This window comes from Giraffa tippelskirchi, chromosome 5 (genome assembly GCF_054371585.1).
Source record: "Giraffa tippelskirchi isolate mGirTip1 chromosome 5, T2T-mGirTip1v1.2.pri, whole genome shotgun sequence".
Lineage (NCBI taxonomy): Eukaryota > Metazoa > Chordata > Mammalia > Artiodactyla > Giraffidae > Giraffa > Giraffa tippelskirchi.
Window position 1 is genome coordinate 160590630 of NC_137279.1, and position 72089 is coordinate 160662718.

The following is a 72089-nucleotide window of genomic DNA, read 5'->3' on the forward strand; positions in this document are numbered from 1 at the left end:
ATTTGGGTATGACCTGAATCAAATCTCTTATGATTACACAGTGGAAGTGACAAATAGTTTCAAGGGATTATATCTGATAGACAAGTGCCTGAAGAACTATGGACGGAGGTTCATGACATTGTACAGGAAGCAGTGATCAAAAACATCCCTAAAAAAATGAAATGCAAAAGGCAAAATGGTTGTCTGAGGAGGCCTTACAAACAGCTGAGAAAAGAAGAGAAGCGAAAGGCAAAGGAGAAAAGGAAAGATATACCCATCTGAATGCAGAGTTCCAAAGAATAGCAAGGGGAGATAAGAAAGTCTTCCTGAGAGATCAATGCAAAGAAATAGAGGAAAACAATAGAATGGGAAAGATTAGCAATCTCTCCAAGAAAATTAGTGATACCAAGGGAATATTTCATGCAAAGATGGGCACAATAAAGGACAGAAATGGAATGGACCTAACAGAATCAGAAGATATTAAGAAGAGTTGGCAAGAATACACAGAAGAACTAAACAAAAAAGATCTTTATGACCTGGATAACCACAATGCTGTGATCGCTCACATAGAGTCAGAACCTTGGGGTGTGAAGTCAAGTGGACCTTAGGAAGCATCACTAGGAACAAAGTTAGTGGAAGTGATGGAATTCCAGCTGAGCTATTTCAAATCCTAAAAGATGATGCTGTGAAAGTGCTGCACTCAATAGGCCAGCAAATTTGGAGAACTCAGCAGTGGCCACAGGATGGAAAAAGTCAGTTTTCATTCCAATCCCAAAGAAAAGCAATGCCAAAGAATGTTGAGACTACTACACAATACCACTCATTTCACATGCTATCAAGGTAATGCTCAAAATCCTCCAAGCTAGGCTTACACAATACTTGAACTGAGAACTTCCAGATGTACAAGTTGGATTTAGAAAAGGCAGAGGGGCCAGAGATCAAATTGTCAACATCTGCTGGATCATAGGCAAAGCAAGAGAATTCTAGAAAAACATTTACTTCTGCTTCTTTGACTACACTAAAGCCTTTGACTGTGTGGATCACAACAAACTGTGGAAAATTCTTAAAGAGATGGGAATACCAGACCACCTTACCTGCCTCCTGCAAAACCTGTGTGCAGGTCAAGAAGCAACAGTTAGAACAAGACATGGAATAATGGACTGGTTCCAAATTGGGAACGGAGTACATCAAGGCTATATATTGTCACCCTGCTTATTTAACTTATATGCAGAGAACATCATGTGAAATGCCAGGCTGGATGAAGCACAAGCTGGAATTAAGATTGCTGGGAGAAATACCAATAACCTCAGATATGCAGACATCACCCTTATGGCAGAAAGTGAAGAACTAAAGAGCCTCTTGATGAAAGTGAGAGAGGAGAGTGAAAAAGTGGCTTAAAACTCACCATTCAAAAATAGAAGATCATCACATCTGATCACATCACTTCATGGCAAATAGATGGGGAAACAATGGAAACAGTGACAGGCTTTATTTGTTGGGCTCCAAAATCACTGCAGATGCTGACTGCAGCCATGAAATTGAAAGACGTTTGCTCCTTGGGGGGAAAAAAAAACTATGACAAACCAAGACAGTGTATTAAAAAGCATAAACATTAGTTTGTCTATGAAGGTCCAGTCCATCTAGTCAAAGCCATGGTTTTTCCAGTAGTCATGTATGGATGCGAGAGTTGGACCATAAAGAAGGCTGAGTGCTGAACAATTGATGCTTTCAAACTGTGGTGTTGGAGAAGACTCTTGAGAGTCCCTTGGCTGTAAGGAGATCAAACCAGTCCATCCTAAAGGAAATCAGTCCTGAATATTCATTAGAAGGACTGATGCTGAAGCTTCGATACTGCAGCCACCTGATGTGAGAACCGAATCATTGGAAAAGACGCTGATGTTGGGAAGGATAGAAGGCAGGAGGAAAAGGAGACAACAGAGGACAAGATGGTTAGATGGCATTATCAACTCAATGGACATGAGTCTGAGCAAGCTCCGTGAGATGGTGAAGGACTGGGAAGCCTGGAGTGCTGCAGTCCTCAGGGTGGCGAAGAGCTGGACAAGACAGAGCAACTGAACAACAACAACAGGGAACTAGATGCTGTAGGCTAAGACCTGGTGCAGCCAAATAAATGTTTTTTTTTAAAAAAAAATATCATGTCAGCAATCTGTACTCTGGTTTCACCCCTCTACCCTCAAGGAAACCTATTACCCTTTGCCCATGACTCAGTGACCAGGTTATGGAAGGCTAATCTGCAAACAGTCCTCCCAAGTATGAGTAGGGCTGGTGATGGAGTGATCCTTACGACAGAGGTGTCCAGTTTGTTGCCTGACTCTGCTTATTTTCAAGAGATAAAGCCATCTGGTCTCAGAAAACTTGCTTTTCAAGGAAGCAACGACAGAAAGAAACCTATACTGATCTCTCCCACTACCTTCTCTCCTAGAAGTAGAAGCTTTCCTAGGTTTAGAGCCAGAGGTAACCTTCTCAGGACAGTTCACTCAGAAAGACTGATATGAAAGGCCAAAGAGACACTACTTCTTGACAAAATACCAGCTACCAAAAAAAAAAAAACCTCAAGTGACTTTTTATTTTGCTGAGCAAATTATTTTGACCGATACCTACTGGCCAATTAAAAATAAAGGTGGTTATTTATTCATGCCATCACCTCTTGAAGAGGTTACAGCAAAAAGGAGAAAAAGAAAAGCCTTGATTATTGTTATAGTAATATTTAAAGACTGGCTGAGTATTCAGCTGAGATTTGAGCTTGAAGTTCTGGTACCTGACACAGTTTAGGATTCTAGGGAGGAACAGGAAATGGGCTAACTCAAAGTATTCCTTTTCACGTCTTGAGTCCATTTATTTTATGGGTCTGACCATATGCCAAAGCCATTTGGAGTCTTCGAGAGTTTAAATAGCAATGTCCAATTAATAAGGCATAAAACCCTGCAGCTTCCTCACCCCCATGCATTTAGCCAGCCCCTCTCTGATCTGACTGTCTAATGGACAGGAGACACGTGCAGGCCTGTGTCTCTGCATCCAGGCCAGGGATGGAAGCAGTCAGCGTGGTCTCCAGCATGGGTTTGTGTGTTTGGAACCATTGAAGCAGTCACGTCAAGACGAATTACAATTCCTCATGAACATGGTGTCTATGATTGGAATAGGATGAAAGTTCTGGTAGTTTTATTTCTTTCTGAGACATTTTGGAACATTTTACCAATGAATTCGTTTCCTGGCTTTTTTGGACTGCAGACTCCCCACATATTATTTTAATAATGAGGCATTCTGCTGAGGGATTAATGAGATAGCTTTGCGGTGTTCAAAGTGACAATTAAAGCTGTTGTTTTTTCTCAGCAATGCATTCATCGCTTTCAAAATGATTATTAAAAAAAAATAGCTCATGTTTAGATTTTAGACTTCACCTTTGTTTGAACAGAGTCAGACTGGAAAGTATATAGGAAACAACTTGGTTCCAGGAATATTCGATCATATTAATGGAAGAGTCTATTAAATCTTTCCTCTTCTGTGTTTTTTTAAATTGGTTTTAGGTTATTGCAGGTACTCACTACCCAATTTAGAAAGGATAAAAAACTCTTTTTCTGGCTGAAGCTTTTAGTTTTGGGGAGGGGGGGATGCAGAGGATCTTCAATCTCTTTCCTCCATAATTTGTAGATTACACACACCCTTCTGCTTTTTAATAGATAGTTCCTCATTAGAGGGCACAACAGAATAAAATAATCATCCTCTATTATCCTTGGGAGGCAGGGCCAAGTTTCCCCCAAATACATTATCATATCAAACAACTACTTTAAACGCAATGCGGAATACAGGCTTTATGGGAAAGCTTTGGATTTCTGCCCCCTGCCAAAGGAGTTGTAAAAGATGAGTCCTTTTGTTATGGATGGCTCTGGAGTTTCTCTAATAGGTGTACCAGATGAAAGATGACTAAAGACATCCCAGATGGGAGAGTTGGCTAACAGCAGCACCATAAATACCTGATGGATATACAAGCCTCTTGGCATAAAATATAGTCTTTGCTCTGATTTACACTTTTAGGGGATATTTTTAAAAATGCCATATTTGCTGATGGGGGGTATTCATAAAAAGTGTTTTAGGTTTGTGGGGAGATGGGAAGAGATCCTCTATTCCTTGACACTTACATTATTGTTTTTCCTCTCCAGAATCCTTTCTTTGTCTCTAAGGACATCTTTGCTTTTCTGAATAAGTTTTTCTGTTTGTTGGTTGATTGGTTTTTTGTTTTTGTCAGAGTGGGCAATCTCTGTTCTTCTAGATTGATTCTGAGGAGTTTGCTGGAATAAAAAGCTGTGATGTTATGGAAATAGAGTTCATCTTTGAGTCCAGATATAGGATTCTTTGTGTGTGTGTGTGTGTGTGTGTGTGTGTGTGTGTGTGTGTGTGTGTATTCTTTTTGTATAACTCGGTGCTTACTTTTTTCCCACTGTTGGCTACAGTGCTATGTCTGGTGCTTCATGGGCTCTTAATAAATATTTATTGTTTACCTGAGCCTCAATTTTTCCATCTGCAAAATGGGAGCTAGCAATATCTATACCACAAGGATTCACCCCATATTTAACAAGAGCCTTTGTATGCCATATTCTTTGCTCAGCACTTTGTTAAAAAACCTACTTGTACAAGAACAGGATGGAAAGGAAATGAATAAAAAACACACCACCATGTGAGAAGGTCATAACATAACAAAATCAAACAAATCTGAGTTCAAATCCCAACTCAGCCACTTGCTAGCTTAGTTACTTTGGGAAAATTACTTAGCCCATCTTGGCTTCCAATCAACAATTTGTAAAATGCAATATTAATAGTTCCTAGCTCATAGGGTTATTGAAAAGATTAAATAAGTTGATGCATTAAAACTCTTAAGAAATTACCTGCATATAATATGTACTCCATAAATCCCAATCAGTAGTTTGGCTGGACTTAATGAAACTGAGTACCTAGAATGGACTCTTCAAAACTTTTCCCTGATCAAACCATTGCTCAGGTGATATTTTTATTTTAGTACACCACACTTTAAACAGATATTTGTATATCCAAGAAAATAGTCCCTGAGACAGTGAAAGGTTTTGGAACCATTTCATATGAAAAATTGTTGAATAGCCTATTATCTGGTTTAAGGGGGAAAAGTTCATCACTATCCACATATTTGAAGAGGGATTCAAGTGCTGAGGGATTTTTAAGAGCAAAACTAGAACCATCTGGTGGGGAGGTTGATACCACTTCTATTCAAAATATCACCTCCTGTATTTAAGGATTTCTGAAAATAGAATTTTCTCTTTCATGTAGACATTAATCTGCCAATACAGTTAAACAAGTAGGCCTACTCTTGGTCTGACATGGATCTTAATATAAGGCAGAGGACAGGACCTCCTTCCACCTTAAATGTTCCGTCATTCTACGTGATGATTAGCACGCTGACTCTCCTAATATTATATATTGAATGGCAAAAATCCAGAGAGATCTTGTCTCTCTAGCTATTTAATGGTAAATGTGTGCTACAAATTCATGCTGCTAATTCCACTCCATTTATAGAAAGTCATCACTTTACTGTGATGTGTCCTTCCTCAGGTACAAGGCCAAGCCCTTCACATTTCTTCTTGATTCTGTTCTCCCCCATAGGCTCTCAGTGTAGCTCTTAAGCCTCTTCCTCTCTAATCTTTTGTGTCCTGCAAAAAGGAGCCAAATCTCAACCTGAAAATATGCTCAGATTTTCTATGTTCCTCTCTATTTAACACTTCATTTTTCATCTTTTATCTCAGTTGATAAGGTGCTCTTGCTGTCTCTGGGTACTCAACCCCCACTTACTCAATCCACCAACACCCCCAACCCGGAACTGAAACAATTCCAGCCGTTTTCTCAGAGCTTTTCTATCACCAGCCCCAGCAGACATCTTTCAAACCTTGTCATACTCTCCTCTTACTTTTTTAAAATCCTCCCAAAGTTTATTTATTTTCATAATCTTTGGCAATTATGTTTTCAAATAAATCAAACAGAAAAGGCAAAAAGTATGTACTAGTGTATATTTGGAAATCTCTGCAATATTCAACTACGGTTTTTTTCTTTTTCAAAATGTATCATTTTATTGTCCTGACAAGACAGTGATAAACTTATCATGTGACAGTCACATGATTTCTTTAGTTAACCTCAAAATTTCCATGAGCATTCCAGGAATTTACAGCCGGAGTAATCCTCAGGTTTCGAATATTAAAACTTTCTTCGTAGCCACAAGTTCCTTTGATGTTTGGGTTATTGAACACAAAATCACTGGACTTCCCAGGTGGTTCCGTGGTTATGAATCCATCTTGCAATGCAGGGGACAACACTGGTTTGATACCTCATCTGGGAAGATTCCACATGCCATGGGGCAACTAAGCCCGTAGGCTACAACTGGTAAACCCTGTGCTATAGAGCCTGTCCTCTGCAAAAAGAGAAGTCACTGTCATGGAAAACCCATGCACCAAAACTGGAGAGTAGCCCCTGCTTGCCACAACTAGAGAAAGCCCATGTGCAACAACAAAGACCATGAAGCCAAAAATAAATAAATAAATATTTTTTAAAAAAAGAGAATCCACCTGTCAATGCAGGGAACGTGAGTTCATCCCTGGTCTGGGAAGATTCCACACACCCTAGAGCAACTATGCCTGTGTGTACCACAACTACTGAGCCCATACTCTAGAGCCCATGAGCTGCAACCACTGAGCTCATGTTCCCCTAGAGCCCACACTCTGCAACTAGAGAAGCCACCACAATGAGAAGCCAGTGCACCACAACTAGAGAGTAGCCCCTACTTGCTGAAACTAAAAAAAGCCCACGTGCAGCAATGAAAACCCAGCATAGCCAAAAATACATATTTTTTTTAAATCACTGATAATTGGCCTTCAACCTTGTCCATTTTCTGTTCCTGAAAGTGGCAGCTATTTTTCTTTTCCTCCCAATGAGCACTTCTGATTCCATTTAGCACAACTTTTTCTTTTTCATCAGATTTAGGTGAAAGAATAGAACAGTTTGGGATGAGTTTATTAACACTAGGGATTCTATCCAATAATTGAACAACAACAAAAAAAACCAACCAAATTAAAAATGACCTTCTCTTACTCTTATCTTTCCAGGGCTGTCTCTTTCTGCCCACCTCCCACCCCTACAATTACCCATGTAGATACACTCTGAGAACTGAGAGAAGAACAGATTAGCAATAGTGTGGTGGCAGGACATTTTGAAGACATATAAGAGACATGATGTGTGATTCATTTTGACTTACTTCGGGCTGAGTATAATGCTGGTGGTGGGACCTAACAGAATTTTACAAGACCTTGAATTCCAGAATAAGAAATTGAGAATCACTTATATCTGCAACCAGAAATCTCTTCATTTTCCTTAGAAAATTGTCATGATCTTCACGACATATTGGATGAATAACTCAAGGTAGGAAAACTGCTTGGGAGGATCTAGATATTTTCTGCATCCTTCTCTGCTTCCTATCTAGTAACCTGTGTTGTTTCCTTTGGGGAAGTGAAATGAAATGAAGTGAAGTCGCTCAGTCGTGTCCGACTCTTTGTGACCCCGTGGACTGTAGCCTACCAGGCTGCTCTGTCCATGGGATTCTCCAGGCAAGAATACTGGAGTGGGTTGCCATTCCCTTCTCCAGGGGATCTTCCCAACCCAGGGATTGAAACCGGGTCTCCCACATTGCAGGCAGATGCTTTTTACCCTCTGAGCCACCAGGGAAGCACTTCCTTTGGGGAAATGGTATTCAAAGTGAGCACTTGCTTGATTTCAGGACAGGACCTTATAATACTGCCACAATCATGATGAACTTGCCAAAGTACAGACATGGCATATTGATGGTCCAGGAAATGGCATGGGGGTGGGTGAGAGAAAAGGCATTAAATGGCCTTGAAACACATGACAAGAATTTCAATTCTCTTTCAATCCATTCAATGATACCAATGAGGAAAGCATCACTTTGGTGCTCTGCACCTTTAGCATCTAACACTTCACTAATCTTCATTTTTACAAAGAAAGTATGCCTTAGGCAGAGAGCCTTCTAGACCTAAGACTTTACAGCAGGAATTTAATAACACTGTTTTTTTTCATTTATTCATTTTTGTTATTACCATCTATTTAGGGCGAGTGAAATTGCTTTCCATTTATGTTGGCATTATGCATCTCCATTTTAAAATGCATTCATCTAACTAAAATTTAAGAAGGAAGGGAGCTGATTTATTGAAAAATGTCAGATAAAAGTATACGGCTAGGCAGTTATGGTGAAAATGCAAGAAGGAACACCAGTGAATAGAATTTGGAAAACCATAATTAGGTAGAAAAATGTGGAATTTAGAGTCAGACAAGATTGGCTTAATATCCAATGCACGCTGAATAATGTAAGACAATTTCGCTAAAAGCCTTAGTGTCTTCATTTGGAAAAATGAAGAAAATAATACCTTCTTAATAGGACTGTTGAGAGGAATTAAAAGAGGAAATATTTTTAAAGTGCTGAGTACAACACAGTGCGTAAGACACACAATACATTTCAGCCCTCTCCTCCTTTCCTTTCCCTGCTGACCACTGGCATTGGCCACTACTCCCTGCTCCTAGGGTCCTCCCTTTCACAGAATACCCTGTGGGCAGGCTGTTGTGCCCAACAGCCTCTGAGTGAGTTCTCTCCTTGCCAGTTTCTCTACTGACAGGCTGGCATGGGGGTGTCTATCTGGCTTCTAGGAGGTGGAAACACCAGGTGGCAAGAACTCCAGACAAGCTCTACTCACAGGCATCCTCCTTCTTCCTCTTGGTCAAGGAGTAGAGTCATTTGTTTCTCCTCCTCTCCCCTTCTATGTGCAAAGCAGTCAACAACCTGCCTTTCCATTGGTTCCCCTATGGAGGAACTCATGAACCCAAACTGGTGCAGTCAAAGCAGCAAGAACCAGCTGATTTCTGACTTCTAAAAGCTTCTTCACCAGATAGAAATTCAGACCCTACTGCACCTCTTTCAAGCATGTGAAAAACCCCTAGTTTCCCTTTCTGAGACACAATTTTCTTATCTGCAAAATGGAATTATTAATGCCTTCTTTTTAGGGTCATTGTGAGCAGGTAGGGCTTAGTGTCTGGTACCTGATATATTGGCCAATCCACAGTATTAGTTCTCACCAAGTGTTACCACCTTCCTGGATAGAATAATCATGTCAGAGCTGAAAAGAATTTGAAGGTTATTAAGCTCTTTCTCTCATCAGAAACAAGAAACTTCTCCAGCTTTAAAACGTCCCACTCTCCAGCTGAAGGCTCCATTTCTTGAAAGGAAGTTAGTTTCATTGTTTGATAGGTTACAGTTCTTATTTACAAACTTGACTCAAATACTGAATTTAAATCTGCCTTCATTTAATCTGTTGTCCTTTCTTGAGCAAGACAGGAAAAAACTAAGATTTAATGATTTATTCATCATTATGAATCTGTTTCCAGGTGGCTTCTAATCTGTTATTTCTCGAAACTTTCTGTTTCCTGGGAAGGATTTTCCCAGTGCCTTTGGGCTCTCAGTACCAGCCGGCTTTTCTCTAACCTTCAGTTAGTCCCAGGAGACTCATTATGGTTATTCTGATGCAAAAAGAACCCTAAGACATCCGAACTACTTGCATTATTCTGGGATTTCTATCCAGCAAACAAGAGTGTTTAACAAAGTAGCATTTAAACAGGAAGATGACATGAGTTGTGTTCAAAACCTAGAGTCACAGAAAGACTGAGGGAGGAGAGCACCCACACGGTGAGTAGGCGAACAACCACTGCACAGAACAGTGAATTCAGCAAAGCATGCCCAACAGGATGAGAAAGGGCCAAAATCATACAAGGTAGGAGCAGGAGAGCCCTTCATCTTGCTAGCTATTTCTTTCTTACATTACTGGTGAGAAGCTGGAAGCTGTCATGGAGGAATAATATGTGCAGCCACACAACACATGAGTGAGGGCTTCCAGTTCTTTGATGCCTAATCTGCTCTTTCCCTGATGCTACATCATCTCCTGCTTACCCACTAAATTCTCCCTCCTGATGACTGTCCTCAGCCTCAAAGTCTCATTAGACCACAATCAATGGACCCCTTTTCAACTCTAAGAGTTTGCACATGATTAGACCTCCAGCAAGCCTCCTGAAGACTTTAATCCTCAGAATCAAAGGATATAAAATCTAGAATCTGGGAAGTAGAATTTAGATAGTCTAATACAAGTTTTCATTTACAGAAGGAAAAGCAGAAAAGAGAAAAGAAAATAAGACCTGATTTCCTTTCCCAATATTACACCCCTTGTTATAACAGAGTTGGAATGTAAGTAATAACAATAACTAAGTTTACTGAATGGCCATTATCTGTCAGATAGAGTGTTATGATACTTACAAGCATTGCTTCATTTATTGCTCTCAACAACTGCACAGTTTTGCCTGCATTTTTCAGATGATGAAGCCAAAGCATGTAGTACTAACCTATCTCCTGAGAGACCATGCAGTTAGTTATGCGCAAGATATTGGGGATATAGAGGTGACTAAAACCCACTATTATCCACTTGGAGGACACAGTTTGGTCATAAAGACATAAACATAAACAAGTGAGGCTTGGGCACTGTGATGAGTGCAACAGTAAGAAATATGGCTAGAGGCTGCTCACAAAACAAAGCAACCAATTTCCCTCTTGCTGACTTTACATACAAATTTGAATCCCATTACTGTCATTCCTAGCATTAGAATAAAGGCATTTTCCATGTATAAGAACTGATTTTTAAATAAGATCCTCATAATGTTCTATGAAATAAACTATCATTTATTTAAATAGAAAGCAGTATTAGTCGCTCAGTTGTGTCCAACTCTTTGCAACCCCACAAGCTGTAGCCTGCCAGGATCCTCTCTCCAGGCAAGAATACTGGAGTGGGTAGCCACTCCCTTCCCCAGGGGATCAAATCTGGGTCTGCTGCATTGCAGGCACACCTGGGCCAGAATGGGGAGATTTATATAGAATTGTCTTATACTATTCACTCTTATAAAAACTCTTCAAAAAAAAAAAATCTTTGAATACTAAATGTTTTCCCCCTTTTCCTTTGACCATAAAATTTAACTAGTGGCTCGATATGTTTCAGTGTCCCCAAAATCACTTTCCTCATTTTTACATACAAGCAGTGAAGCCCATGTCCAAATGCATTGAACTGTTTGACTATGTTAAAATAGTTAATAAGTAGTTGATCTGATCCTGGAACACAGGTTCACATAGTTTCCAAAGAGATGCCTGAAGGCTGTAAGGGAGAAATATTCATCTAGATTAGGGTTTCTCAACCTATTGATGATACTATTGATATTTGGGCCAGATAATTCTTTCTTGTGGAAGAGGTTCCTGTGACTGTAGGATGTTTAACAGCATCTTTTGTCTCTACCAGATAGATGCCAATGACACTTCCACACATATACCAGTTACAAAAAGCAAATGTTCCTGGGAGGGGGCTGGCAAAATTGCTCTCAGTTGAGAACCACTGCCCGAAGATCCTCACTGACAGCAGTGACACTAAGAAGAACCTTTTCAATATTGAATAGACTTTGATTCACAACTATATGTGGACAAATGAATCAAGTCTAATGTACTTAATAAGCCTCAGCAAATTCATGATAAGATACTTAAAGAGTTCTGAAGTAGGTTATCCCTCCACCCCAAAAAGAAGAAATATATTATTCTGAAAGGTTTTTAGGATTCCTGCTGGTGTCCAACAGAATATATGATCCACACAGACCATAAAATGAAGGGAAAGAACATAGAAACAGACATCAACTCCACAGCTATAAGGACTTCCAAGCTGCTAATCTCCTAGGATTTCTCTGAAAAAAACAAATCATATGGAGAGCTTGTGACCTGGCACTTGTGTTTATGAGTCGTTGGGTAGTGATACAGAATCTTGGGAAGACCTGGCAGTCAATAAGAAACACGGTAAAGGAATCACTTTCAGCTAATGCATAGTTATCTAGTTTCTTAGAACAGAGAATTAAGGGGGTCAAAATCTTGTAACAAGTCTACATATGTGGCCACTGATTGCATCCCTTACCATTCTGATTTCCAAAGACCATGGTTATAGGGTGCTACCAGATCTTTCCACTCATTCATCATAAAGTAAGCAGAATTTGGCATAATGTAAGCTTCACTTGAATTGGTGTCATATGAGCATAAAAAGAAGCCATAACTGGGTAGAAAAATGGCCTGGCAATTTTCAAGATAAACCACCACCCAATGCATAGAGTCAAGGGTTTTACTAAAGAAGGATTGAGCCACTATTCTTCCTCATGCGTCTCTACATCCTGTGTCTTCAGTTTGACGACTTAAATGCCTGACCCATAACACGCAGACTCAGGTGTAGCAGACAGGAAAGTGGCTTTAGTAGTTACTAACTGAGAGCTTACAGGCAGCTTTCGTCACTTCTCTGAGTCACAGTTTAATTAATTAAATATACATTCCCAGATCTGGGGGAATTCAACAAGATATTATATAACTCATCTTGCATAGCATCTACTGCATGATAAACACTCAATAAATGTTGATTCTGTTTCCCTTTATTACTCTTCAATAGTCAGACTGTGGGCTAGCAAACATTCTTTACCTTGAAGGTCATTTGGCATTTTGTTAAATAAACTCTTCAATTAAAATCCAGAATAGAGTTGGATTAACCTCCATGAGGGAAAGGATCACATCTCTTTTTCTGCTATATGAATGATACCTTAGTACATGGCATATATTAAGTGTTCAATAAATCTTTGCTGGAAGAGTAGAATATATAAAAAATAAATTGATCAGACAATAAAGTTTTATTATTTAGAAAGGAAAAAGTAGCATTTCTTTAGCACCTACCCTGTGTTAATCATCTTTTGATATATACTCTCTAGACATTCATTTAATTTTCTCAAATTTTAGTCCTATTTTTGGAAGATGAAACTGTGGCTTAAGTAACTTAGCTAAGGTCACTTTATTACTAAGTGGGTTGGCTGAACTTCAAAGTCTTAACCCCTAGTACAGAATGTGAACTTATTTGGAAATAGAGTCATTGGAGATGTAATTAGTTAAGATAAGGTCACACAGCAGTAGGGTGGGACCTTAAGCCAATGTGACTGATGTCCTTATAAGAAGAGGGGAAATTCATACAGGAAGAATATGGCCATGTGATGATAAATGTAGAGACTGGAATATCTATGATCCCAGGATTGCCAAGGATGGCTGGCAAATCCTTGGAACTGAAGCTTGGAAGTCTTCAGGATACCATACTGCTCAAAACTCTGTTTTGAGTATGCTGTACACATGATTTGTATCTTTAATTGGCATTTTTAAAAAGTGGACTTTTATTTACCTTGATATAATAATAGTGCCTGCCACCATCATTGGACACACATGGTGCTCTAACACCAGGATACACAGGAGGTAATCTCTGGCATGTCTTCACTGGCATCATAAAATGTGGTCAAGAAGAAAGGCTCTCAGAGTAAGAAATCCGTATTAGTGACAGGAAATTCAGGTTGGGAGTACTTTTGTCACCAGTACCAGTTATTTAGCATACAGCTCTCCAGTGAGACTTGTCTGTGTTTTTTGGACAAAATGATGTACTTTGTTCTATCTGCTAAATGCCATTGGGCATAGAATAACCTCTGGAGACGCTATCTGTTGCATATGCTATTAAATGTTGCAAAATATAGTGCTTGTGCATGCTATGTCGCTTCTGTCATGTCCAACTCATGGAGACCCTATGTACTGTAGCTCACCAGGCTCCTCTGTCCATGGGATTCTCCAGACAAGAATACTAGAGTGGGTTGCTGTGCCCTCCTTCAGGGGATCTTCCTGACTCAGGGATCAAACCCAAGTCTCCTGCGTACCCTGCATTGGCAGGCGGGTTCTTTACCACTAGCACCACCTAAGTAGCTAAAATTAAATGCCACTTTCTCAGAGGTGAATTAATCAACAACCTGATCAAATTCAAAGCTTTTTGATGTATAAGACTTCATAAATGGAACTAGTCCATCAATAGGCAAAGTATATTGAAAACCTATCTAGTTATTTTTAGGGGGTGCATGTTATCCTGAGTGTTTTATTTGCTCCTCAAATTAACAATCTCTGTAGAGGTACACAAGGACCACCCAAATGAGAACAGTTCAGTTCAGTTCAGTTCCTCAGTCATGTATGATGCTTTGTGACCCCATGGACTGCAGCACAGCCAGGCCTCCCTGTCCATCATCAACTCCCAGAGTTTACTCAAATTCATGTCCACTGAGATGGAGATGCTGTCCAATCATCTCATCCTCTGTCGTCCCCTTCTTCCACCTTCAATCTTTCCCAGCATCAGGGTCTTTTCAAATGAGTCAGTTCTTTGCAACAGATGGCCAAAGTATTGGAGTTTCAGCTTCAGCATCAGTCCTTCCAATGAATATTCAAGACTGACTTCCTTTCGGATGGACTGGTTTGATCTCCTTGCAGTCCAAGGGAACTCAAGAGTCTTCTCCAACACCACACTTCAAAAGCATCAATTCTTTGGTGCTCAGCTTTCTTTATAGTCCAACTCTCACATCCATACATGAAAAATCTACTGGAAAAACCATAGCTTTGACTAGATGGACCTTTGCTGACAAAGTAATGTCTCTGCTGTCTAGGTTGGTCATAATTTTCCATCCAAGGGGTAAGTGTCTTTTTAATTTCATGGCTGCAGTCACCAACTGCAGTGATTTTGGAGCCCAAGAAAATAAAGTCTGTCACTGTTTCCATTGTTTCCCCATATATTTGCCATGAAGTGGTGGGACCGGATGCCATGATCTTAGTTTTCTGAATGTTGAACTTTAAGACAACTATTTCACTCTCCTCTTTCACTTTCATCAAGAAGCTCTTTAGTTCTTCTTTGCTTTCTGCCATAAGGGTGGTGTTATTCGTATATCTGAGGTTATTGATATTTCTCCTGGCAATCTTGATTCCAGCTTGTGCTTCAACCAGCCCAGAGTTTCTCATGATAAACTCTGCATAGAAGTTAAATAAGCAGGGTGACAATATACAGCCTTGACGTACTCCTTTTCCTATTTGGAAGCAGTCTGTTGTTCCATGTCCAGTTCTAACTGTTGCTTCCTGACCTGCATACAGGTTTCTCAAGAGGCAGGTTGGGTGGTCTGGTATTCCCATCTCTTTCAGAATTTTCCACAGTTTGTGGTGATCCATACAGTCAAAGGCTTTGGCATAGTCAATAAAGCAGAAATGGATGTTTTTCTGGAACTCTCTTGCTTTTTTGATGATCCAACGGATGTTGACCATTTGATCTCTGGTTCCTCTGCCTTTTCTAAAACCAACTTGAACATCTGGAAGTTCACAGTTCATGTACTGTTGAAGCCTGGCTTGGAGAATTTTGAGCATTACTTTACTAGCGTGTGAGATGAGTGCAATTGTGTGGTAGTTTGAGCATTCTTTGGCATTGCCTTTCTTAGGGACTAGAATGAAAACTGACCTTTTCCAGTCTTGTGGCCACTTCTGAGTTTTCCAAATTTGCTGGTATATCGAATGCAGTATTTTCACAGCATCAACTTTTAGGATTTGAAATAGCTCAACTGGAATTCCATCACCTCCACTAGCTTTGTTCATAGTGACGCTTCCTAAGGCCCACTTGACTTTGCATTCCAGGATATCTGGCTCTAGGTGAGTGATCACACCATCGTGATTGTCTGGGTTGTGAGATCTTTTTTGTACAGTTCTTCTGTGTATTCTTGCCACCTCTTCTTAATATCGTCTGCTTCTGTTAGGTCCATACCATTTCTGTCCTTTATTGAGCACATCTTTGCATGAAATGTTCCCTTGCGATCTCTAATTTTCCTGAAGAGATCTCTAGTCTTTCCCATTCTATTGTTTTCCTCTATTTCTTTGCACTGATCACTGAGGAAGGCTTTCTTATCTCTCCTTGCTGTTCTTTGGAACTCTGCATTCAAATGGGTGTATCTTTCCTTTTCTTCTTTGCCTTTTGCTTCTCTCCCTTTCACAGCTATTTGTAAGGCCTCCTCAGACAGCCATTTTGCTTTTTTGCATGTCTTTTCCTTGGGGATGGTCTTGATCTCTGTCTCCTGTCCAATGCCACTAACCTCCATCCATAGTTCATCAGGCACTCTGTCTATGAGATCTAGTCCTTTGAATCTATTTGTCACTTCTACTGTATAATCATTAGGGATTTGATTAAGTCATACCTGAATGGTCTAGTGGTTTTCCCTACTTTCTTGAATTTAAGTCTGAATTTGGCAATAAGGAGTTCATGATCTGAGCCACAGTCAGCCCCTGGTCTTGTTTTTGCTGACTGTATACAGCTTCTCCATCTTTTCCTGCAAAGAATATAATCAATCTGATTCCAGTATTGACCATCTGGTGACGTCCATGTGTAGCGTCTTCTCTTGTGTTGTTGGCAGGGGGTGTTTGCCATGACCAGTGTGTTCTCTAGGCAAAACTCTGTTAGCTTTTGCCCTGCTTCATTCTGTATTACAAGGCCAAATTTGCCTGTTATGAGAACAAACACTGCTTATTGACAGCAAGAGAGGCTGCCACTGCCATAGCTTGTATTCAGCAGAGACCAAAACCAAAAGAAGGCAGAGTTAAAAAGCTTTATGGTGGCAAAGGGGGGAGGTCCATCCTGATGAGAGGTTGTGGGAGTAGGGAAGGTGGGGGCAAATTGATGAGGAGATGGGCATCGTATAAATTGCTAAGCAGGATCATATTTGGTTTTTCCCCATTGGTCCTAAGCGGCGGTTGTGGGCAAAAATGGCATGCTGTCATTTTAGTTCTGACTACTTGGAGCCAACTGCTACAAAGGTGTAGTTTGTGTTTCTGAACTGAACCCCTCCTTTGTTGTTTTCAGTCAACTCCACACAGGGGCTTGTTAAAGCTGGAGGACCACAGCTCTGAGAAGGAAGGCTGAATTCCCAGATACATACATTCTTGGAGGATAGAACTCCCCCAGTGGGGAAAAAGAATCTGAAGTGGAAAGGAAACAAGGATAGGTGGACTCCCAGTATGGTTCTTTTGGAGGCGAATGTGATCTCAACCACTCAAGTGAGATGACAACGCCCATGCCCTTCAAAAGCTGGAAGCTTGCTCTGGCTCTAGGCCAGGCTGTACTCTGGACAGTTGGGAAATAAGAAAGCTCCTGAGGTTTGCTACACTGCTTACCCATGTCTCCTGGCTTTTGCTATTGGGTGGGGAGACAGCAGCCTGCTTGAGTTTCCTGGTGCCAAGTTTTTGTTCCAAAGGGCTGGTGAGGCAGAGTAGAAGCCGCCTCTGTCTCCAACCTGGCAGATGGGTTGGAGAGCCAAGGGCAGGGCCTTCCACTATGCTGACATCTGAGCCTAAACTTGAAAAGGTAAAAAGCTCAAGAGACTGACTTGTGTCTCAGGACTCTTCTGAGGGGAACAAGGATTTAGTCATCAGCCACAACGGAGACAGAGTGCAACTGGGTTCCCTCAGTTTGGTCTCATTCTCCCACTCCTGCTGCCCATACTTCATCCAGGTGGCCAGGCTGGTCAAGATGTTAGGTCAAGTCTCCAAAGGTCTTATGCATTTCCTCATCTGCTCTTGGATCAGGGACTCAAAGCTGGGCTAGAAGTAGTGGAATCAGCTGCCGTAGAACCTCAGTAGCTCATCCAGGAGCTGTTTGATCTTGGTTTCAAGGTCATCCCATACAGGCTGAAGCTCTTCTGGGGCCTCTTGGAGTTTGGGGAGCACTGACCTTGTCTTCTCCTTTGGCTCATACTTCTCCACCTTGTCCTGCAGTCACCTATAGTCCTACTATATAGGAAGCCTGCTTTCCACCACCCTGTTGAGGTTCTGGGAGACACTGTCAAAATTTTTTCAGGTGTCAACCATGGTCTTTTGGATCTGATGCAACTTTTCCTGGCTAAAGGGATCCATCCACTTCATGATCATGTCCAGGATGGCCACTACATTCAGAAAGTCCTGGTCTTACTGGAGAGGGGATTAGAGAGTAAGTCTAAGGACATCTTCACAGCCGATTTGATAACCAAGTCAGCACTGGGGCTTCCCTTCATGTCCTTTTGCAGCCTCCTGGTCTGCTCTTCCAGTTGCTGGAATTTTCCATGCATTGTTTAAAAGTCTCTCTCCACTGCTGGCCAGTCTTGGAAGGAATTCACTTCAGGCTCATAAACATGGCCCTGCTGCTGGGGCCCTTAGCTACAATTCAGTCCTCCTTTTATTTTCAAGGAGGCTTGCTTTACTTAGAATGAAAAATTCTGCTAGGGATAAAATCAACACAAACATATGTATGGTACACAAATATATGCATGGAATATTACATAGACAAAGAAAGCTTATAGGGGGTTGTATCAATGCAGAAATAAGAAGTTAGGAGCAAGGAGAAATTCTGCCCTACAAGTTTCAGAAGGGGCATGGCTCTGCCAGTGACTGGATTTAAAGCTTCTGGCCTTCAGAACTGTGACACAATAAACTTCAGTGGTTTTAAGCCACCTAATTTGTGGTACTTTGTGATGGCAGCACTGGAAATGAATACATATTCTCTACACAAATGATTGCCTAGTATGCTATAGCTTATCTCAAAAGGATGTTCCTCTCTGGTGATGGAGGTGCTCAAATACAAGTAGGAAAACTACTCAGTGGTGATGTTGTTGAGGAATTTAAATTATCACTTTAAGAGCCCCACTTAGCCCATATTCTATGATCTTAAGATATGAAGAGCTTCAGTTCAATTCAGTCACTCAGTCATGTCTGACTCTTTGTGACCCCATGGACTGCAGCACACCAGGCTTCCTTGTCTATCACCAACTCCCAGAGCTTGCTCAAACTCATGTCCATGAGGTCGGTGATGCCATCCAACCATCTAATCTTCTGTCATCCCCTTCTGCTCCTGTCTTCAATCCTTCTCAGGATCCGGGTCTTTTCCAATAAGTCAGTTCTTCGCATCAGGTGGCCAAAGTATTGGAGTTTCAGCTTCAGCATTAGTCCTTCCAGTGAATATTCAGGACTGATTTCCTTTAGGATTGACTGGTTTGATCTCCTTTCAGTCTAAGGGACTCTCAAGAGTCTTCTCCAACACCACAGTTCAAAAGCATCAATTCTTTGGTGCTCAGCTTTCTTTATGGTCCAACTCTCACATCCATACATGACTACTGGAAAAACCATGCCTTTTACTAGACAGACTTTTGTTGGCAAAGTAATGTCTCTGCTCTTTAATATGCTGTCTAGTTTGGTCATAGCTTTTCTTCCAAAGAGCAAGAGTCTTTTAATTTCATGACTGCAGTCACCATCTGCAGTGATTTTGGAGCCCAAGAAAATAAAGTCTGTCACTGTTTCCATTGTTTCACCATCTATTTGCCGTGAAGTAATGGGACCAGATGCCATGATCTTCGTTTTGTGAATGTTGAGTTTTAAGCCAGCTTTTTCACTCCCCTCTTTCACTTTTATCAAGAGGCTCTTTAAATCCTCTTCACTTAGAGGATGATCTTGGAGCTTGGAGGGGAATGATTCTGGGATTACATTATAACATTTGAAGGTGACCCATTATAACATCAACTGAAGTGTTGATAGTACAGTTAGATTTTTCTATATTTGTTTGCCCAGTCTTATAAGCTACAGCCATCAATTAGAGAAAAAGATTTTTTTAAGTGCTGTTCAGGTCTTTGTTAATGATTTATCCACTTTCAAACAGTGTTCGTCCTCCAGGTGCATTGTGGATTTAATTACTTTGTCTATATCTTGCCATTTTTCATATCTAGGAATGAAAATGTGTGTTTCAGATGTGAAATACTGCCTTGCACTAAGAAAGCAGGAGTGATTTAAGACTCACCCATGCCCCTCAACAGAGCCCTTAAAGTCTTTACCTTCTCTTAGAATTTCAGTATAGGCACCTATGACTGTGAAAACTACGAAGCCTAAAAATAAAACAAATTGTATCAGTTTCAAAGATCTCCTATCTATGCTCCTTGCTGGAGAGGGGAATCCCTGCCCTTTTATTGTTAAAAAGAGTCTCAGTATCTTTCTTGAGATTATCCCCCACTATGGGATATTGATTTATCATTTTCATAAAATTGAAATGGGAGCCCATTGCCCAAGACCAGCCATAAATTATGAAAATGTGTTCAGCTCCTCAAAAGGGACTGATCTTATGGGGAGAATTTCCCAGAACTAAATTTCACTGCTTTGCATAGGTTTGCAAGGAGGTTTGATGTCCCTGGCCCTCTGATGAGGAAGGAAAAATAGAAAAGGACTAACATTTGTTAACAGCCTACTAGGGACCAAATTCTTTATATGGTACTTAATTTAATGCTCTTAACACAATGAAGCATAATCATTGTCTGCTTTGATAGAAGATAAAATAGAGGCACAGAGCGATGGAAGACTTTCCCCAGGCTAGTGAAGGAACAGAGCCAGATTCAAACCTAACTTTGTTTCTGAAGTTAAACCTCTTTTCACTTATTGCACTGCTGTTCTAAAGTGGAACAGTAATATCTCAGCTAGGGGTAGATGGGGTGGTTTTTATTAACATCAACCTAAACCCTGTGTTCTTCAAGTTTTGATTGATTTGCTCCAAGGAGCCATTAAGAAAGGACACTGATCAAAGGCTATAAATTAACACCTTCTTCATATACAGCTCTAAGCAGCTATTTAAAACCCGGGTAATATCTTCTTTAAAAAAAAAGTATCAGTTGTCTGGGTATTTATGTTCTATCACTCTTGGTTTTTCATCCTTGACTCCATTAATAGAATTTTCCTTAATTCCTTTTCTCTTTTTATGGCTTTGCAAGGGGCTAATTTGCAGGCAAAACTGCTAATTTTACAGTTGCTTTCTGCTTCTTCAGCATGAGCCTGACTGAGGAGTTATTAATAGAAGAATAGGATTCCCTTTTCATCCTTTTGCTCTTGACTGTTGTAGGAGGTGGGGCAAAATCCATTATTTAATAACATTTGTTCTTCTTGAAAGGTCATCATTCCAGCCTTTCAGCTTCCACTAAAGTATAGCAGTATCAGCAACCACTTTCTCTTCCTGAAAGGCTTCTGGAATTCCTCCAGGTTATACGGTTGGCATAAAACTGTCTTTGAGATCCACCTTGGGAATGGGGTGCAGCTAGGAAATTCTCTCGGTACTTCTGTGCATTTTCCAAATAGTAATTTCTAGCCACAAGTATTTTTAAGTGTTCCAGTCACCTACATTCCTAGAAAGGATGCTGAATTGGGGATACATCAGTTGAAAATTGTACTTGGTTGCTCATAGCAGATAATAGAGATAATAGTAGCGTAAACATGAAGAATTTATTTTTCACATAAAATATATTTTTTTAAACAGGCATTTAGAATTGGTATGGTGACCTCACACAGTCATCAGGGACCCAGGGTCCTTCTGTCTTTCAATTTTATTGTCACTACCATGTCGCTTCCATCCCCATGGTCTAAGCCACTAGACTCATGACTATAAATATATTATTCTAATCAGGAATCAAGATATAGAGTAAAGGGCACTTTGGGGACTTTCCCAGAAGCCCTCCAGGAGATTCTATTTATAGCCTCAAGCTGTAAGGAAGACTGGGAATTACACATAGTTTTCATCTGGGCACATTGCCCTCTTCATAATATCTAGGGTTATTTTACTAAGATAGGGTAGGACAATATTACAGAGGCATCTAGGGTAGGACAATATTACAGAGGCAAGTAGCATGTTTGCTACATAGAACAAAAAGAATGACTAAATACAATTGAGTCAATAAGCTCTTACTAAGCACCTATTTCATGTCTGGAAATGAAATAGAAAGATTAGATTAATTCCTTTAAGGAACAAAAGCTTACATACCTTACATACACAAACCTCTTGCCTTCTTAGCCTAGAATGCTTGTTCCTTCCTTACTCACCTGGAAAACTTGTTTTAATTATTCAAGTCTGTTCTCCAATATCACCTGCTGTCTGATGCTTCCATGGAAGATTCTTCCCAGGAAGAATTTATCAATTGCCAATTGCTCATCTCTGTCCCTACAGCATTTTATCCTTAGCTCTACTTCCTCACTTGATTCCTCAGAGGCAGTATGCTGAAGTGAGGATAACACGAGAACTAGAAAATGCTGACTTCAATTCCCAGGTCTGTCACTTACTAGCATTAAGACAAATGCCTTTGCCCTTTGAGCCACAGTTTTCCTGCTCCAGAAGAGAGAATGCTCAATTTCACCTCAGGGGCTTTTCTGAAGATTTACTGAGATAATAAGTGCAAAGCATGGCTGCAGGCAGCCCTTAAAATATGCTAGTTTATTTTAGTATATTATATTATATGACTCTTAATGATTTACACAAAAGATAAATAAACTTCCATCTTATTCAAGCCACTGTTATTTTGTGGATTTTTTTATCACAATCAAAAGAAGTTTAACATCTCCATTAATAAAGTCTTTGGAGATATATTACTTACATACTTTTCCTTAAAAACTCACTTAAGGATATACTTCATCCAAAGGAGAAAGATGTAAGAAGTCAATAGTCGAGAGTAGAGAAGTTCAATGTGAAAAGACTGGCAATGAATACTAACCCATGCAACCTACAATTAAATCTAAGTAATTACAGTAATTGTAAAATTGTATCTTGAAAATTAAAAATATAAAAACATGCAAATGACAAGAAATAAACCATAATAAAAAGGTATAAAATGTCCAGGTTATAAAAATAAAAATTATATATATATAGTAAAAGAGCAAAAGTTGATGAAAATGAAACCATATGATTTTTTTGTAGTGGAGACAATAGAGAGAATTCTGTTGTCAACGATGCTGTATTATTAAATGTAACTCTGAGCAAGTTACTTAAAACTATAAACATAGCTAAGAATGGAGCTAAAAGCAAACCGGACACCTTTCAAATCTCTAGATTTGATGAAAAGAACAAAGACAAAATTCTCAAACTATAGCTAAAGATACTTTAAACAAGAAGGAAAAAGCAAAGATATACTTTTAAAAATAGTGGAAAATATAAAAGTCAGATATAAGACCATGGTAGCTTTGTTAAAGCAATAATTAGTAATTACAATAAAATTGATTATTAAAATCCTTTTCAAATATTTAGATAAATCAAAATAAGAACTGATATGCATGAAACAAAACATCCTCAAAAAATTGATAAAAAAAGGATGATGCAGAGAAGCCAGACTATTAAAAACAAGAAATATATTGTTATTATTATTATCAGATAGACTTCAAATCAACTGAAGCTTACTAAAAATACAACATATAATGAGACTATGACTGTAATAACTTTTAAAGTATTGACATAAATAGAACCAAAGTGTCTGAAGAAAGATTCATGCAATTGCATGCTAAATAGTGAAAAGTTTGTCATGCATAGAGCACTCAATGCAGGAAGTAATTTGAAATAATAAGTAGATATAAGCAAAGCTAGATACATACATATATATATATATATATATATTTCTATATACAGAGAAACTGCCTGTGCTAAATCAAACCTTATCATCTGAAAATGATGATAGAGGACCCATAGAATAGTTTTAATAATCATTATACATTATAAAATTTTTTAAAACTCAGTGAAATTTAGAAAATAAAATTATCACATACTATATTTTCTGGCAGAGGTGCAATAATACTAAAAATTAATAACAAAAGATGTGTAAAATTCATTTATAAATGCAGACATGGTCTCTTAACTTGTATGCCAAAAAGGAAGATATCTAGAAAGTATCAATACTCAGCAATATCTGTAATAATCACAAAATGAGAACACTAATATCAAAATATATTAACTTTGCCAAAGATGTACTAAGAAGAAAATTCACAAAATTTAATTAAAATATATTAATTATATACCTAAGTAAGACTTTTAAAATAAACAGTATAATTCCTAAATAAATCCAAGAGGAATTCTCTTGAAGAAATAAATGAAATAAATCAGCCACCAGTGTTTATAAGAAAAAATAAATGGGAGAAAACAAAACATATAAAATTAGAAATGAAACAGAGACAAATGTCTAAAAGTTACAGGGGAAATTACTATAAATAATGTTTGTATAATCTACTGCAGTAAGTTTTGAAATTCTGGATGAAAGTGATTGTTTTCTATGTTTATAAGTAGATTCAAGAGACAAGATGTGTGATTCTGTTCCACAAATATGCTGCTAAGCCGCTTCCGTTGTGTCCGACTCTGTGCGACCCCACAGAGGGCAGCCCACCAGGCTCCCCCGTCCCTGGGATTCTCCAGGCAAGAATACTGGAGTGGGTTGCCATTTCCTTCTCCACAAATATAGCACACTGGAAATCCTATCAATTATCTCACTGTAAAACACCTACAAATAATGAACAAAATTTTTAAAAGGTATTTGTAAATGTAGAACTGAGATTACAAGACCATAAGCAAAATTCTTAATGATGATATATTAAAGTAAGGGCATGAATTTAGACAGGAAAGCAAACACTTTAAAAAGTAACTCTCCTTTGTATATTTATAGACCTAAATATTTATTACAGCCTACTATCTGTCCATGGGCTTCCCAGGTGGTTCAGTGGTAAAGAATCTGCCTGCCAATGCAGATCAAGACCCAGGTTTTGATCACTGGGTCAGGAAGATCTCCTGGAAGATCTCCTGGAGAAGGAAATGGCACCCACTTCTGGATTCTTGGGAAATCTCATGGACAGAGGAGCCTGGCAGGCTATAGTCCATGGAGTCACAAAGAGTCAGACACAACTCAGCAACTAAACAACAACACAACAATAACAGCAGCACTATCTGTCCAGAGTGACATGAGACGTAGGGCCAGTACAAGGTGGAAAATAAAAATAAAGACACTGCAAATAGCTGAGATTCCTAGATCATTATATTATTAATAAAAATGTGAAATTAAAAAAAGGGAGAAAAGAAAACATCCCATATGGAAAATCAATTATTTTAGCCTTGGAGAAAAAAATATCTCCCATATTAATTGTTGCCTATATCAACAGTATCATCAGTTCTAAAGCCATAACCAGTTTCCCTGGTGGCTCAGATGGTAAAGAATCTGCATGCAATGCAGGAGACCTGGGATAGATCCTTGGGTTGGGAAGATCCCCTGGAAAGGGGAATGGCAACCCACTCCAGTATTCTTTCCTAGAGAATTCCATAAACAGAGGAGTCTGGTGTGCTACAGCTCATAGGGTTGCAAAGAGTCGGACATGACTGAGCTACTGATACTTTACATCTACTGGATGCCAAAATGCCTGTGCTAAAAGTGGAAAATCTCAGTCCACGAGATACATGGTGATATGTATATACTGTCTTACTAAATGGACAGAGGAGCCTGGGGGGCTACAGTCCATGGGATCACAACGAGTCAGACAGGACTAAGCGACTAACTTTCTTTTCTTTCTAAAGCGACAACCTAACTATTAAAAATGAATCAGAAAGCTAAAAAAAGTCAAAAAGAAATTCTAAATGTTGCAGTTTAGTCGCTAAGTCATGTCTGATGCTTGTGACCTCATAGCCTGTAGCCTGCCAGGCTCCTCTGTCCATGGGATTCTCCAGGCAAGAATACTGGAGTGGGTTTCTAAATGTTGAGTAAGTAATGATTGAAATTAAAAATGTAAACAATAAGTTAGGAATCAGGTAAGATAACAAAAGAATAACTGAACGAATGAAAGAAGCACCTAATGAAATTACCCACAATGCAATACAAACTGAGATATAGACAATGTAAAAGAGTTTATGAAATCTGGAGAATAAAATAAAGAGGTCAAGTATATTTGAAATTATAGTTCTCCCAAAATATGATTTAAAAATTGGAGGAGAGAAAATATTTGAAGAGATAATCACTAAGAATTCTTTTCAACCTGATGATAGCAGACCAATGAATCCCAAGCTGGATAAATAAATTTACACCTAGACATCTCATAGTAATAGAAAAAATTACCAAAGATAAAGACCAATTATTTTTTTTAAACCTTTATTAGAGCATAGTTGATTTACAGTCTTGTGTTAGTTTCTGATATACAGCAAAGTGAATAAGTCTTAAAAGCAAATAAAGAATTAACTTACCTTCAAGGTAACAGTGATTAGACTGACAATTAGCTTCTCAAAAACCATAACAGAGGCTAAAAATCATAATAATAAAATGTAGTATCAAAGGCTAAGAGAAAATAACTGAAAACTTATAGATTAGTAAGCCCAGTGAAACATTTTCAAGATCAAGGGTAAATAGCTTTCAGGTAAATAAAACTGAGTAGGTTACTACCCATAGATACTTAATAAAGGGTCCTATAAAGATGTATTTCAGGGAAGAAAAATAAAAGACCAGTTTCACAAAGAAATTGTAGATAGAAGAAGGGATAGTGAGCAAACAACATGGCTAACATGTGGAAAATAAAAGCAAATATAGCCTCTACAAAGCATAAATGATCATTCTCAACTTGTGGATTTAAAATAAGACTAGTTGAAACTAAAACATTATAAAAGACACCACGCAAGCCAAGAAGCAAACTGTTAGAATATTTTAAGATGTTTATATTATTCAGGAGCAGGGTAGAGGCATTAATATAATTCACACTTTCTTAAGCATAAACATTTAAACTTCAAGGTTGACCACAAAAATAATAGAAACTAAGTATGCTGCTGCTGCTGCTGCTAAGTCGCTTCAGCCATGTCAGACTCTGTGCGACCCCAGAGACGGCAGCCCACCAGGCTTCCCCATCCCTGGGATTCTCCAGGCAAGAACACTGGAGTGGGTTGGCATTCCTTCTCCAATACATGAAAGTGAAAAGTGAAAATGAAGTCGCTCAGTCGTGTCCGACTCTTCGCGACCCCAGGGACTGCAGCCTACCAGGCTCCTCCATCCATGGGATTTTCCAGGCAAGAGTGCTGGAGTGGGTTGCATTGCCTTCTCCAGAAACTAAGTATATCACTTCAAAATCAGGAGAAAATGGTATGAGATTTAAAAAAAAAAAAATGTCTGTCCAAAAGAAAGCAGGAAAAAGAACGAAATTACATAGAAGTAAAATAAGAAGCACAAAATGCTAAAAATGCAAATACGTCAATAACTACAATAACTATGAATGAATTAAAATCTCTAAGTAAAAGCAAAATTTGTCAGATTGGATTTTTAAAAATACCAATACTTGTTATTTATGAGTGATATAAACATAAGGACACTGAAAAGTTGAAATGAAATGGAAAGAATGAGATTTCTTAGGAAAATACTATCCAAAAGAAATTCATATCAATTATGTCAAAGTTAAATAAAACTGTGAAAATCCAAAGCATTCTTTAAAATAGAAAATGTTGCTACACAATGTTGGAAAGATAGTCTCTTCAACAAATGGTGCTGGGAAAACAGAACAGCTACATGTTAAAAAAAAATGACGTTAGATCATTCTTTGACATCATATACAAAAATAACCTCAATATGGAGAAAGACCTAAATGTGAGACCTTTAAAACTAGGAAAACATAAGCAGAACATTCTCTGACATAAATCACAGCAGTATCTTTTTCAACCCATCTCCCAGAATAATGGAAATAAAAGCAAAAATAAACAAATGGGACCTACTTAAACTCACAAGCTTTTGCATAGCAAAGGAAGCAATAAATAAAACTAAAAGACAACCCACAGATTGGGAGAAAATATTTGCAAATGATGTGACCAACAAGGGATTAGTCTCCAAAACTGACAAATAAATCATGAGGCTTAATAGCATAAAACAAACAACCCAATCGAAAAATGGGCAGAAGACCTAAATAGACATTTCTTCAAAGAAGACATACAGATAGCCAAGAGGCACATGAAAAGATGTTCAACATCACTAATTACTGGAGAAATGCAAATCAAACCTACAATGAGATACCGCCTCACACCAGGCAGAATGGTTATCATCAAAAAATCCACAAACAATAAATGCTGGAGAGGGTGTGTAGAGAAGGAAACCCTCCTACACTGTTGGTGGCAATACAAATTAGTTCAGTCACAGATGGACAGCATGGATGTTCCTTAAAAATTAAACAACAGAGCTACCAGATGCCCCTGTAATCTTACTCCTGGGCATATATCTGGAGGAAAACGTGATCTGAAACGATATGTGCATCCCAATGTTCATTGCAACACTATTTACAATAGCCCAGACATGGAAGCAATCTAAATGTCCATTGACAGAGGAATGGATAAAGATGTGGTACATAATACACAATGAAATATTAGCCATTAAAAAGAATGAAATAATGCCATTTTCAGCAACATGGATGGACCAAGAGAGTGTCATACTGAGTGAAATAAGTCAGAGGAGAAATATCAATATCATATAACATCCCTTATGTGTGGAATCTAAAATATATATATACAAATGAAACTTATAAAACAGAAAGAGACTCACAGACTTAAAGAACAAACTTATGGTTGCCAGGGGGGAAGAATGGAGGGAATGGATAGTTAGGGACTTTGGGGTGGACATGTACACACTGCTATGTTTTAAAAGGATAACCGACAAGGACCTACGGCATAACACATGGAACTCTGCTCAATGTTTTGTGGCGGCCTGGATGGGAGAAGAGTTTGGAAGAGAACGGGTACATGTGTATGTATGGCTGAGTCCCTTTGCTGTTCACCTGAAACTATCACAATATTGCTGATAGGATATACCCCAATACAAAATAAAAAGTTTAAAAAAAAGATAAGGTTACTACAAAACAGTAAAAGTTTTAATTCCCTGGTAATTTTAGTAATTCCAAATCTATACGTGCTTAAGATAACCTCAAAATGATATAAAGCATAAAAGAAGGTGAAATTTCAGATGGAAACAGGTAAACCTATGATCTGTTAGAATATTACACAACACAATTATCTGTGAAAAATTAAGCACCAAGGTCAATAAAGATCTAGAAAATTGGAACAACACAATTAACAAAGTTGATCTAGTAAATATCTATCTATCTGTCTTGCATCAATGACAGAGAATACACATCCTACTTAAACACATGTAGACTCTTTATGAAAAACTGTCCTAGGGCATAAAGCAATATTAACCACTTTCAAAGAACTGTCATCATACAGACCATATTCTCTGACTGTAGTGTAACTAATGCAGTGAAAACTACTCACAAAAATATAATTAAATATAAAATAAGAATGCTATAAATTTACTTTTAATATCAACCCTAGTTAAATAAAATTATCTACCTACTCTTCATCATCCTCACAACAAAATTGACTGGAGAAAAACCAAAATCCTGCTGATTGGTTTTATTTTAAATTCATGATCATTAAACTCAAGCAGAAATTTAGGACTGCTTGATAATCATGCTAATTTCATTTATCTTCCTACTCTCTTATGTGACTATTCTACACCTTTTTCTCTTTCCCCAAACCATGAAACCTACTCCCATACTTCCCCTAAGCATGTAAAAAGTCTGGTAAACTGGAAAGTTAAACAGTTGTTACAGAGAGATCTGCCTTTGATATAATTTCTTTACTATATTTTTTTATTGAGGAAATATATACATAACATAAAATGTACCATTTTAACAATTTATACAAATTTAACATAAAGTATACAGTTTAGTGGCATTAAGTATATTCACAATGTTGTGTGACCATTACCACTATCTGGTTCCAAAACTTTTTCTTCACCATAAATGGAAACCCTACATCTGTTAGTAATCACTTCCAATTTCCTACTTCCAGCTCTTTGCAACTACTAATCCCTCTCTGTCCCTACAGATTTGCCTATTCTGAAGATTTTATGTAAACAGAATCATACAATTTACGGTATTTCAATACTTGGTATCTTCTTTCACTAAGCTTCATGTTTTTAAAATTCACACATATTGTAGCATGAATCAGTACTTCATTCCTTTATATGGCTGAATAATATTCCACTGTATGGACAGTCCACTTTCCATTTGTCAGCTGATGAACATTTGGATTGTTTCTACCTTTTGGCTATTGCTGAACAATGCTGATAGAAAATCATTTTAGATGCATCCAAATCTATTTGGCAAGTATTGAGCAAAGCGGCAGTAACTCTACTTGTTTCCCAAGTGCCCTAGACCCCACTCCTTTGCACAGGCTGCCAGCTCCACTCCCACAGTGCTGTCAGCTTCAGTCTCATCTTCTCCCAGTCCCTCTTCTTTTACCCAATATAAACCAGCTCCTCACCTTGCCAGCCTCTATCTCAGGCTCTTGCTTGTTTCCTTCTTTCATCATATTTATCACAATTTATGATGAGGTTGTCAACTGTGTTTAATGTCTGTCTCCTCTACACTCTAAGGAAAGTCAACTCCTTAAGGATAAGAGACCCTATCTGCTTATTCACCAAGGAGTTGTTCTCAGCACTCATGGCACACTGCCTGCCACATAGCAAGGGTTTAAATAACACCTAGTAATGAAGATATTTAGCTTAAATGGATTTTTGAGATGTTATCAGACATTTTGCTGGGCATTATTTGAACACTGGGAATCAAATATTGTTTCAACACCTTTTTGACTGGATTGATCAATGTTGTCTCGATATTGTGAGAAGAGCTATTCTTTTTTAATGATTTTTACTGTGATAAAAGTCACATAATATAAAACATACTATTTTAACCATATTTAACAGTACAATTCGGTGGCACTAAGTGAATTTACATTGTTGTGCAACTCGCACCATCATCCATCTCCCTTTTCACCTTCCTAAACTGAAACTGTTCCTATTAAACACTAACTCCCCATTCCCCCTCCCCTCCCACCATCCTGCAGCATCTACCAGTGTACTTCTGACTCTATGAATTTGACTGTTCTAGATATCTTGCATAAATGGAATCCAACGCCATTGTTTTGTTTAGTTGGAGCAGATCATGGAGAGCTTTTTCATCCAGACCTCCTCTTCTTGGAGTGTCCTTTCCCCAGATATTCATCTTCCTCACTCCCTGGATCTTTGCTTCACGGTCTCCCCTCCATGAGACATACATTAATTATCCTACTTAAAAGTGTGATCTGGAGGGCCACTTTTCTTGCATTTCTTACCCTCTTTTTTGGACTTATTTTTCTCCTCAATGTTTATCACCACCTAACAAATCATCTTATTTATTGCCTGCATCTCCCTACTAAAATGCAAGTCCAGGAGGGCAGAAATTTTCACGTTTCATTCACTGCTATAATAGTATCTTGCACAATTGCCATACAAACAAGTGCTCAATTAAAATTTGGTGAATGAATGAATAAAAAATGAATGGAAAGATTTTTTCCCAGGTATATGGGTTGACACCACTTCCAGACTTTAGATTTTTCAGTCCTATCTAGAATGTGTGGGACTCTATGGATCCTGGCTTTGAGTCACTAAGTCTTAGCAGTGACCCTACTCTTGGGTTCTATTCTAGCTCCCAAGGATCAGAAGCGTGATCTGCTTCCCTACCTTGTACTTAAATGTTACTCTTCTGAGCTCCATTCTCCTCCCTTTCAAAGATGTATATAGTTCCAATTCCTACAAATCCCAGTATCTAGCACAGACTTTTTCTATCTTCTCTAAATAGGTTGACCTGGACAGTCATACTAGGGAGTGGGAAATAATGTTTATTTTGTGCCATGCATTGTATAAGTTGTGTCTCATTTAATTGTGATAATAATTCCAGGAGTTAGATGGGTATTATTTCATTCCTTTACAGATGAGGAAATAAACATCTATAATTAAGCCCAAAATCAGCCAGCATATAAGAAATGATGCTCAGGATGAATTCATATGTGATTGTAAATCTGCAGTTCAAACTATTTCTACCTTTGGATCTTGTATTGATTTTCTATGGCTTAAAAAAAAAAAAAAAAAGCCCATCATACTTAGGAGTTTAGCACAATGCCTCTTCATTATCTCACAGCTTCAGAGGGCAGCTCTCTGGTACTGTATGGCTAGGTTCTCTACTCCAGCTAAAATTAAGATATTAGCCAGCTGTGTTCTCATCTGGATCTCAGGGACTTCTTTCAAGCTCATTTCTGTTACGAGCAGAATTCAACTCTTTCCGGTCATAGGACTGTAGTCCTATGAAAGTCAGCTTCTAGAAACCATCCACATTTCTCATCACATGGCCCCTCAAGACAGTGGCAAGTCATGGAATCTTTCTCATACATGTAATCTCTCTGAGTTCTCCTTCTGATGTCAGCCACATAAAACTCTCTGCTTTTTAAGGGATCATGTGATTACATTAGACCTACACTCAAATAGCCTCCTTTTGCCATATGATCATATAACATAATCATGAGAGTGATATCTCATCATATCCACAGTGTCTACTCACATTCAAAGGAGAGGCATTCATTATACAGAGATAAAGATTATATCAAGGTCATTCTGAGAACTATGCTTCCCACAGATATTGCAAATCTGAAATGAGCTTAGTGTTTCATTAGCAGCTACATGGGTTCAAAGCAGGCACCATTATCCTGGTGGCTTTCCTGCAATCCACAAGCTTTCTAAAACAGACAGGAGCAGATTTCCATCTTTTTTTTTTTTTTTCAATTTTAGTCTCCTCCAGTTCCATGAGATTCCTTCACTCTCTCCAAGTGTTAGCTGAGCTAGGCAAGGACTGAACCAGTAATAATTAATTGTCTAATGTGAATAATGATGAAAAAGCAAACTTTTAAATACATTCATAGTGTAGCTGGAAACTAGGAAAAGAAAGAGCCAAAATTATTTTTCTTATCTTTATGAAAGATACACTTGGTACCACACTTCTTCCTATAGTATTTGTCTTATTGTTGAGTGTCATGTAAACTCCAAGCTGCAAGAATGAAAGTTCTATGCTGGTGCCCCACACAATGAATCTCAAGATAGTCTGAAATGGCAAGGATCAATAGGTGCTAATCATGATTCAACACTGAGGATAAGACGGTCTCTTCAGGTCAGACGAAAAGACACTGCTATCTAGAAAGCCACTGGACTCAGCTTTCCCCTGTTCACCCCAGCGCACAACTTGATGAGACAACACATCTGCCTCAGATCTCAAAAAATGTTCCTGTGGGAGCACGCAGAAAATAGACATTCTTACTTGAAAGAACAGAAGGATCCTACAACACGCCAAAGTATAATAGCACATCCTAATGGAACACTTTAACCAGTAGGAACTTTCTGTCTGCCATAGGATTTCCATGTCATCTCTCAAACCGTCAACAAAGAAATGAAAATTTACAGCTGCTAGTTTTCTAAATAGCTCTCAACAGCAGCCGGTCCTAAGATCCTGTGAGAAATTCCAAAGTTGCTTTGTTCTCAACTCTGTTAGAGCTTGTGAATCTTTTTAGCTTATATTGCCACTATTTTTCTTACCACTTTCGCAAGACTTTTACTTTCTTGAGAAATCTGTGTCTTGTTGTATATTTTATACAACTCAATGTCTAGCACATAATAATTGATTGATAAAATGTCTAGCAATGTACCACCACTAGATCACTTTCAGTTCTACTGTTTTGTTCTTGAAGTCTCATTAAGGCTAAATATTTACAAGTTAGGGGTTTGAGTTAGAGTACCGATTATTAATGTGAGCTAATATGAGCCATACTATGTAGGGCCACCCAAGACGGATGGGTCATGTTGGAGAGGTCTCACAAAATGTGGTCCACTGGAGAAGGGAATGACAAACCACTTCAGTATTCTTGCCTTGAGAACCCCATGAATAGTATGAAAAGGCAAAAAGATATGTTACTGAAAGATGAACTCCCCAGGTTGGTGGGTGCCAATATGCTACTGGAGAAGAGTGTAGAAATAACGCCACAAAGAATGATGAGATGGAGCCAAAATGAAAGCAACACCCAGTGAAGGATGTGACGAGTGATGGAAGTAAAATGCAATGCTGTAAAGAACAATATTGCATAGGAACCTGGAATGTTAGGTCCATGAATTAAGGTAAATTAGAAGTGGTCAAACAGGAGATGGCAAGAGTGAACACTGACATTTTAGGAATCGGTGAACTAAAAGGGACTGGAAAGGGTGAATTTAATTCAGATGACCATTATATCTACTACTATGGGCAAGAATCCCTTAGAAAAAATGGTGTAGCCCCCAGAGTCAACAAAAAGAGTCCAAAATGCAGTATTTGGGTGCAATCTTAAAAATGACAGAATGATCTCTGTTCATTTCCCAGCCAAGCCATTCAATATCACAGTAATCCAAGTCTATGCACCAGCAGTAATGCTGAAGAAGCTGAAGTTGAACAGTTCTATGAAGACCTACAAGATGTTCTAGAACTAACAGCCCAAAAAAGATGTCCTTTACATCGTAGGGGATTGGAATGCAAAACTAGGAAGCCAAGAGATACCTGGAGTAACAGGCAAATTTGGCCTTGGAGTACAAAATGAAGCAGGGCAAAGGCTAGCAGAGTTTTGCCAAGAGAATGTGCTGGTCATAGCAAATATCCTCTTCCAACAATGCAAGAGAAGACTCTACACATGGACATCACCAGATAGTCAATACCAATATCAGACTGATTATATTCTATTTGGCCAAAGATGGAGAAGCTCTATACAGTTAGCAAAACCAAGACCCAGAGCTGACTGTGACTCAGATCATGAACTCTTTATTGCAAACTGCAAACTTAAATTAAAGAAAGTAGGGAAAACTACTAGCCCATTCAGGTATGACCTAAGTCAAATCCCTTACAATTATACAGTGGAAGTGACAAATAGATCAAAGGATTAGATCTGATAGACAGAGTGCCTGATGAACTATGGACAGAGGTTCATAATATTGTACAGGAGGCAGTGATCAAGACAATCCACAAGAAAAATAAATGCAAAAAAGGCAACATGGTTGTCTGAGGAGGCTTTACAAGTAGCTGAGAAAAGAAGAGAAGCTAAAGGCAAAGGAGAAAAGGAAAGATATACCCATTTTCAGGCAAAGTTCCAAAGAATAGCAAGGAGAGATAAGAAAGTCTTCCTACGTGATCAATGCAAAGAAATAGAGGAAAAGAATAGAATGGGAAAGGCTAGAGATCTCTTCAGGAAAATTAGAGATCCCAAGGGAACATTTCATGCAAAGATGGGAACAATAAAGTGCAGAAATGGTATGGACATAACAGAAGCAGAAGATAGTAAGAAGAAATAGCAGCAATACACAGAAGAATGATACAAAAAAGATCTTCATGATCCAGATAACCACGATGGTGTGATCACTCACCTAGAGCCACAGTCCTGGAATGCAAAGTCAAGTGGGCTTAGAAAGCATCACTATGAACAAAGCTAGTGGAGGTGATGGAATTCCAGTTGAGCTATTTCAAATCCTGAAAGATGATGCTGTAAAAGTGCTACACTCAATATGTCAGCAACCTTGGAAAACTCAGCAGTGGCCACAGTATTGGAAAAGGTCAGTTTTCATTGCAATCCCAAAGAAAGGCAATGCCAAAGAATGCTCAAACGACTACACAATTGCAGTCATCGGACACGCTAACAAAGTAATGCTCAAAATTCTCCAAGACAGTCTTCAACAGTACGTGAACAGTGAACTTTCAGATGTTCAGTTCAGTTCAGTTTAGTTCAGTTGCTCAGTCATGTCCGAGTCTTTGCGACCCCATGAATTGCAGCACGCCAGGCCTCTCTGTCCATTATCAACTCCCGGAGTCTACCCAAACCCATGTCCATCGAGTTGGTGATGCCATCCAACCATCTCGTCCCCTTCTCCTCCCGCCCCCAATCCTTCCCAGCATTAGGGTCTTTTCCAATGAGTCAACACTTCACACGAGGTGGCCAAATTATTGGAGTTTCAGCTTCAACATCAGTCCTTCCAATGAACACCCAGGATTGATCTCTTTTAGGATGGATTGATTGGATCTCCTTGCAGTCCAAGGGACTCTCAAGAGTCCTCTCCAACACCACCGTTCAAAAGCATCAATTCTTCGGTGCTCAGCTTTCTTCACCGTCCAACTCTCACATCCATACATGACCACTGGAAAAACCTTAGCCTTGACTAGACGGACTTTTGTTGGCAAAGTAATGTCTCTGCTTTTAAATATGCTACCTAGGTTGGTCATAACCTTCCTTTCAAGGAGTAAGCGTCTTTTAATTTCATGGCTGCAATCACCATCAGCAGTGATTTTGGAGCCCAAAAAAATAAAGTCAGCCACTGTTTCCACTGTTTCCCCATCTATTTCCCATGAAGTGATGGGACCAGATGCCATGATCTTAGTATTCTGAACGTTGAGCTTTAAGCCAAATTTTTCACTCTCCTCTTTCACTTTCATCAAGAGGCTCTTTAGTTCTTCTTCACTTTCTGCCATAAGGGTGGTGTCATCTGCATATCTGAGGTTATTGATATTTCTCCCGGCAATCTTGATTCCAGCTTGTGTTTCTTCCAGCCCAGTGTTTCTCATGACGTACTCTGCATATAAGTGAAATAAGCAGGGTGACAATATACAGCCGTGATGTACTCCTTTTCCTATTTGGAACCAGTCTGTTGTTCCATGTCCAGTTCGAACTGTTGCTTCCTGACCTGCATACAGGTTTCTCAAGAAGCAGGTCAAGTGGTTTGGTATTCCCATCTCTTTCAGAATTTTCCACAGTTTATTGTGATCCACACAGTCAAAGGCTTTGGCATAGTCAATAAAGCAGAAATAGATGTTTTTCTGGAACTCTCTTGCTTTTTCGACGATCCAGCGGATATTGGCAATTTGATCTCTGGTTCCTCTGCCTTTTCTAAAACCAGCTTGAACATCTGGAAGTTCACGGTTCACATATTGGTGAAGCCTGGCTTGGAGAATCTTGAGCATTACTTTACTAGCATGTGAGATGAGTGCAATTGTGCGGAAGTCTGAGCATTCTTTGGCATTGCCTTTCTTTGGGATTGGAATGAAAACTGACCTTTTCCAGTCTTGTGGCCACTGCTGAGTTTTCCAAATTTGCTGGCATATCGAATGCAGCATTTTCACAGCATCACCTTTGAGGATTTGAAATAGCTCAACTGGAATTCCATCACCTCCACTAGCTTTGTTCATACTGATGCTTTCTAAGGCCCACTTGACTTCACATTCCAGGATGTCTGACTCTAGGTGAGTGATCACACCTTCGTGATTATCTGGGTCGTGAAGATCTTTTTTGTACAGTTCTTCTGTGTATTCTTGCCACCTCTTCTTAATATCTTCTGCTTCTGTTAGGTCCATACCATTTCTGTCCTTTATTGAGTCTATCTTTTCATGAAATGTTCCTTTGGTATCTCTAATTTTCTTGAAGAGATCTCTAGTCTTTTCCAATCTGTTGTTTTCCTCTATTTCTTTGCACTGATCGCTGAGGAAGGCTTTCTTATCTCTCCTTGCTATTCTTTGGAACTCTGCGTTCAGATGGGAATATCTTTCCTTTTCTCCTTTGCTTTCCACTTCTCTTCTCTTCCCAGCTATCTGTAAGGCCTCCTCAGACAGCCATTTTGCTTTTTTGCATTTCTTTTCCATGGGGATTGTCTTGATCCCTGTTTCCTGTAGAATGTCACGAACCTCTGTCCATAGTTCATCAGGCACTCTGTCTATCAGGTCTAGACCCTTAAATCTATTTGTCACTTCTACTGTATACTCATAAGGGATTTGATCTAGGTCATATCTGAATGTTCAGCTAGATGTTCAGCTAGATTTAAAAAAGGTAGAGGAACCTGAGATCAAATTGCCAACATCCGTTGGATCATAACGGAGAGGGCAATGGCAGCCCACTCCAGTACTCTTGCCTGGAGAATCCCATGGCCGGAGGAGCCTGGTAGGCTGGAGTCCATGGGGCTGCTAGGAGTAGGACACGACTGAGTGACTTCCCCTTCACTTTTCTCTTTCATACATTGGAGAAGGAAATGGCAGCCCACTCCAGTGTTCTTGCCTGGAGAATCCCAGGGACGGGGGAGCCTGGTGGGCTGCCATCTATGGGGTCGCACAGAGTCGGACACAACTGAAGCAACTTAGCAGCAGCAACAGCAGCAGTTGGATCATACAAAAAGCCAGAGAGTTCCAGAAAAACATCTCAGCTTAGCTCAGTTCAGTCACTCAGTCATGTCTGACTCTTTGCGACCCCATGGACTGAAGCATGCCAGACATCCCCGTCCATCACCAACTCCCGGAGTTTACCCAAACTCATGTCCATTGAGTCAGTGATGCCATACAACCATCTTATCCTCTGTCACCCTCTTCTCCTCCTGCCTTCACTCTTTCCCAGCATCAGGATCTTTTCCAATGAGTCAACTCTTCACATGAGGTGGCTGAAGTATTGGAGTTTCAGCTTCAACATCAGTCCTTCCAATGAACACCCAGGATTGATCTCCTTTAGGATGGACTCGTTGGATCTTCTTGCAGTCCACGGGACTCTCAAGAATCTTCTCCAACACCACAGTTCAAAAGCATCAATTCTTCAGTGTTCAGCTTTCTTTAGAGACCAACTCTCACATCCATACATGACTACTGGAAAAACCATAGCCTTGACTAGACAGACCTTTGCTGGCAAAATAATGTCTGCTTTTTAATATGCTGTCTAGTTTGGTCATAACTTTTCTTCCAAGGAGTAAGCATCTTTTTATTTCATGGCTTCAGTCACCATCTGCAGTGATTTTGGAGCCCAAGAAAATAAAGTCTGCCACTGTTTCCCCATATATTTTCCATGAAGTGATGGGACCAGATGCCATGATCTTAGTTTTCTGAATGTTGTGCTTTAAGTCAACTTTTTCACTCTCCTCTTTCACTTTTATTAAGAGACTCTTTAGTTCTTTGCTTTCTGCCATAAGAGTGGTGTCATCTGCATATCTGAGGTTATTGATATTTCTCCCGGCAATCTTGATTCCAGCTTGTGGTTCATCCAGCCCAGAGTTTCTCATGATGTACTCTGCATGCTGCTACTGCTGCTAAGTCGCTTCAGTCGTGTCCGACTCTGTACGACCGCATAGATGGCAGCCCATCAGGTTCCGCCGTCCCTGGGATTCTCCAGGCAAGAATACTGGAGTGGATTGCCATTTCCTTCTCCAGTGCATGAAAGGGAAAAGTGAAAGTGAAGTCGCTCAGTCGTGTCCGACTCTTAGCAACCCCATGGACTGTAGCCTACCAGGCTCCTCCGTCCATGGGATTTTCCAGGCAAGAGTACTGGAGTGGGGTGCCATTGCCTTCTCCGGTACTCTGCATAGAAGTTAAATAAGCAGGGTGACAATATACAGCCTTGACGTACTCCTTTTCCTATTTGGAACCAGTCTGTTGTTCCATGTCCAGTTCGAATTGTTGCTTCCCGACCTGTATACAGGTTTCTCAAGAGACAGGTCAGATGGTCTGGTATTCCCATCTCTTTCAGAATTTTCCACACTTTATTGTGATACACACAGTCAAAGGCTTTGGCATAGTCAATAAAGCAGAAATAGATGTTTTTCTGGAACTCTCTTGCTTTCTTGATGATCCAGTGGATGTTGGTCATTTTATCTCTGGTTCCTTTGCATTTTCTAAAACCAACTTGAACATCTGGAAGTTCATGGTTCATGTATTGTTGAAGCCTGGCTTGGAAAATTGTGAGCATTACTTTGCTAGCGTGTGAGATGAGTGCAATTGTGTGGTAGTTTGAGCATTCTTTGGCGTTGCCTTTCTTAGGGACTGGAATGAAAACTGACCTTTTCCAGTTCTGTGCCCACCACTGAGTTTTCCAAATTTGCTGGCATATTGAGTGCAGCATTTTCACAGCATCATCTTTCAGGATTTGAAATAGCTCAACTGGAATTCTATCACCTCCGCTAGCTTTGTTCATAGTGATGCTTCCTAAAGCCCACTTGACTTTGTATTTTAGGATGTCTGGATCTAGGTGAGTGATCACACCGTCATGATTATCTGGGTCGTGAAGATCTTTTTTGTACAGTTCTTCTGTGTATTCTTGCCACCTCTTCTTAATATCTTCTGCTTCTGTTAGGTCCCTACCATTTCTGTCCTTTATTGAGCACATCTTTGCATGAAGTGTTCCCTTGGGATCTCTAATTTTCTTGAAGAGATCTCTAGTCTTTCCCATTCTATTGTTTTCCTCTATTTCTTTGCACTGATCACTGAAGAAGGCTTTCTTATCTCTCGTTGCTACTCTTTGGAACTCTGCATTCAAATGAGTATATCTTTCCTTTTCTCCTTTGCTTTTGGCTTCTCTCTTTTCACAGCTATTTGTAAGGCCTCCTCAGACAGCCATTTTGCTTTTCTGCATTTCTTTTTCTTGGGGATGGTCTTTCTCCCTGTCTCCTGTACAGTGTCATGAAGCTCTGTCCATAGTTCGTCAGGCACTCTGTCTGTCAGATCTAGTCTCTTAAATCTATTTCTCACTTCCACTGTATAATCGTTAGGGATTTGATTTAGGTCACACCTGAATGGTCTAGTGATTTTCCCTACTTTCTTGAATAAGTCTGAATTTGGAAATAAGGAGTTCATGATCTGAGCCACAGTCAGCTCCCAGTCTTGTTTTTGCTGACTGTATAGTGCTTCTCCATCTTCGGCTGCATAGAATATAATCAATCTGATTTTGGTGTTGACCATCTGGTGATGTCTATGAGTAGAGTCTTCTTGTGTTGTTGGAAGAGGGTGTTTGCTATGATCAGTGCATTCTCTTGGCAGAACTCTATTAGCCTTTGTCCTGCTTCATTCTTTACTCCAAGGCCAAATTTGCCTGTTACTCCAGGTGTTTCCTGACTTCCTACTTTTGCATTCCAGAGAAACATCTACTTCTGCTTTATTGATTATGCCAAAGTCTTTGACTGTCTGGTTCACAACAAACTGTGGAAAATTCTTCTAGAAATTGGAATACCAGACAACCTTATTGCCTCCTGGGAAATCTTTTGCAGGCCAAAAAGCAATAGTTAGAACCAGGCATAGAACAACAGACAGGTTCCAAACTGGGAAAGGAGTACATCAAGGCTGCATATTGTCACATGCTTATTTAATTTATATGCAGAGTACATCATGTGAAATGCTGGGCTGGATGAAGCACAGGCTGAAATCAAGAATGCTGGGAGAAATATCAATAACCTCAGATATGCAGATGACACCACCTTTATGGCAGAAAGCGAAAAAGAACTAAAAATAGTCTTGATGAAAGTGAAAGAGGAGAGTGAAAAAGCCGGCTTAAAACTCTACATTCAAAAAACAAAGACCACGACATCCAGTCCCATTACCTCATGAAAAATAGATGGGGAAACAATAAAATCTGTTACAGACTATTTTCTTGGGCTCCAAAATTACTGCAAATGGTGACAGCAGCTATGAAATTAAAAGACGTTTGCTCCTTGGAAGAAAAGCTATGACAAACCTAGACAGCATATTATAAAACAGAGATATTACTTTGCCAACAAAGGTCCATCTAGTCAAAGCTATGGTTTTTCCAGTAGTCGTGTATGGATGTGAGAGTTGGACTAAAAAGAAAACTGAGCTCTGAAGAATTGGTGCTTTTGAACTGTGGTGTTGGAGAAGACTCCAGAGTTCCCTAGACTGGAAGGAGATCAAACCTGTCAATCCTAAAGGAAATCAGTTTTGAATATTCATTGGAAGAACTAATGCCGAAGCTGAAACTCCCATACTTTGGCCACCTGATGTGAAGAAGTGACTCATTTGAAAAGACCCTGATGCTGGGAATGATAGAAGGCAGGAGGAGAAGGGGATTACAGAGGATGTGATGGTTGGATGGCATCAATGACTTGATGGACATGAGTTTGAGCAAGCTCTGGGAGTTGGTGATGGACAGAGAAGCCTGGCATGCTGCAGTCCTTGGGACTGCAAAGAGTTGGACACAACTAAGTGACTAAACTGAACCAGATAAATATAAATTCTATCTCTGCTGGGAGCCAAGTGTAGTGTGAGCTTGCTGGGAGCATCTTGGATGGATTCACAAGAATCTGGTGAAAGCAACACAACCACAGGAATTGATTAGCAAAGTTCAAACAGGGATTGGTGAATCCAGCCAGAAAAAACACTGAACTCCAAAGGAAAGTTTAATCTGGCCACTGACAGCCTCTTGCACCACTCAGATCCATTTATTGTTTCCTGTCCTACGAAGCTCCAGGACTATAATATATATCTTTAAGGAAAAAAAAAAAATACATGAAGGTGTTCTCACTCCTTCTCCGAGAGGAAGGTCCAATATTTCACATTCAATATGGCGGCCACTTGTGATACCCTTGAACATGAAAGCAATAGAGTTTGTACAACAAGCTAGAGCCTACTCCTATAGTTTGTCTAAAGGGCAAACTTGACATTCAACTCCTTTATCAATTTTCCATCCTGATTCCCCTCACTCTTGTCTAGCATGTTAGTTGGTCTGGGTTATCTGCCTAGTGGGGTGACCCAAATTTTAATATTAAGAGATAGCAACTAAGTGCTCTGTCCTCGTTCAAGTATGTTTGCTGTAGCTGACCATTACCAGGCTTGGAAATATGAAGAGATACCCCAGTGATTCCTCTGGGTGAGAATAGCAGTCATCCTTTCTCCTGATAGCGACAGGAAGATTAAATTGCCACAGCTAGTACAGTAATGCTTCTCTTAGCTTCCTGGTCTAATGACATACGAGGAGTCTAAAGTGACTCAGTAGTAGTTACAGCATCCAGTTAAGTAGCGCCCTACTTTATCCCCTGGAAAAATGTCTGCCCCCACCATAGAACTAGGTTCTGTAAACTGACAGAGATGAAGATTAGAGAAATGGAAGCACAGATTCTACGAGTGGATCAGAGAGCATGAGATACGGGATGGCCACTTTCACTTTCACCCTTTGTTTTCCAGAGCCATGTATTTTAGTTAAGTAGGACAAAATACCACCAGTTCAAAGTATAAGCCACATCTTGAACGACTGTATCTCACCTGGGGTTTCCTGGATCCTGGGTTCGATCCCTGGGTCGGGAAGATCCCCTGGAGAAGGTAATGGCAACCTACTCCAGTATTCTTGCCTGGGAAATCCCATGGACAGAGGATCCTGGTGGGCTACAGTCCATAGTGTCGCAAAGAGTCAGACACGCCTGAAGCAACTTAGCACGCATGCATCCCACCCTGCAAGCATTGCCCCACCACCAGTGCCTTAGCTGAGCATTCATAGGCTGTTCCACTTTTTTGTCAGGCTCACTGTTGCTAGGTGATAGGGTACATAATAAACCATAAAACTGTAAGCATGAGCCCACTATCACACATCACACTTCCTTTGCTATAAAATGGGTCTCTTCATCAGAGGCAATGTATTAGACTCAAACCAGCAGATGAGACTTCTATAAGCTTTCAGAAGGCACTGATGGGAACAGCTCTATAGGAAGGGAAGTCAAACTACTATCTGGAATATGTGTTCATTCCAGTAAAACATAAATAGCAAAAGACTTTTGATATTATGATCTGCTAACAGATCGGCTTGATCTCCTTGAGGAACTGTTCCTTGATATTTTCTGTTAGCAGATTTGCATTTAGCAGTGACAATGATTAGAGCAACCTTGATGAGGAGGAGCTTAAATTGTTGAACTGATGCTTAACCTACGTATTTGCCACTGTGGTCTATCTTTTAATTGCACAAACTCTGGGTTATTAAGGAAAGAATATAGCTGACATCCTAAGCATAGAACATCTGTCCTCCTGCATGGGATGCTGTCTGGTGGCACTGAATGTGAAACATAGGGATCTGCACATCCCAACAACTACTCTCCCCTGTTTTTCCTGATACACATTAGACAAATCCTGGGGTTTCCCAGGTGGCACTAGTGGTATAAAGAACTCACCTGCCAATGCAGGAGACTTAAGAGATGCAGGTTTGATCCCTGAGTTGGGAAGATCCCCTGGAGGAGGGCATGGCAACCCACTCCAGTATTCTTGCCTGGAGAATCCTATGGGCAGAGCAGCCTGGAGGGCTATAGTCCATACGGTTGCACAAGTCAGGCATGACTGAAGTGACTGAGCACAGACATATAGGATTTCTTTGGCTTAAGGATTTTTCTTTTCAGAGTTAGGCTTGTACTTTTCTATCAGGTCTGTGCTGAGACCTAACTCTGATTATTAGCCATGAGTTAAGGACCGGTGGTACAGGTGACTCTTGAGGTAGTTACTTTATAATGTACCTGCTTAAGGCTAAATACATACATGGTCTTCCAGGAAAGGGAGAATATCGAAAAGATGAAGGTGCTGCCTTTACCGTTCAGAAAGGCCCAAGAGAATTTGTGGATTCGAGAATCTCAGATTTGTTTATTCAAATGTTACCACCACACGTCTCATGATTCTACTCTTTTTCTATAAAGCCCAGTCTTTGGCATAGCAGACCTCCTGAGATTATGCACCACTCCCTCTTATAGCTCAAATACCCTTATAATCCATTCCGGATTTTCGTCATGAGTGTGCCCTGAAACTGCAGGAGAGAAGACTGACCATTAGAAATTTAATAGAAACCTTTCAGTTTTTACATTCTTCCTTAAGTTGAAATGGATTCTCCTTTGTTTTTCCTTTTTTTTAAAACTAGGTTTATAAAGCTACTTAAATCACCTCATTTCACAGCTTTTATTAAAGAAACAAACCCACATCAATTGTTTGGGAACAACTGATGTTCCCAAATCAATTAAGGGATACAACTCATTGTATCCCTCTCCCAATGCCTTGCCCTCCAACTGCACAACCCCAATTTCCTGCACGTAAAAACTTAAGTGATTGCCATGCAGAGTAGCTTACTTCCAGCCACAGGTTTTACTGCTTCTGGACAAGCGGGCAATACCATGTTAAACTCTTGTTCTCCAGAATCAATCATTTCTTGGTTTAGCCAAGTTTCTATAAAGCAGTGCTTGAGTCAAGGATTGAAGTGGTGACACTTTATTTAGAAGAAGCAAGCCTAGAGAAATAAAGATGAGAAAGAAAAGGGGAAATGAAGCAAGGAAATATGAGAAGCAATGCAATATATTTTAGGACACTGGCCTCTTTTTCTCAATAAGCCAGGAACACTTAACTGCAGCTTGTTGTCAGATATGTTTGCTTGACCTGCAGGACTTCTTTGGAAGGTTTACAAGGAAATTTTTCAACTTAAAGAAATCCCCCAAAAGATAAATGAGGTAGAGTTATCTGACTAGTTCCCTTCTACCTCTCATTTGTCATTGCTGTTGGTTTGCCCCATTGGACTAGATCAACTTTTATAGTAAATATGAGTCACAGGATTCTTTTTGCAAAAATATATAATGTTGAAAGTGACTAAATTTTTAGAAGCCATGTCTAACAGTAAGAGTTCATGAAATAAAACAGGCATATCAAGCTGACACTTAAATAAGTTATTGTGGGTAATTAATATTATTTGGAAAAGAAAGAACCAATAGAACTATTCATAGAGAATGCTTGGGAATTTTCTTCTGATTGATATAAAAACATGTTTAGATATTCATGATTATTTAAAAAATCAAGAAATAAAAATTATAATATACTTTATGTTATTCTACCCTAAAAATAAATTTCTTCTACAATTAAACAGTAATGGCATAAAAATAAACATATAAAAATTTATTTAAATAGCTGGTGTATATTTTTTATCTTTAAAACAAGGAAAGCATTTGATGCAAAATGGTGGCAAAGGGACAGCTTAAGGAGTACTCTCTCTTGAGGGACTTCTGAGTTTATACTAAAATTTATTTTGTTTTTACCTAGAAGTATGGTAAAAAAAAGCATATAGCTCCATCTTTCATACTATTGTTACAAATGTTATCTAAAGACTACTGGATTGTGTATTCTGCAAGAGAAAGGATCGTATGTTTTACTCACCCAATGGATGTAGTATATCAAACCTGGTAAGCATTTAATATTTATTGGATATTGCAATAAGTCAATTAATGAGTCAAAAAAAAACTTTATATACTTTTTAATCTGTCATTTCTCATTGTTCTCAGTTCATCTCATTTGAAGTTTTGATTCTATGTCAAGTACAAATTAAAGTTATTAAACTGTATTTGAATAGGCCTCCCAATCTTTCTCATAACTCTTCTTCAGTGCAGTGAATATAAATATTAAAAACTGTATAAATTCATGGCTAAAAGATGAGCTTTCAGAAAGCTGTGAGTTTTCTATTAATTTTTGAGAGTTTGGTATTGAAACTTCAACTAAAAAATCTTAATATATCTACTTAAAAAAACAATTATAATATATAGTGGAATTATATGTAACCTTGTTCTGTATTTTTCAAGTCTCCTGTAATTGTGTATCATACTTTCATAATTAAAAAATAAAAATTAAAAAAGAATGCTATGAATTTAATACATGAGTTGGGCATAGTTGAACTTTTAGGTCATCTGGGATAACTCGGGTACCTTCGAGGGATTTTTGACAGTGTGTCATATCAATTTTCATAGATTTCCAGGATATGTTTATTTTCATTCTAAATGTATAAATAGACAAAACCCAGATTGTCTTTCTGTAGACTTATATGACAAGTTACTCACCCTGGATTCACTATTTACCTGGGCCAAATTTCCCTATTGAAAGCGACTTATTTCTCTGCCTTTGTTTTTTTTGATATGCCTCGATCCTTGGTTAATCTCCATAGAAAAATAAGCCTGAACTTTGATACTCATCATGGCCTCTAGTCCAGAGCATGGATGCATGCATGATTCTCTATGTCATGAATAGAACTGGAAATGAAATGAACAGATAATTGGCATGGGCTCAGAATAAGTGTGTACTAAAAAGGGCATTATTTTTCTCCCTCAAAACGTAGGAGTGTCATTCTATTCAATATTTCAGAAACTTCTTAACTATCCCACAATATTTCCATAAGTACCAGAGTTCAGGAAAAATGAACTAGAAATAAAAACAATCTGAAATAGAAGGGGAACCCACCAATTCTTTATCCTGGCAGTATTCTTGTCCCATTAACCTGTTTCAAGACTGAACATTTTTAATATATAAGTTGACTTTGTCAATTCCAACCAAGCTAAAAATCACTGGGAGTGTTGATTATAGGAAGAATGGTCAGGGACATTCTTGGAGAATTTCATGGGAATAGAAAATGACTTCATGTTCAACAAAAATAACAAAGATATGAAGAAAAACAAGATAATAGCTACCAATGAAAAGAAGTAAGTGCTTTTCATTTCTGGTGACATCAGACATAAAGTCCCTATTATTTGTGCCTCAGGTGGCAATTGATGTTAGGCAAATAGCTAACAGCTATTAGCTACTAGCTAACAGCTAGTAGAGTCAATAGCTTCTTGGAAAATGTAAATGGATTACAGCTCAGGTAAACTCAGTTCAGTTCAGTCGCTCAGTCGTGTCTGACTCTTTGTGACCCCATGAATCACAGCATGTCAGGCCTCCCTGTCCATCACCAACTCCTGGAGTTTACTCAAACCCATGTCCATCAAGTCGGTGATGCCATCCAACCATCTCATCCTCTGTCATCCCCTTCTCCTCCTGCCCCCAATCCTTCCCAGCATTAGGGTCTTTTCCAATGAGTCAACTCTTCGCATGAGGTGGCCAAAGTATTGGAATTTCAGCTTCAACATCAGTCCTTCCAATGAACACCCAGGACTGATCTCCTTTAGGATGGGCTGGTTGGATCTTCTTGCAGTCCAAGGGACTCTCAAGAGTCTTCTCCAACACCACAGTTCAAAAGCATCAATTCTTTGATGCTCAGCTTTCTTCACCATCCAACTCTCACGTCCATACATGACCACTGGAAAAACCATAGCCTTGACTAGACGGACCTTTGTTGGCAGAGTAATGTCTCTGCTTTTAAATATGCTATCTAGGTTGGTCATAACCTTCCTTCCAAGGAGTAAGCGCCTTTTAATTTCATGGCTGCAATCACCATCAGCAGTGATTTTGGAGCCCAAAAAAATAAAGTCTGACACTGTTTCCACTGTTTCCCCATCTATTTCCCATGAAGTGATGGGACCAGATGCCATGATCTTAGTATTCTGAACGTTGAGCTTTAAGCCAAATTTTTCACTCTCCTCTTTCACTTTCATCAAGAGGCTCTTTAGGTCTTCTTCACCTTCTGCCATAAGGGTGGTGTCATCTGCTTATCTGAGGTTATTGATATTTCACCAGGCAATCTTGATTCCAGCTTGTGTTTCTTCCAGCCCAGTGTTTCTCATGACGTACTCTGCATATAAGTGAAATAAGCAGGGTGACAATATACAGCCTTGACGTACTCCTTTTCCTATTTGGAACCAGTCTGTTGTTCCATGTCCAGTTCGAACTGTTGCTTCTTGACCTGCATACAGGTTTCTCAAGAGACAGGTCAGGTGGTCTGGTATTCCCATCTCTTTCAGAATTTTCCACAGTTTATTGTGTTCCACACAGTCAAAGGCTTTGGCATAGTCAATAAAGAAGAAATAGATGTTTTTCTAGAACTCTCTTGCTTTTTCGATGATCCAGCAGATGTTGGCAATTTGATCTCTGATTCCTCTGCCTTTTCTAAAACCAGCTTGGACATCTGGAAGTTCACGGTTCACGTATTGCTGAAGCCTGGCTTGGAGAATTTTGAGCATTACTTTACTAGCTTGTGAGATGAGTGCAATTGTGCGGTAGTTTGAGCATTCTTTGGCATTGCCTTGCTTTGGGATTGGAATGAAAACTGACCTTTTCCAGTCCTGTGGTCACTGCTGAGTTTTCCAGGTAAACTCAGTTGGACCCTATTCAGTTAAATGGAAAAACGGTGGTCTAAAAGGGGACACAGTTGAATTTTGTTTTATCAAAAGCTGAATTCATATAGTGGGGTCTTGAGAAAGCCAGGAGTCTGAGTCTCAAGATTCCCATGCCTGCTCAAGAAAAGGAGTAGAGAATCAGTTGTTTGGGTCAGTTGAATGACTCTTGAAAAATGAAGTTGTCCAGCAATTATCAGAACCTGGACTCCATTTATTCATTTTTCATTTAATTAGTGTTATAAAGTATGATATGCTGATTAAATTCCTTAACATATCTTAGAGGTACGATCATTTACCCAGATTACAGATAATCTCAGTAGTGACTATCCTGTTCACATTCCATGAAGCTAAACAACCTTGTGATGCCAAAGAAGATCACACAGGTTAAACATTTTTTTAATTAATTTTAATTGGAGTATAGTTGCTTTACAACGTTGTGTTATAAACTCTCCTTTTTAAGGTATAGACAGATTAGACTTTTTAAAGACCTTTCCTTTTCTCCTGTACTTTTTTTTCCAATTGATTTAACACTGGATTTTTTCCCTCTATGTTATTGGAGAAATGATAAATATTCTTTCTCTCATGGACTGAGTAACCTTCAGGGACTCTCAAACTGCTGGTCTTCCTGTCTATGTCTCTGGAAGATAGTATAATAAAACTATAAGGAATATAGGCCCAAAGACTGGCTATAAAAGCTACTGATCATAACTCTGTCACTAACTTGTGTTGTGACCTTGAACAAGTCATTTTCCTTTTCTACTGCTACTGCTGCTGCTAAGTCATCTCAGTCATGTCTGACTCTGTGCGACCCCCTAGATGGCAGCCCAGCAGGCTCCGCTGTCCCTGGGATTCTCCAGGCAAGAGTACTGGAGTGAGGTGCCATTGCCTTCTCTGTTTCCTTTTCTGGGTCATGATTTTCTCATTTGTCAAATGAAGGCACTCAATGAATAATTTGCAAGCACAATTTACAGCTTAATCATTCTTTAATTCAAAGCATTATTTGGGGTCTAGATTTCCCTAATACTTTAAGGCATTTCATTTACTCCAACAAAGATTAGACTTCCTGGATGTTAAGTACATTAGTATATTTGATGTCATGGATGTGGAAAAAGTCATTGTTAACTTTGTTAAAATTTGTGAACTTTTCCAAGTTTACTTTGGATAACTTTGAGGAATGCTGAAAGAACTTATTTGCATATCCAACCTTAGTGGCCTGAGTGATTTGAACCATGTCTCTCAGGTAGACAAATCAATTCATTCTCATAAATAGGTCATTCCCTTCTGGTTCTCTTTGGGAATAGCCTTTCTGCTTAAGAATATTTTAAGAAGGAAATGGGAGCTATTCAACACCTTGTGTCTTTCACATTCTGCCTCCTAGGTCCAATGGACCTTTAACAAGTACCCAATCTAAGAGAGAATCAGGGGGTAACTAAGGCATTTGCAAAGAGTATCCATTTTGATTCAGTAATTAGTGATTCTCAATCTTTTATTAGCCTCACTATCGCTGATTGAATGTGAATTCTTCACATATACAGTTACCTATTGGTTTTTCTTTTTTGTTCTACAGACCCTAGGATATAAAACGTAGAGCTATATGAAAGGATCCCTCAGGAAGTTTAACTCTTCTTATATTGAGGAAAATGCTTCAAAGTTGGCAAAAGACCAAATTCTAGAATCCTTTAGAATATTGTTTAAAGGAGAGAACTTACATGATATCAGACACAGCAAACTCTCAGTTCATATCTACAACTGAGTATGTTGTCAATAAATATTTTCTCTTAGTAGTAGTAGTATTATATTATTCTCCTAAATAATATCAATACCCTGGAACTGGCATTCTACTTGATGTAACCCTTGTCTCCAGACATCCTCACCAGCACTCTAAAAGTGGAACTGAACATATATGACATACTGAATATCATCTGTTTCTCCTCCATATCCACAATTCTGTACCACATGATCCAGGAGACTGGTCTGTATGAATAAATTAATGGAATAACCTGCTTTCTAACTTCCACCTGAGTTTGATCAATGGGTAATACTAACAAGAAGTCAGAGGACAAGAGTAAGGAGGCTGTTTATTGCCCTGCTCCCTCCCATTATGATTGATTAGTTGTCATCAACTAAAGGCTTCATCCCCTATCAGGCAGTTGTCTTCACACAGTTATATCTGTCCCTAGTTAGTAACCATTCCCTACTGTTGTCCATCAAGCTAGTGCTCTCTTGTTACTAACCAGAGAATACTGTACCATTCTTTCCAGTTTACTGAACCCAACCACATCTTGGTAAATAGATTCTTTGTCACATTTTTTTCAAATTATCCAGTTAAAGTGGGACATGCTTTTCCTGGCAGGACTCTACCATGCATACTGTCTGTAGGCTACCAGTTCCATAAGGAAAGGGATCTCTGTTTTGGGTTATTCATTGCTGTATAGCTAGCACCTTAGCACAGTGCCTGGCATGTATTACACATTTGGTACAACAATATTTGTTAAATGAATGACTGATCTCTAAATAAGGCTTTAGAACAGATTTTATGGAGACAAAGTCTTTCACAATTTTAGAGGCTCACTTTAAGAGAAAGAATATATAAATATTTCAGTGTTGCAGTGCTTACAAAAATATATGTCCTTATTGCTAAGGCCCCTCAAGACCTTGAGTGAGCCCTATGCAAATTAAGGGCCATGAAACTTAAGTTTATCTAGCTTTGGCCTGCCTCTTCTTGAATCTCAACTCAGAGTTGCAATCATCCAGTTGCCTTCATAGAAATGTGAAAGAACAGCATGATGTAATGGAAAGTGCATAGCATTAGGAGTCAGATACACATAGATGGGAATTCCAACTCCAATGTTTATGTTACCTTCCAACAGGCTTGGTCTACTTCATCTGTAATAGAGGGATAATATTCTTTCAGAGAATTGTTGCGAGGATTATCTGATACAACTATGCAAAGGTTCTGGCTTACAAGAAGTACTTAAAGACTAGTCAGTCTTGCCCTGAACAAGGTATTTTCCTAGCAGCCTCTGTTCAAGCCTTCCCTGGGCCTCAGTTCAGTCATTCAGTTGTGTCTGACTCTTTGTATCCCATGGACAGCAGCATGCCCGGCTTCCCTGTTCATCACCAACTCCCAGAGCTTGCTCAAACTCATGTCCATCGAGTTGGTGATGCCATCCAACCATTTCATCCTCTGTCGTCCCCTTCTCCTCTGTCTTCAGCCTTTCCCAGCATCAGGGTCTTTTTCAATGAGTCAGTTCTTCGCATCAGGTTGGCAAAGTATTGTAGCTTCAGCTTCAGCATCAGTCCTTCCAATGAATATTCAAGACTGATTTCCTTTAGAATTGACTGATTTGATCCTTAGGCCTGCTTCCTATCTATTATGATAGAATTGGATCTTCCTGGTGAGTCCTCTGAGAGTCAACATAAGCAGATGCTTCTTCAGGACCAGACTATGACCCTATTCACACTATGCTCTGGAGTCAATATTTGCACAATGGAAAGTCTAATATCTAGCACAGTTTGCCTCCAGCCAAACATATAGCCCTGTTTGCCAGGGATTCCTTCATGTCACTGGCTATAACTCTGCCAGATCTCTGAGGAGCCATTTAAATTCTCTAAGCAAATTTTTCCATTGCTTTCTCAGAGGAAAAATTCTCCCCATATTTAATTTTCTAACTGAACCTCAAAGGCATGTCAGCTGCCTTCTACATAAACACTTTATTATAGGTTTGAGCACGCTACATTTTAGAGCCCGGATTATCTTTTTTTTAATTCTATGTGCTCTGTTACTAATGCTCTCCTCTTTCAGTTACTCAAATATGGATTACACCCAAATCTTTGCTTAAACAATGCAAAATTCACGAAGATAGGGATGGTATCATTTTACTTATCACTGTATTCTCAGAATATAGTGCCTGGCATATAGCAGATACTCCATAAATATGTTTGAACTAATAAATGAATGATTGAGCATGTCATGGAGAACAGAAAGCCCGAGTATGACCTAGGGGATATGAGTTTAAGGGTAAACTAAGAAATCAAGCATTAACAATACTCTACATTGTGTATCTACAAGATATCTTATGAGACACTGAGTTATTCATTACCAGAGGTGCTAAAGTAGAAACTGGTGAACATTTTTCAAGAATTCTATAAAGAAAAATTTTGCCTTAAATTGAAGGTGGATATCGATTACCTCTAATTTCAGTACCAACTCAGAATTTATGATTTTCCCAAATTTATACTGCCTAAGTGTTAAGTAGAAGTTTGTGATAATTTAGGGGCCTATTTGACCTTGGAGTTAATTCCAGTTTCAATATACTAACTTTGGTACCTTGACCAAGTCAACTTCCCTGAGCCTTAGTCTCTGTATCTGTAGGGTGAATGTCATACTGATATTTCACAGGATTACTGTAGACAAAATATTAAATTTAAGAGACCTCAAGCACCACTCTAAACATCTATTAACTGCTCATAGGTATCTCAAATTTATGCTCTTAATAAAACTAGACTAGTTAAAGAATTCCTCAAGAATGCAATGTAAAAAAGAGGCTGGCACTGCAATTCAGAAGACCTGCTCTCTTGGTCTATCACTGGCCCTAATCACCTCTGTGACTTTCAACAAATCCATCACCTCTGATTCTTTAGTTATAACATGAAGGCTCTAAATTAAATCCTGCCTTAGATTCTCTCAAATCCTGAAGCTATGGTATGTCTTCAGAAAGCTCAGTTTACCTACAGAAATGCTCAGAGCAGTATTAGATAGAAACAACCATACTTCCTTGTTGATTTTTCTTACCCTGATGGGTAGAATCCAACTTGGTCTCACGGGTATATTATTGTGTACTTTTTGAGCTTTGTGAAATACAATAAGCCTCATGTAATTTATTAGCCATAATCAACCTATCTTTACAGAGATGAAGACATCCTCTCTAAGGCAGACCTCTTCCACAATAAATTCATTTCTTCCTGGAATGAGACTGAAGAATTAATACACTGCAGCTATTAGGGTAATATTTCAATTTTTCAAAAGGAAATGTTCTTAACATGGTCTGGTATCCCTCCTGCTGTTACACAATAGAGCCCTCCACCACATTCTATGAGCCCTCCCTATAAAGCCCACAAAACTCATTCTCTGCTAAAAGAATACTTACAAAACCCCAGTTAGGAAAAGATCATTTTAGCTTCCTGCCCAGAAACTCTACAGCACACTGGTGTGTCTTCCTAAAATTTGATTAGTTTCTTCAAATAAAAAGTCTGATACCTTTTCATTATATTCTTCTTCCATTAGGGAATAATTTTGTGAAAAAAAATAATAATATGAATAATAAAACATTAAAATGGGGTGCGCTATTCAATGGAGATAAAGAACAGGGGTCAAGAAAAGACTCTTTTGCCTCTAACTGGGAAATTAAACTGCCCTCTCAGTTTTTGTTATAAAGGAAAGAAAAAGATTTCACTCAACTGTGAAGGCAAAAGATTTGATTGATAGAGCTGTTATCCTTGGTTAGCTGCATAATGACTTACTTTAGATGGGTTGATTTTTAAGAAAAATTGATTTCAAAAATATGCCTCTGCCTCCCTGTCTTTATTTAAGTCACAGCCAACCCCCTCACCACCCCCATAGGATGTATTCATAGCACGTTCATCATTAATGAGTAGTGTTAAGTTCCAGATGATTTCAGGCCTAGATCTGCTGATGCACTGAAAGATCCTGGCTGTGTTAAGTTTTGAAATGTTCTTATCTAGAGGTTTCAATGAGAACCACATGTTTCTGTCACTTGCTCTAATTCCAGTAACTCACAAGATCTGCTACTCTGAGAATTCTCAGGAACTCTCTACAGACCCAAGTTACCCTGGCTCGAAGGATGAGTTTGGAGACGACTGGAGCTTAAGTCCAAAAAGCACAGGAATATTGTGAACTAAAGAAAGAGCAGAGAGAGGGTCACAGTATAGACACCACACTGAAAAAGTTCCCAGGAAAACAACCTCAAGGTGGAAATCAGAACAGTGGGTTTCAAAACCAGGGAATACTAACTTCAGCGCCCTGTAAAAACTGGGGCTGTTTCACATTACTTCAATATCACATCTACATTTTAAGGAGTAATTATTAACTCTACTTATAATGAGGGCATTGAAGCTCTGAAAAATTACATGACGATCTTAAGGTCTCAAAATTATGGTAGAGTTGTAATTTGAAGTCATATCTCCAGAGTCTAACTGCCTCTCAGAACCAAAAGAACAGAATTAAAATCCCTCTTTGACCAAGATTAAAACTACTAATCATTAAAGTAAAAGTATTTTCTAATTACTATGATCTCATTTTTTCTGAGGACCATGGTTGTCCATAGCTTTCAGGATAGAGTTCAATGTTCTTACCATAACCCATAAAACTCACAAGGTTCTCCACCACCTTTCTTCCTAGCCATTTGCTTCCTCTCGTCTTAACCCCTGGAAGAATATCTTACTCTACAGCACTGCCCTCCACTCATGACAGTAATTGCAATTTCCCAGTACATGTCACTCCTCCACTCAGGGGGGCTTCTCCCCCTTATTTATCCAGTTAACTCAAATATGTCTTTAAAAATCAACTCTACAGTCTCCTCTGATGTTAGTCTTTCCTGATGCTGGGAAAGATTGAAGGCAGGAGGAGAAGGGGATAACAGAGGATGAGATAGCTGGATGGCATCACCAACTCAACGGACATGAGTTTGAGCAAACTCCGGGAGATAGTGAAGGACAGGGAAGCCTGGCGTGCTGCAGTCCAACGGGCCACAAAGAGTTGGACACGATTTAGCGACTGAACAACATGGTCTCTCCTCTTCTGAAAAGCATATTTTAATCCCAGCTTAATTTAGATGCCTCTCTTCTGTGTCTCTAAACACACCATGGGAGCCGTATTTCTAGCATTTCTCCATAATAACCCATTGACTTGCTTTTTCTCCTTTATCAGATTCAGGACTCCCTAAGAACAAACTATGTTGAATTTATCATGTGTCCTGAGCATCTATCACAGCAACGGAGGCATAAAAAGTGACTAATGATTCTGAGTGAGTAAATGATTAAAAACAAGATTGATCAGAAAATGACTAAAAAGATATATGGGACACAATTTCTGAGAAGCCAAATTCTTTCAACCACAGTATAAATTTACCTATCTATACAATTTTACATATCCCTCCCAGTTAGTCCCTTCCAACTCCCCACATCTTATACTGGAAGGGGAGTTTTCCAGTATAAAAATGTTCTTATAAGTATATACTATAATTTCTGTTGACCTAAAACAATTAAACTGCCAGTTATTTCTCAGGATCAGCACAGAATTGCTATTTGAGGTCTGAAACCATGAGCCATGTGCGAGTCCCCAGCAAAAATGCAGAGAACTCCTTTACAGAGGGGAAAGAGAAGTTGGGAGGGCTAGAGTGAACAAAGAACCCACAGATTTTCACTGGCTGAGCTCTGACAGCACTGGAAGCTCTTGCCAAGAAGAGAAGAGGGAAGTCCTTTTCTTATCTAGTGGGCTCTGCCTATTGTCACAGTGCATGAGAACCGCATTCTGGTCTCCCAACTCTATTTAATTGAAGTTTCTGTTTACTCACTTTTTACCACCCATTCATGATTATCTTTGATATGTTAAAGTTCAGCATTGTGCTTTCAACTTTCATTGACATTTGGTATGAAAAATAACCCCCAAAACTCAGTGCTGATTCTTATGGATTTCTATTTTGGGGAATTCTTAGAAAATTTAGCCCTGGAAGAGCTTAGTTTCCCCTTAATGAATTTGGTTTCCTTCTTACAATGTAAGCTATGTAGCCAAGTATGATTTTATGCTCACTTTAGCTTCTAGGAAACTTAAGAGTCAAATTTATTATCTAATTATAACAACTATGCAGGCCCTCTGATTTGCAAGTTTCTATTTTTATTTTACTTTCTGGTCTCTACATCAATTCAGCAATATTTTTGAGAGCTTATTGCATACATGGAAGTGTTCTGGGGGCTTAGTTGCATATCAATTAACCAAACAGAATTAAGATTCTCCCCTCATCAAGCTTACCCAGTTTTGAGGTATATTATTTTTTACGTACATCATACAAATCAAGTCCAAAACTGATCTAAAATTGATGCTTATATTTATTCAGTACCTGTTTCCTTCTCTTATAATATATTTATTATAATTCCATCTCTCAGTTAAATTTTGTAAATGCTGACATTCACAGATTTGAAACCTCTAAGAAAAACATAAAATGCTGCTGGAATTAGAATCAGCTCATTTCAGACTTTCTTAACTAATGGTAATAGAAAGTTTATAGGCAGCTTCAGTAATCCCTAATCAGCACTTTCTAACACATTAGCAGTTGGTGTCTGGAGTCTGACATTTGCTGTGAATGAGGGCCTGACAGTTTTTGTCGTAAGTTTGGGCTTATTTTGCCTAGTAATTTACTCCCTGCTGTCTAAGGGGAGGGAACTTTACTTTCCAAGATGTCCTACAAAGTCTCAATGTGAATCTCCCAACTCACCCCATAGCTCACCACTCCCCACCAACACAAGTGACCCTGACCTGAAGGTTTCCTAGCTACAGGTCAGATATGACTTGTACTAGGATTGGGAGGGCTTCCCCAGAGATGCGCCTGCTGCTCTTCAGAATATCTGGAGAGTTTCTTATTATGCAAGACCTTACAGAGACAACCAGAGCATCAGTTGAGAGCTGAATCTCCTTCATTGACTAATAATATTCTGTTTGTAATACAGTTAACAAAAAAGCACACTTTGCATTGGATTGTACACACTGTATACAATGGGAACATGATATCTATATCCTACTCAACTTCCCCAAACGGTCAGAGAAAACCTTTAAAGTGAAATGGCTAAGCAAATGGGATCTACTGTATCTGCCACTTACCCTATCATTGTTGAAATTCTTCTCCTGGACCTCATGCTGTTTTTGTCCCACATTGCCTGTTCTGTCAGAGGATCTGACCAATGGGAGCCTGAGCTGAAAATCTATTCCTCAGTGAGAATTACAATGGAACTCTATTCACTAAACCTGGCTTCACTCACCCCATCTCTATTTGACTACTTCACATTCTGAGTAGCATATAGTTACACATACAACCATGTTAACTGCTGCTGCTACTGCTGCTAAGTCACATCAGTCGTGTCTGACTCTGTGCGACCCCATAGACGGCAGCCCACCGGGTTCCTCCGTCCCTGGGATTCTCCAGGCAAGAGTACTGGAGTGAGGTGCCATTGCCTTCTCCAACCATGTTATCTAATCCAGCCTATAAGCAATAATTTAATGAATAACTATTAAATATGCAAAATAGACAGAGAACAACTATGGCAGGGACTTGGACCTTCTACAAGGTCACTCCTGCTTGTATGCTCGAAGGATATTGTCACCTGTTGGCCCAGAATTCACAGTTTTTTCTTTTTTTTCCATATATTGAGAAATGTGACCTTTATACTACAGCAAAGCAAATCATAGCCTCCCACTTCACCACATATATTTGTGATTCCATTTTCTTTGAATAAATATATCACATTCCCAACAGCTTATAATCATTTTTTTTTTCCAGGGAAATGATTATTTTCCTTTGCAGGAAAATGAGCTCTCAAGCTAAGGATACACAAAACATCATCAACAAATCATAAATGAATTTTACTGGACAAAAGAAGTCCCTCCCCAAAGATGGCATACTGTATAAATCATGCATACAATATTCAGGAAAATGGGAAACTATATAAATTGAGAACAAATCAATGGTTTTAAAGGTCGAGAGGTAGGTGCTGGACTTATCTAAAAAGAAACAACATAAGGAAATTTTGGCACAGAGAGAAGACTGGGTGTCATGATTTTAGAAGAAGTTACATGACTCTGAGTATTTATCAAAACCTACTTGTATAGACAGGAATAATTCTACTTTAGGTAAAATAAAAAATATCAAAGTGTGTTTGATGAAAAGAACTCCAGTTATATGTCTAAAAGTATAAATTTGCTACACTACCTAAGATATATACTTATATTTTAGCTATTAACCTTTAGATTTACGATGTCCAAAACAATACTACACTTTTTATGAGATAGATCCAAGTATTTAAATATCCTATAATCATAGGTATATGTAAAGAATCTTACAGGCAAGTTACCATTAAATTAACAGATTAACAAGAAAAACATATAATAATCTCAGTAGATTCAGGAAACTCCTCTGATGATATCCAACATTCAATACTGACTAGGAAAAAAAAGACAAAAACAAACAAACAAAATCCTTTTGGCACTCAAAGCATAGAAGAAAACAACCACCATTTAATGAACCACAGCTACCAAAAACTGTAAAGTAAACATCCTAGTTAATAGTAAAGGATTGAATACTTTCCCCAAAGATGAGGAGCAAATGAAAGGACCACTTTAGACCACTTATTTTTAACATTACTCACTGTTCTACCCAGAGGCACAAGGGAAAATTTTTTCAAGGCTTTTTACCAAATTACACGCTTCAAATACGTGTGGATTTTTTGTATATAAGATATACCACAATAAAGTGTAAAAAATGATGTGATTTAAGCATGGTCACCCACCATTAACCAAAGCCTAATCAAGTTATTGGTCTCTTCATAATCTGATAATATTGGATCTTAGAAATAGTCAGGAAGTCACTAAGTGGAGATAGGTTTGATGTTTGGGAGATGGCTAAACATTATCTTCTGAAAAAATGGAGTAAAATATAGCAGACTTACAGAAATCTTATTCACTAGGAGCATACACTGTGAGTTCTAACCTGACTGAGAAATAGAAAAGATAGTATAAAAGAATCACACAGATTTCAAATCAAATTTTGATTTACCAAATCTTGGTTGTGTGACTTTGATATGTTTATTACACTTTCTGAGCTTCAGTTCCTGCTCTGTCAAATGAGGACGGTAAAACTTTTTTTCTTAAAAGATGCTGTGAGGAACAAATAAGTTGTTCTATGTTAAGTGACATATATTAGGCATTCAATAAAGATCACGTAAGTTCCCTTTCTCTTCTCCAAAATCCTTTATCTTTTCTGCTTTTCTCTTTCTTTCCAAAACCTTGTAAATAATTGTCCCATTATTTAAGTATTTTCTCATAATAATCCCAGTGCTGCATAGTGAGTTATCCTAGAAGAACCAAGCATGGCACTTACTTAGAAACAACTCATGGTCTAGTCAGGAAGACCAATGTGTATCTTGCAATCAAAGTAGGTACTACAAAGAGTAGAATATGTACTACAACAAGTAGAGGGAATAATTTTGCTCAGAGAGCTCAGGTAAATTTTTCCAGGGCAAAAAGCATGTCTTGAAATATGGATGAGAGCTAAATTAGGTTTATGTAGATTTGCATGCGAGGAAACACATTTCAAGCTGAGACAATACAAGGTATATAGTACCTTGTACATTCACAGGCTTTACTAACAAAGTGCTTTTTGTAGCTGTACTTCATGACATAAGTCTGAATCTATGCACATTGAGACCAACTTCATGTGTCACCAAGCAAAAAGCCCATTAACATTTATCCAGCACAAGCTCACACATCTCCACTCTTTGATCATTCTTTGTTTCTGAAACAAAGTCCATCTCGTCCTACTAGCATGAGCCACACCCAGCAGAAAGACCCTTGTTGGGGCCAGACTTGGGAGAGTCAGTAACATAGGGTCTTCAATAGCAAGTGTTTAGATGCATGGCAACCTGCCCAGAAATTCCATAGCCCACTCATTCTAAATGACCTTCAAGAACTTGGTCCAGCCCAGGCTTTGGGAAAGTAAACAGAAGAGGCCCAGAGTATCAACAGTCTATAATCTTGGAAAAAGATGTTGTGCTTTGTAAGTATAAGTTCCTCATCAAGTTTGTCTTTATCACAACATTTGCAACATTTAAATGTTTCTCCCTCTTAGGCTATAGGAAGTAGAGAAATTGCAAACCCCTTGGGCATATCAGATATAGAAATAAATACTGCATGTTGGTTTTCCAAACTAATTGCAGAGGGAATGAAATAAATTATCTGCATCTTAAGAAACTGCTGAGTATCTTAGAGAAAAGGTACCGAATAACCATATCACAACCAGCAAATCTAAAACATCTGGAATCAGATCCTTTGTAATACATATCAGAAGTTATATATTGAGTAGATCAAGGGAGTAGTCTCCTGAGCTAGATGAGTTAATTTGATTTAGAATCACAAACAGTAAGCTGTTCTATTTCCCTAATGGTAATTAGATGTATTCTCATGAAGAGTATTTTAATATGCTGCCTTGATTTGAAGTTGCCCAGATGAGAGACATCATGAAATCCTTTAGGTACCAAATTCTTGTTTTCAAGATTTGTGCTCATTCAATGTGCTGCTTCTGAAAGAATGAGTATGCCATTCTCCTCTCCCCCACCATACCTTTTAGAAGGACCTTGAATAAATGAAGCTCATTCAGGATTATTCAGTTTTCATTGGAGTTCAGGTATATGAGTCCAAGGATAGTCAAGCTTGGAATGCCCTACAAAGAAAGAACAGTGATTAGGAGAAGCTAAAAAGAAGTAAAGTAAAAGGAACTACTCATGTGCTTTGAGCTGTGCTAAGGACTTAATCTGGCAACAGATTAAGTGGCTCAGTGGCAATGAAACTGCCTGTCAATGCAGGAGACATAGGTTTGATCCCTGGGCCTAGAAGATTCCCTGGAGAAAAAAATGGCAACTCACTCCAATATTCTTACCTGGGGAATACCATGGACAGAGGAGCCTAGCAGGCTATTGACATCTCTATTATAAAGATAAAGAAACTGAGGCTTAGTGAAGTAGTGAAGGTGGTCACAAAGCCACCAGTTTTTATACTCGTCAAAATAAACCTATTCAAATAGTACTTGGTATTTTTCAGTATGTTGTTAAATCCATTCTTTCATTTGCTCCCATTTTCATCTGTATGAAAAATGCATCTGTTCTGATTTCTATTTTATACCTGATCAAACTGAGGCACAGAACTTTAAATTCTTTGTCTAATTTACTGCTGGGGAAAAAAAAAAAATCCACCAATCCAAAGCTTACAATAATAACAGTTTATTGTATCTCATGATTCTGCAGATAAGTATTTGAGCAGGGCTTAGCTGTATGACTCTTCTCTTCCATGTAGCATTAAAATCCATCAGTGGTATTTACCTGGCATATGGGCTTGTTTGGAGGTTTGAAGATGGCTTCACTCCTGGCTCGTGCCTTGGCAGGGATATTTGGTAGGATGGACTCAGCTGGGACTTTTTTTTTAAATTGTATCGAGATATAATTGATAAATATCATTGCTTAGGTTTAAAGTGTACAAAGTGATAACTTGACATACAAGTACATTGTGGAATTACTACCAAGATTAAGTGGACTTTTGACCACATAGCCTCTCCAGCACAATGGTCCTAAGTTAGTTCTGGAAGAGGGTGTTTCAGTGAACTGGGCAGAAGTTATGTGACATTTATAATCTAACTTTGAAAGTCACATAGCCACTTATCTCAGATTTTATTCATCAAAGAATTCATAAACACACAGTTAAAGAGGAAGGAATGTAAACTCCATATAGACATGGAAGGAAATGGCAAAGACCTGTGATGATTATTTAAGACTGCCATAGGTGCACAGGTATTATTGGAAAGGCAATTTAAACCCTCAACTTTCATGTGAAATCCCATTCTTTTGATGCTCTGCCTGAAGAACCAACGATAATTCACAAGACTACAGGGCTGTCAGGGAAGAGAAAACGGGAAGTCAGGGCAACCCAGAAGGCACAGAATCAGGGTTGGGTCAAAAATCCATTGCCAATTGTATTGATCTATCTGTGGAAATCTAGAAATTTTCAGGTTTTGTGTGAAATCTCCCATTTTTTAATTATTAAGAAATAATTCAGGGCTTCCCTGGTGGTCCAGTGATAAAGAAAGCACCTATCAATGCAGGGGACATGTGTTCGATCCCTGGTCTGGAAAGATTCTACATGCCACAGAGCAACTGAACCCATGCACCACAAAAACAGCCCATGTGCTGAAACTTCTGAAACCCTCATGTCTAGAGCTCATGTTCGGCAACAAGAGATACCACCACAATGAGAAGACCAAGTACCACAACAAAGAGTAGCCCCTGCTTACCACAACTAGAGAAAGTCCTCACACAGCAACGAAGGCCCAGTGCAGCCAAAAATAAATAAAAGTAATTTAAAAATTTAATATACTATCCAAATTAATTTTTTATCTCTATATCACACAATTTGAACTCTTCTGTTTTGTTTTCATGTCTGAAGGGAAATGAGGTAATTATTTGTTTCTTCTGCCAACTAAAAATTGGCACTTGCCATCTACCTCTGTAAGGATTAAATCATGAGCCACTTCAGCTGCTGACTTTCAATAGCCCCAAAAAGGAGTTTAGGGTGGAGAACAAGAATGAGGTACTCTGTGCTCTGAGAAAAACTGGCAGAACAGGTCTTCTGATAGTTCAGGAGATTTTGAGTTCAATTATTGCATCTCATGTCTAGAAAAATCACTAAAATTATTAATGGGGAAAAGTATTCCTCATGACTGGCAGCAATGTGCCAACATGTGTGCTTGACTGTACATACCCCCTCTTCACTACAATCATCTATAACACTGACCAACCCCCCTACCTCTCTGGAGCAGTTTCTCAGAGTTATCTAAAAAGCTGACTCCCAGGCTGTAGTCCTTATTTTGTCTCAAACATTCTTGTGCATTGTTTTCATTCAATACTTCCAAAGTAAGATGTACAGGTTATAAATACAGGTCAGGAGTCAGATAGCCTCAAGTCCTAATTCCAGTTTCGCCACCTGCTAATTCTGTCCCTTATGCTAAGTCACCTGTGCTCTCTGAGCCTGTTTCCTCATCTGTAAAACAGCAATAATGATAACAGTTATCACATAGGACTTCTCAGAGTAAAAATGAGGCAATATATGTAGGAAGGCTAGCATAGTTCATGGCACATAGTAGGTGTTCAGTCTGTGGTACTTATCATTATGGAAGGGAAAACATCCTACCCAACTGTGACAGGAAACAGTGGGGAGAACTTTTATTAGGAGTTGAAAGACCTGAGTATTATTCTTGCTCCACCTTTGACATTTGATATCTGATTTTATTCCAGAATCTCCTGATCTCATCTACAAAATTGGAATATTAATATCAGCCCCACCCACTTCAATACGTTGAAGAGATCAATAGTCTATACATGTGGAAAGGCATCACAAATCACTCCCATCATTTAAGGCATAATCACAGATACCACCACGGGTCACACCGGACACTATGATCCCTAGTCAGACATCAGAATCACAAAAGCAAAGGGCACTGTTTAGAAGTGATTCTAGGCTATGGATCAGCAGTCAGGAGGCAGGAAGGTGGGAGGTCCCTGCAAAGTTGAGGTCTGAGTCAGTCAATACACTACAATATTGTAAAGTAATTAGCCCCCAACTAAAATAAATAAATTTATTTAAAAAATAAAAAATAAAAAAAAATAAAGTTCAATCACTCAGTCATGTCCAACTTTTTGCATCCCCATGGCCTGCAACATGCCAGGCTTCCTTGTCCATCACCAACTCTCAGAGCTTGCTTAAACTCATGTCCAAGGAGTCGGTGATGCCATCCAACTATCTCATCCTCTGTCATCCCTGTCTCCTCCTGCCTTCAAGCTTACCCAGCATCAGGGTCTTTTCCAATGAGCCACTTCTTCACATTAGGTGGCCAAAGTATTGGAGTTTCAGCTTCAGCATCAGTCTTTCCAATGAATATTCAGGACTGATTTCCTTTAGGATTGACTGGTTTGATCTCCTTACAGACCAAGGGGCTCTCAAGAGTCTTCTCCAACACCACAGTTCAAAAGCATCAATTCTTTGATGCTCAGCTTTCTTTATAGTCCAACTCTCACATCTATACCTGACTACTGGAAAAACAATAGCTTTGACTAGACAGAACTTTGTCAGCAAAGTAATGTCTCTGCTTTTTAATATGCTGTTTAGGTTGGTCATAACTTTTCTTCCAAGCAGCAAGTGTCTTTTAATTTCATGGCTGCAGTCACCATCTGCAGTGATTTTGGAGCCTAAGAAAATAAAGTCTATCACTGTTTCCATTGTTTCCCCATCTATTTGCCATGAAGTAATGGGACCAAATGCTATGATTTTTGTTTTTTGAATGCTGAGTTTTAAGCCAGTTTTTTCACTCTCCTCTTTCAATTTCATCAAGAGGCTCTTTAGTTCCTCTTCACTTTCTGCCATAAGGGTGGTGTCATCTGCATATCTGAGGTTATTGATGTTTCCCTGGCAATCTTGATTCCAGTCTGTGCTTCATCCAGCCGGGCATTTCGCATGGTGTACTCTGCATACAAGTTAAATAAGCAGGGTGACAATATACAGCCTTGATGGACTCCTTTCCCAATTTGAAACCAGTCTGTTGTTTCATGTCCGGTTCTAACTGTTGCTTCTTGAACTGCACACAGATTTCTCAGGAGGCAGGTAAGGTGGTCTGGTATTCCCTTCTCTTTAAGAATTTTCCACAGTTTGTTGTGAACTACACAGTCAAAGGCTTTGGTGTAATCAATAAAGCAGAAGTAGATGTTTTTCTGGAATTCTCTTGCTTTTTCTATAATCCAACAAATGTTGGCAATTTGATCTCTGGTTCCTCTACTTTTTCTAAATCCAGCTTGAACATCTGGAAGTTAAGAGTTCACATCACTCACCTAGAGTCAGACATCCTTGAATGTGAAGTCAAGTGGGCCTTAGGAAGCATCCCTACAAGCAAAGCTAGTGGAGGTGATGGAATTCCAGTTGAGCTATTTCAAACCCTAAAAGATGATGCTGTGAAAGTGCTTCACTCAATATGCCAGCAAGTTTGGAAAACTCAGCAGTGGCCACAGGACTGGAAAAGGTCAGTTTTCATTCCAATCCCAAAGAAAGGCAATGCCAAAGAATGTTCAAACTACTGCACAATTGCACTCATCTCACACATTAGTAAAGTAATGCTCAAAATTCTCCAAGCCAACCTTTAACAGTACATGGACCGTGAAACTTGAATACACCCTGTGGATCGTACAATGTCAATTTTCTGGTTTGAATGTCATAAGTAATATAGTTATGGGAGATGTAACCATTTGGAAAAAGTAATTAAAAGATATACATGGGATCTCTGCACATTTTATTTTTTGTTACCTCTTATGAATCTATAATTGTTTCAAAGTAAAAAGTTTTTTACAAAGTCAGGAGAAACAGTGAAATATAAACAAAGAGACAAGAGAGAAATTAGTAAGACACTCATAACAGAAGACAAGGCAAAGACCAGAAGGTGGGGAAGGTGGGAGCAGTGGCAGGAAACCTCCAGGTAATGAAAAAGGCTGGATGAAGCCTGGTGGGAAACAAACACCTGTGAAACACTGATCCTAAAGCCTCAAATCTGAGGCCATTTTCTCTCACAGCCTAGAAATTTCTTGCCTGGTTATTATTCTATTCAGAAGACTGTCTCAAGATCCAGCCAGATCAATGGCTGCACATAGAAATAGGTAAATAGGAACACAGGATCAGAACCAGAGGATGCAGTGTGGAATGGAGAAGAAGCAGAGGAAAGAATACTGGCCACCAGAAAGCATCCCCAAAGTGAATTATTCATCATGCTGCATGTGGTTTTACATGTGTCCCAGAGCTTGCTCCAAGGCATATCTTGAACGGTGCATTTGGCTTTCAGGCAGATTGGTGATCGTTTTCTTATTTATTCAATCCACAGAAAGGTTAATTATGCTAGTGACTGTGGCTGGGAAACAATTCTTAGAAAATGCTTTGGTAACAACAGGTTGGCAGTGTATGAAAACCATCTGCTTCCCACAAATGTTAAGGTAAACTTTCAAACTTGTGGGGTTAGCAATTACAGATTGTATAGTAGTTTAGCACAGGGAAAATACATGCTGTGTTGATGCAGACTTTCTGGATCTTCTTGACACCCAGCCGAAAAGGAACACCCTGTTATAAGAAGGATGGTCTTTGAGCATATCAAAACTTTGAGTAAGCCATCTTTGTTTGCACGTATTAAGGCTAACAGAACAAGAACATCACACAGGGGAATATAGTATTTATACTGAATGTCTCCTAAGTAAATTAAGCCTCTCTGGTTTGCTCTTGCCTTGACCCACTAATGGGAACAGGATCATAGATGGAAGATTTGTTTCTTATAAAAATATCCAGTTTATTCTACAAAGGAGCATAAAATGCTGCTCCTCTGACCCCGTGGCAGGAGCTGCTCTCAAGGGCTGCAATTGTGGTTGTTCCAGCTGCTTTGTCATGAAGAGGCCCACTCTCCAACTCTTCCAATGGCAGGGCTTCATGGCTCCCCACCTCCACGCTGAAGGAGAGAAACGGAAAGTGCTAATGGGCTCCCAACTTAGCAAATGTTGTCAGGGCTTCTAATCCATCATTCTAAGGGTACTTCTCAAAGAGACATATTCTTGTGAAAATCATTCAGCTGAAGCTGAGAGGGAATATTTTAAGTAGAGTGGAGTTCAAAATTATGAATGGCAGTAGAGAGTGGACACAAATCATATTTGCTAATGGAAGTGAAAAATCCAATTGGTCCCTTGTGGTTTCAGCTTGAATAGCAACACCTTATAATGCTTTAGGCCCTAGGTGGTTTGTGTCCATCACTTATTGAGGAATGGCCACATAAATATGAGAATTAAAGTTTTAGGCACACTTAGATCTATAGGTGATTAACACTCTCCCCACAGCATTCTTGTCCTAACTGAACATTTGTGATGTTTCTGCTAAGATTTTAAAAGGCAGGGTGAAGAAAATGATGATATCTCCCTCAATCTGTATATGTGAACATCTTATAAGGGTGGTTATAAAAAAGGGAAACTTCAATCTTTATCAGAAGACTGAAGGGCATTAAATAGAGCAAAGAATCTGGAATGATAAGGTATTTATTTTAATAGACTCTACCATTAAATAATTGACCTGGTGCTGGGTAGTTGAACACTGTAAATCACAAAAGTTTCATAATTAAAATGAGATCAGTAACAATAATATGCTTCTCATGTATGCATACTAAGTCACATTAGTCATGTCCGACTCTGCAACTCTATGGGCTGTAGCCTACCAGGCTCCTCTGTCCATGGGACTTTCCAGGCAAGAATATTGGAGTGGGTTGCCATGCCCTCCTCCATGGGATCTTCCCAAACCAAGGATCGAATCTGCATCTCGTAAGTCTCCTGCGTTGGCAGGCGGATTCTTTACCACTAGCGCCACCTGGGAAGCCCATGCTTCCCATAGGGCTGCTATATGAGACACAGCTATTGCTCCAAGTGATCTATTATTTCCTTCTTCATTGCTAATCAGGTCACAGTTTTGCTTAGGTGTTCACTCTCCCTGTCTCTAGGCTCAGAGAAAGGACTCCTTCCCAGGCCTAAGTGGTTAATCTTGGCTAATCTTAAATCAAACATGATCATTCTGTTGCCCCTAACAAAATCCGGTTTAGGCATAGGCGGTGACAAAGTTCTTGCCAAAGAGACATGAAGGCAAGGCTTCGGAGAAGGAGACCTCTCCAAAATAATAGAAATGCATTATTTACCCTTAGACAGAGCCCCATAAAGACAACTTCACTTTCCAGTCTCAAGATAGTGTCAGCTACATATGATACTCATAACCACAGTGGCCGTATAAACCATGAGAACAAAGCCAAGAGAATTTTAAACATCTAAGCTAGATCCTGAGTGACTGAACTGACTGACTGAAGCTAGGTCCAGGATACATTTATGAATTAGCAAAGAGCCATCTTATCTCTGAACTTCTCGTTATGTAAAATGATAAATTTATTCTGTTTAAGCTACTTTTTGTTTTATTTGTAGCATCCCAGGGAATCCTCTGATAGAATTTAAGAATCAAATAAATAATGTCTATGGAGGGCTATGGTGGTAAAGAACCCACCTGCTAATGCAGGAGACGCAGGTTCAGTCCCTGGGTCCAGAAGATCCCCTGGAGGAGGGCACAGCAACCCACTCCAGTATTCTTGCCTGGAGAATCCCACGGACAGAGGAGACTGGCGGGCTACAGCCCATAGCGTCACAAAGAGTCGGACACGACTGAGCACACATGCACGAAGGGCTACCCTCCAGATACGGGATGCTTTACGCGTGCTTACTTGCTCAGTCGTGTCCAGCTCTTTGTGAGACACTGAACTGTAGCCACCAGGATCCTCTGTCCATGGGATTCTCCAAGTAAGAACACTGAAGTGGACAGCCATTCCCTTCTCCAGCAGATCTTCCCAATCCATGGATCATAATCAAGTCTCCTGCATTGCAGGTGGACTCTTTACTGTCTGAGCCATCAGGGAAGCCCAGATATGGGATGAACCAGACACAAAGCTAGCTTCAATGCAACCCAGGATCAGACTGTATTCATGTGACCTGTCCTCTACTGACCACATGGAGAACTCACTCCAGAGGGAAATGACATCATCAAGAGCTTCCACAAATTCCCATAAGCAATGTCTTACATTCAAATTAAACATTCTGGACACATCAACAACAACACGAAGAGGAAAAACGCAGACAGTGGAAAAAGACCTGGTTTGGGAACCCACCAAACATGAACTTTAAAATAACTGTCAGTAAAATATTTTTAAAATAGATCAGCTGGCACTTAAAAAAAAAACAAATCAAAATTCTAGAACTAAAAAATATAATCATCTAAACTGAGAATTCAATATGGATATAACAGTGACCCAGGAGTTAAGTCGATAGAAACTATTCAAGCTAACACAAGGAGAGCAAGAAAAGACGGAAATTTTAGAAAGTATCATGAAAGACACATAAGAGAGGATACAAAAGTCTACCGTGTATACAGTGGAATTGCATAAGAGAAAGAAAAGGTCAAAGGAAATATGTGAAAGTCAATAGCTGAAAATTATCAAAAATTGACAGTAGACATTGTCACAGATTAAAGCAGGACATATAAAAAGAAAACCACACCTAGATATATCATAGTAAGACTACTAAGAACCAAAAACAAAATCATTTTAAAAGTAGCCAGAGGGAAAAACACATTTACCTTCAAAGGAGCAATAGTAAGATTTAATGCCTGACTTTTCAATAGAAACTTTAGAAGCTATAAAACTATAAAAATGCTTTTTAAAGTGCTTAAAGGAAATAACCATTAACTCCTCAGACCGAAACCAATTAAAAATGGTATTTATACCCAATAGAAATAAGTGCTTATGTCCTACAAAGAGAAAACTATACAATAGTGTTCATCACAGCCTTATTATTAATAGCCCAAAATGAAAAGCAACCCAAGTGTTCATCGATAATAGAACAGATAAATGAATTGTGATATAGTCAATGAGATACTACATGACAGTTAAAAAATAAAACTACTATTATACATGAAAGATGATTCCACAGACCTAACACTGAGTGAAAGAAGCCAGAAACAAAAGTACATATTGTATGATCCCAAAACTAACTCATGGTTGGAGAACATAGAATCGTAATTACTTCTATAGGGAAGGTGATATCTGAGAGGGAGAAGGGGGAGACATTTCTGGAGGGTTCTGTATGTTCAAAAGCTTAATTTGGTGGTACACATAAAAATTCATCAAGCTGAATACAGTTTTGTGCTTTTGTACATATGTAAGTTATTCTTCAATAAAAAATGTTACTTATATAAGGAAAAAAGCAAAGAGTAAATACAAATATTTCTATATAAGCAAACAAAAAACCCTGAGAAAAAATTTGTCAACAAAATCACACTAAAAAAACACTAAGTAGAATTATTTTTACAGTAAGAAAATGATTCTAAACCATAAAATCAAAATTCAAGAAAGAATTAAGGGCAATTGGTATAGGTACACTAAGTACATAAACCTAAATGAATATTGTCTATGCAAACAATGATAATAATGTGAACTTAAAAATGTACATGTAACTTTGCTTAATATTAATAACAAAAAATCAAGAAAAGAATAAATAGAGCATAGATGTTCTAAATCAGCAATATCTAAGAAGTAGTTAAAGATATAATTTATATTAGATCTAATTAGTTAAGGGTACTTGTAATTTCTAGGATCCTCACTTAAAGTATAGTAAAAGAATGTATAACTAACAGGTTAACAGAAGAGAAATAATGAAGATAGACATGAGAGAAAACAGAACACACAAATACCAGCATACATATTAAATATAAATGGACTAAATATTTCAATTAAAAGCAAAAATTATCAGACTGAATAAAACAAAACACAACAACATGTTCCTTGTAGAAAGCATATTTAAATGTATAGACAAACTGTAAGTAAAGATAGCTTCCTAGGCTGGATTTCCTTGGAAGAATTTGAGTGTAAATAGTTTACTACTATTATGTGACGGCAAGATCATATGTAAGGAAATGAGAAAATAACACAGGCAAAGGAAGGATACTGGATACATTAATGAACAGTTTAATTCTTGTGGCAACTATAACTGAATTCTGTTATGGGCTACCTGAGATGGTATAAAACATATATCACAGTTGTCTCAAGTGAGGTGCGAGAAAACTGAGGTGTTTATCTTGAAACTCCCACACATTATTGGTAAAGGACTCTTCCTGGAAAACTATTAACTCCCCCCTGCTTCCTGCCTGTCACAGGAGTCAATTAAGATAAGAATGTGAGGCAGAGAATTGAAGGTGCTTTCAGAAGACCTCAGCAGAATGCTTTGGCATTTCCTGGAAGAGTGAGTGCTGAAGGAGATACAAGCAAATCCATAGCTTCAGCCATAAATGGAAAAATACGTACCATGAAAACACTGCTGCTGCTGCTGCTGCTGCTAAGTCGCTTCAGTCGTGTCCGACTCTGTGCGACCCCATAGACGGCAGCCCACCAGGCTCCGCCATCCCTGGGATTCTCCAGGCAAGAATACTGGAGTGGGTTGCCATTTCCCTCTCCAGTGCATGAATGGGAAAAGTGAAAGCGAAGTCGCTCAGTCGTGTCCGACTCTTAGCGACCCCATGGACTGAAGCCTACCAGGCTCCTCCATCCATGGGATTTTCCAGGCAAGAGTACTGGAGTGGGGTGCCATTGCCTTCTCCGATGAAAACACTAATTTTTAAAAAATTTAGAGCAGCTATATCCAACAATGTAGGCAAAACATTTTTAGAAATTAAAAAATATTTCATAGGATAAAAAGATGATTTAGCACTTATTAATTATCATGAACTCAATTGCATAGCTTCACAATATATGTGAAATATAAACTGACATAAAAAATCTATAAACGTAGTCAGAAATATTAGTATGTCTCTCTCAATAACCAATACACTCACTGACAAAAATATCAGTAAAAACAAACAAAAAAAGATCTGAATAGCACAAATAATACTCTGGAACTAATTGACAGCTTTGTGTACTCAGTGCTAAGTTGTGTCTGACTCTTGCGACTCCATGGACTGTAGCCCTAGAGCACTGCCCCTGAAAGCATCAACAATAGTATACATATTATCTTCAACTGTATATAGAATATATATCAAAATTGACTACATGCTAGACTATAAA

The 72089-nt window shown here is 38.9% G+C and overlaps 1 pseudogene; it reads right to left on the bottom strand.

Annotated features, from left to right (window-relative positions):
* Nucleotides 1–17429: 17429 nt before the first annotated feature.
* On the bottom strand, nucleotides 17430–44669 carry LOC145505283 (bridging integrator 3 pseudogene; annotated as a pseudogene).
* Nucleotides 44670–72089: the final 27420 nt, after the last annotated feature.